Source organism: Arvicola amphibius, chromosome 8 (assembly GCF_903992535.2).
Source record: "Arvicola amphibius chromosome 8, mArvAmp1.2, whole genome shotgun sequence".
NCBI lineage: Eukaryota > Metazoa > Chordata > Mammalia > Rodentia > Cricetidae > Arvicola > Arvicola amphibius.
Window position 1 is genome coordinate 68936525 of NC_052054.1, and position 60294 is coordinate 68996818.

General features: G+C 41.7%; 2 protein-coding genes across 9 annotated transcripts; both read right to left on the minus strand.

Moving 5' to 3' along the window:
- Positions 1–3494: 3494 nt before the first annotated feature.
- On the minus strand, positions 3495–30422 carry LOC119820377 (zinc finger protein 606). Of its 8 annotated transcripts, XM_038338617.1 has the most exons (7): positions 30059–30422; positions 28648–28727; positions 27090–27146; positions 26561–26652; positions 10138–10264; positions 9770–9865; positions 3495–6672 (listed from the first exon to the last, which is right to left on the minus strand). In XM_038338617.1, exons 2-7 carry the CDS (start codon positions 28676–28678, stop codon positions 4697–4699), a joined length of 2379 nt encoding a protein of 792 aa, XP_038194545.1. In that variant the 5' UTR covers positions 28679–28727; positions 30059–30422; the 3' UTR covers positions 3495–4696. The 8 variants fall into 8 exon arrangements, with proteins under 8 accessions (XP_038194545.1, XP_038194546.1, XP_038194549.1 ...); XM_038338618.1 differs by lacking the exon at positions 30059–30422 and having other exon boundaries at positions 10142–10264; positions 28648–28725; XM_038338621.1 differs by lacking the exon at positions 30059–30422 and adding an exon at positions 25718–25872 and having other exon boundaries at positions 10142–10264; positions 26561–27146; positions 28648–28701.
- Positions 30423–34479: 4057 nt separating this feature from the next.
- Positions 34480–56900, minus strand: LOC119821811 (vomeronasal type-2 receptor 26-like). Its single transcript, XM_038340925.1, has 6 exons — positions 56692–56900; positions 53243–53534; positions 49989–50786; positions 44347–44556; positions 39602–39725; positions 34480–35456 (listed from the first exon to the last, which is right to left on the minus strand). Exons 1-6 carry the CDS (start codon positions 56898–56900, stop codon positions 34480–34482), a joined length of 2610 nt encoding a protein of 869 aa, XP_038196853.1.
- Positions 56901–60294: the final 3394 nt, after the last annotated feature.

The window sequence follows — 60294 nt, forward strand, 5'->3', positions numbered from 1 at the left end:
AACATCTCCATATGTCCCCCTTCGTGTTCTTTGAGACAATCTCACTGGGTTAACCACATGCCTGTGAACTCACTCAGAACCCTAGGTAGTGTTTGAACTTGCAATGCTTCTGTCTCATCCTCCCAAATAGCTGAGATTACAGGCCTGTGATATCAGGCCTTGCAACTTTCAGCACTTTTAACCTCATTCCATTGCCATCCTTCCTCCTGGAGTCTCCTGCTAGTCACATTATTATCACTTTCATGCATCTGTTTTGCATTGTCTGTTTGCATGGGTCATTTTATTGCTGTGGTTCTTTGCAGCTCTCTATGATCCAACTTTTGAGTTATTGCTCTCTAGAGCTGACTTACTGTCTTTCACCAGCTTCAAAACATTTCCAGTCATCTCATCAAATGTTGTGGAACACATATTTCTAAATTCAGGTTTAAGTGTTCTCTTCCAATTCCCTTTATTTTGAGGAAGTCTGTTCAGGGCTCAACCTCACCTCAAAGTTACTATTACTGCTTTCTATTCTTGATTCCAACGACATGAAATACTCTCCTTCCTAATATTCCACCCCCATAAATGATGCCAGCCTTTTGTGTCACATGTAGAAGGCTACCAGCTTCTGCTTCACCAGCTCTCCTAACTCCTCCTTTCTGGCCTGGCCAGTCATCCTATAGAATTTCATCTTTCTCCATGGGAGCTCTTCTCTCCTGTCCCTGGTGCTGTATCTTTAATATACACTGCTCATTTTCTCTCTGAGAACTCATTACTTACTTTTAATTTTTTGTTTGTTTTTCATGACAGGATTTCTTTGTGTAGCTTTGGAGCCTGTCCTGGAACTTGCACTGTAAACCAGTTTGGCCTTGAACTCAGAGATATACCTGTCTTGCCTCTTGAGTGCTGAGATTTAAGATGTGCACCACCACTGCCTGGATAATTTTATTTTTTTAATTGGTATGTCTGCACATATTTGAAGGTCAGAGGACGACTTGTGTGAGTTAACCCTCTCCTTCCACCATACCAACCCCACATAGTGAACTTCAGCCATCAAACTTGGTGGCAAGCACCTTTACAAGCTGAGTTTCCCCACCAGCCCATCACTCCCTTTTTCCCATTATTTCCTTTACCAAGTTTTCAGTACAAGGGTGATGTTTAATGATGTCTATGTTCCATGTCTCACCACATCTGCACCTACTTAGTAGATACTCTGGCTCAGGTGAGCAGATAATCTTACCTGTCCCCTGAAACTGACAAAGAACTACACCTTTTTGTGAAGCATTTTCTGCCAAAATCTTTCAGCCTAGTTGGAGTGATCACAAGGGAAAGCAGTGCCCAATGAAGTACAGTGAGGAATGAGGCAAAGATAAGGCTGGAGGCTGAAACTCCTGAAGGAATCATCTCCAGGGTGCACTGCATTCAAAGATGGTGGAGTCCCCAAGCCTGGGATAAAACACAACATTGCCTGTCCATTTGTTCCTCATTCTCTTTTGCTCCCAATCACTTCACCTCATTCTCTCTGCCCCTAACTTTCTCATTCTTCTCCTTAGGCTCACCTCACTTCTATGGCCTCTGCAGCATAGCATCCAGGAAGAGTCAAATGCTCAGCCAGGCGGTGGTGCACGCACCTTTAATCCCAGCACTCGGGAGGTGGCAGGCAGATGTATGCGTTTGAGGCCAGCCTGATCTACAGAGCTAGTTCCAGGACAGTTAGGGCTGTTACAAAGAGAAACCCTGCCACGAAAAACAAGAGTCAAATGTTCAGGTTTTTTATCAAATGACACCTTGAATCTCAAATGGCCATGGACTCAAACCATCAACCAAAATCAACTTTGCTTCCTTTGCCTGGGGTATCTTGTCACAGCAATGAAAGGCTAACATCAGTCAATGAGAACAGCAGGGACGTTTCAACAGAAAGTAGAGGGACTGTTGAGACTGAGGGCACACATGTTAGAGGAAGCCACAGGAATTTCAAGATCAAAACATAAGATTTATCAAAATGTGTTAGAATCAGAAATAATTGTGGTACAAATAATTCAGATGCAGAGGCCGGAAAAGAACACATTAAAGATTTGTAGATGATGAGCCTAAAGTGCAGGACTATAGCTAGAAACAATGGGTATCCTGAGTCAAATCTGTGTTTTAGAGAGAATGGATAGAGAGCAGTCTAGATGATCTGGGGCAAAAATTAGAAGAAAAAAGCAGTCAGCCACCTAGTGGGCACAGTTGAGACCGCAAGTAGGAAACTGAAACAGCAATTCACATAACTGAATGGAAGTGGACTGGGCAGGATTGAGGTGGAGAGGGGTGGAAGACAAGCCAAACAGGCAATGATCTGAACTATAAATAAATAATCTGGAATCAAAATAATAAAAAGGATTCTGGGAGTGCTGGGCTACCATACCCTTGACACTCCAGTGCCCTGTAAGCATACATAAGCATACACAAAAAGTGATAGAGAATTCTTCCAGGGGGTGGGACCATAGTCTGGGAACTTTGGATGAGGTGCTGGGGAATAGAACCTAGACCTTGTACCTGAACAAGCTAAGCAAGAACTCCATCCTGTAGTACCCTCTTAGCCCTAGAACCTTCTTTTGACTCCAGTGTAGACTCACCATGGAAAACCCATTTAAAAACACTTTTAAGAGATAATAAAGCTTCTAAAATAAGATGCCAGAGTGCTTATAGATAATTGCATACAATACATGGAATTCCTTGGGAGTCCATAAATCTGAGAAACGGGGCTTCTTTTGGAGTATTAAATTGTAAGAGCCTGGCAGTATGATTCTAAATATATTTTTTCACTCTCTTACATAGGCCATATTACTATTTTCTCCAAGAGTCATTGCAAAAGACTACAATAAAAAGCCATAAATAAAAAATGACTATCAAACTCTGAAAAGGAGGGCAAAAAATGTTACACCCCAGTTGCCTGAAGCTGTAAGAGTCAGAAGTGAACACAGCATTTTAACACTAGTATGCCACAACTCCTCACCACCAGGAAGTCCTGGAGCCTTGAAGGCTAGATGAACCCTATGTGCCCCAAATTTCTACCTTACACTCTTGAAGCATATCCAGAAATGACTCTTGCCTGAGTCTTTGAACTCCTTTTGTTCCTTTTCTCCTTTAAAGGAACTTCCTCACTATAGGTAATGAACTCAAGCAGAACTCTCATCTGAATTCTTCCCCCATCAAGTGATCAGAAAAGGGCTAACAATGAACTCTGAGGGAACCTTGAAAACTGGGATGCCAATGGAACTACTTTCCAACATGTCAAAGAACAAATACCCTTGCCTCTGCTTTATTAGAATTTCTGAAGCCACATGAGATAGTCCTTACACTTGCTCATGTTCACACTGCCCTGCTGTCTGTAACCCTCAAAGCTGTGAGCAATGGAATTCTGTGGAACCCAGGATTCAGTGCTTTCCCATGTCCTTCTCAGAGTTGTTCATATTTCAAAGGAATTTTGATTCACATGTTAGCGAAAATCCAGGACACGGGAACCAGGAAACTTCATTTTTCATTACTGAGGATTTTCTTGAATTTTATTATCAAATATTTATTATAAAAACAATGAACAAAAGTGAGAAAACACAGTAGTTAAAAACACAGATTCTGGAGCCAAACAATTTCAACTGTACACTTTACTAACTGTGTCCCTTGGGTAAGTGATTCAACATCTCTGTTTCTATCTATCCATTTGTAAAATTGGGATAGCAACAAAGCCTACTTTACAGAGTTATGGGAATTGAATAAACAAGTTAATATTTTTAAAAACGTTTAAAAACCCAAGCACATGGTGAGTGTTTATGTATTTGTAAAAGAAAAACAAAAACTAAACTAAAAAAATAATTAATTAATTAACTGGGTTAATGTCTCCATGAATCTAAGAGGACTTTATTCAAACACATTTTTAGTTGTTACAATAGATGTTTATAAACAATTGTACCCTTATGGTTGTTCATTCTCTTATATGTCTCCAGTGTCCACAATTATAATTTATAGTGATTGCCTAAAAAAATTATAAACTAACTGCCCAACAATTCATTGATAAGTATCAATGGACACTGACACACTAGATTATTAACTATCACTTTGTTTCAAAACTCAGTCTCATATTTCTAGGCAACAGCATTTCTATCTTCTATCCTTAGTGATCTCCTTTACTAATCTTTTTCTAAAGAAGTTAACCTTGATCAACAGTAAATACCCCCACTCAATACTGCACTAGTTTTTTTTTCTTAAATTCAGATTTAGTATTCCACATTCTATCCCTTAAACAGCACCTAGTCCCTTCCCTTGTAATAGCAAACCTGTTTCTATAATTATGCACAAAATGTTAACGTAAAGCTTTCCATCTGGTAGTCCAGGCAGTGTCTTTCCAGCCAAAACACTCTTCATGGCACGACTTTCCCCATAATAATTTATACCGATCTACCAATAAGAGCTCTTGATGGAAGGACTCATTCCCCAATCATGTTCCTCAAATACTGACTCCTTGTGGATCACACAAGAAGCTTGGGAGCTGTTTTTAATGTCACTCATGAGGTTTCTTCCAAAGAGAGACTTCTGTTGTATAATAAAGACAGTCTTACTGAATTTTTGATGAAAAACTTCCCTCTCAGTAATACTTGTAGGCTTTTTTCTCCCACTGTTGTATGTTTTTATTGTATGTGGTCAAACACAATAAAAGAAAAGTCTCTGACCAATTTAGTTACAGTTTCTCTTCACCATGATTTCTCTGATGTTGAAGTAAGGCTGAATGACCACTAAAGGCTCTTCCACACTGATTACATATAAAGCGTTTCTCTCCGCTATGCATCCTCTGATGGATAATTAGGGAAGAATTCTTACAAAAAGCTTTTTCACAGTGATTACATTTGTAGGGTTTCTCTCCAGTATGGTTTCTCAAGTGTACAATAAGGGAAGAACTCTCATTAAATGCCTTCCCGCATTCATTACACCTGTATGGTTTCTCTCCAGTATGAGTTCTCCGGTGTGCAATAAGGTGAGAGCTACAATTAAAGGATCTTTCACATTGATTACATTTATAGGGTTTCTCACCAGTATGAATTCTCCGATGGGCAACAAGGTGACAGCTCTGACTGAAGGACTTTCCACATTTATTGCATTCATAGGGTTTTTCTCCAGTATGAGTCCTTTGATGCCTCACAAGATGAGCCATCTGGCTACAGGATTTTCCACATTTATTACATTCATAGGGTTTAATTCCAGAATGAATAATTTCATGTTTAGTAAGAGCTGAGCGTTCTCTGAAAGCTTTGCCACATTCTTGACAGTTATAGGGTTTCTCTCCTGTGTGAGTTCTCTGGTGAGCAATAAGATGGGAACTCCAACTGAAGGACTTTCCACACTCAGTACATTTATATGGTTTTGCTCCAGAGTGAGTTCGTTCATGTTTACTAAGGGCTGAATAATCCCTAAAAGCTTTTTCACACTCATCACACTTAAAGGGTTTCTCTCCAGTATGCATTCGCATATGGGCAATTAGATGGGAACTCCAACTAAAAGACTTCCCACATTCAGTACACTCAAAAGGTTTCTCTCCAGTATGAGTTCTCTGATGTCCAATAAGATGGGAGTTCCAGTTGAAAGATTTCCCACATTCATTACATACATAAGGTTTCTCTCCTGTATGAATTCTTGTGTGGACAATAAGATGAGAATTCCAACTGAAGGCTTTTCCACATTTGTTACATTCATAGGGCTTTATTCCAGTGTGAGTCCGCTCATGTTTAGTAAGGGCTGAACGGTTCCTAAAAACTTTTCCACATTTATCACATTCATAGGGTTTCTCTCCAGGATGAGTTTTCTTATGCTGAATAAGGTAAGAGCTCCAAATAAAAGATGCTCCACATTTGTTATATTCATAGGGCTTCTCTGCAGTGTAAGTGCTTGTATGCTGAGCAAGTAGTGAGTCATACCCAAACACTTTCTCCCATTCGTTGTATCTATATGCTTTTTCTACACTACCAATTTTTTGATGTTCCATGAAAGATGAGAAGTAAAAGATATTTTCATACTCTTTATAGTCATACTGGTTTCCTCCGATTTGAAGCCTTGGGTGTTCATTAAGTGGTGGGCTCTGGTTAAAGATTTGGTGGCATTCCTTATATTCATAGAGTTTTTCTCCTGTATGTATTCCTTTATGATCACCAAAATGTATAATCTGATTAAAAGATTTCACAGCATCAGTATATTTAAACAGATTATCTCCAGTTTGCATTCCTGCAGGGTAAACAGGCTGAAGAGATTGACAGAAGGCTTTGTCATAATCATTATTTTCACAGGTAACCTTATCTGCATACATTATAGCTGAATTACATCTCCAACCTTCAAGATGTGCATCAGGTTTATAGAAATGTTCTAATTGAGAAACTCTCTGAGATGGAATCAAGTTTAAGCTTTTGCTGTACTCTGTGCCAAGTTCACAGAATTCAGAACATCGTTGAGAAAGTACTTGTTTTTGCATGAAGACCATTTGTCTCATACCTGTACTCTGATTCATGCGATACATTTCTAATTGGTCTTTACATCCCAAAACTCCTAGCCTGGAGAGCCAAGGATCATTCCATATATATCTTTCTAATGCCATTCCATTGGATTGTTCTTCTGCAAAAATACTCTGTGCTGGAACCAATGTTTTGCTTTCAATATTTCTCATCCACTCTGAAACAGAAGCAAGAGAAGCTGTGAGTGCATAAAGACCTCGGGGTTCACTGAAGATATTATTCATACTACAGAAAATGCTACAGTATATTTCATTTTCAAGTACAGACATGAAAGACAGAGAAATATCATAATAGAGAACAGTGAAAAGTAAACAATTGGTAACTACAAAAGAAAGCACATAATCACACTAATAAAACCACTGAGGAGTGGTTTTACATGAAAAGGAACATTTACAGGAAAAAGTAAACTCTGCAGGACTGAGCTACTGAAGCCATGCACATTATCAAACTAGCTTACTTCATGGCTCAGCCTTAGCCAACTCCTGAGAATTTGAGACTATGAAATATCATCAATGTTATTACAGCTTTTCATGCTCAGAAACTTGAAGCAAACTGTACCAATTTCTCTAGACAGCTTGGAACTAATGTAATTTCTAGTGAAGATATGCTTTCTTTCTAGGGAATCTGATATATGGGGAATCTCAGTCATGGTACTACTGCCTATATGACCAACTTCAAATAAGCACACTGAATACTGGATTAAACTCACCTGCAGTCCCTACTACACAATGTCACAGACCATCACAATTTCCTGCTAAAAATATACAACTCCATTGTGAAAATACCAGCAGAAACTTATATTTGGCTTCCTCTGTAATATTAGTTTCTATTCTTTTTACTGTAATAAACCATAATCTTGCTGGTAGTGAGTTTCAAATCCTGTAAGTCATCTTAGTGAATCAATGGCAGCCCTGGATACCCCTGACGAAAGGACAGTGAAGGAAGGGAGGAAGGAAGGGAGAGCTTAATAAATAAGTATGCAGGCAAGTAAAATTTAATTCATTAAATGGAGTTATAATTTACTTCTGCATTATAATGTCTTCCTGCTTCCCATCTCAGTATTGGAAGGAGGCTATGAGAAAGTATCAACAAAAGATTTTAAGCCAGGATGTTATTTATAATAAACTACTACTACTACATGTGTTGTTACAAAGTCCAGTCAAGATTTAAACACATAAGACTTAGCAGCTCAAAGAAATCTTATCATAGTTTAAAGAATGCTCTAGAAAAGTAATTCCTGTGACCACTATGGAATCATTTTTACAGCAGTGACAAAAGAAATGGACTTGAAAAGCAGCACAGTGAGTTAAAGTTTGAACATCTGTATTTAAATACTAGCTCTACCACTAATCAAAAGCGAACGACACATTGCTGATCACACACACACACACACACACACACACACACACACACACACATTTGCAGGCATTTTGCTGGATTCAGAAACAGGCATTAAGCCATCAAAAAGTTCGCTTTTGATTAGTGGTAGAGCTAGTATTTAAACATTATAGGTTGTGAGCCTAGCCTTTAATGACTGAGCCATCTCAGAGACAACTTCCTGACCAGGACACCAACAGTGCAGATACTAAGATCAACACTTAATAAATGGCATCTCATAAAACTGAAAAGTTTCTGTAAGGCAAAGGACACCATCAAAAGGACAAAACAACAGCTTACAGAATGGAAAAATATCTTTACCAACTCACATCTGACAGAGGGTTAATTTCCAAAAAACATAGGGACCTCAATAAACTAGACATCAACAAATCAAATAATCTAACTTTTAAAATGGGGTACAGATCTAAATAGAGAATTCTCAACAGAAGAATCTCAAATGGTTGACAAACATTTAAGGATATGTTCAACATCCTTGACTATCAGGCAAATGCAAATCAAAATGACTCTGAGATTCCATCTTATACCTGTCTGAATAGCTAAGATCAAAAACAGAAGTAACAGTTCATGCTGTAGAGGATTTGGAGCAAGGGGAACCTCTTCCATTGCTAGAGGGAGTGCAAACTTTGTATAGCCATTTCGGAAATCAGTGTGGTGATTTCTCAAAAAAACTGGGACTCAATCTACCAAAAGACCCAGCTATACTACTCTTAGGCATATACCTAAAGGATGCTCAATTATACAACAAGGACACTTGCACAACTATGTGCACAGCAGCTTTATTTGTAATAGCCAGAACCTGGAAACAACCTAGATGCCCCTCAACCAAAGAATGGACAATGGATGTGTGGTACATTACACAATGGAGTACTACACCACTGTTAAAAACAAGGACACCAGAAAATCTGAAGGCAAATGGATGGAATTAGAAAAAAAACATCCTAAATTAGGTAACCCAGAAAGACAAACATGGTATATACTCACTCATAAGTGGATATTAGCTGTAAAATAAAGAATAACTATGCTACAATCCATAGACCCAGAGAGACTAGGTAACAAGGAGGGTTCATGGGGTCAGGGAGGCACCTGGATCTACCTGGAAAGGGGAAGTAGAAGAGATTTCGTGAGTGGACTGTGGGCGGGTGAGGATGGGAACATGAGTGATCAGTCTAGGAGGTAGGAGGAGGTAGGGGGAATCCTGTACTACAGTAAAAATGAATCTGAAATAGATCGCATAGGCATATATGATAGGGTTTGGAGGGAAGAAAGGTAAGGGGAATGGTGTAATTATACAATAATTCCAAAATAGCAAATTCATGGTGGGTGAATATGAATGAAGCAAAAAAAAAACATAGTAAAAATGGAAAAAAGATTAAAAAATTATCTTGCATTGGGAAGTAATAGCAATGTAAGTAAAGAACAGTGAGTATATATAAAATTTCAACTTATACATTTTATGGAGCTTTGACTTTTTTTGAATCACGTGAATATACTACCTATACTCAAAAACTATTTTGTCTGTTGTTTTTTGTAAGTGCCTGAAGGCATAGACTGCAATTTGGAAATTTAAAAAGTAAATGTTTAAGTAGATAAATAAATTAAAACTTAGAGAAGGTACAGCAAATATAAACAGCAAGCACAGAGCAGACAGAGGGGGGAACTCAGCACACAACAGCAACATCATGAAACAGGCTCTGCTCTCAATCCACAGTAGATGGAAAGGAAATAAGAGGAAGAAGAAGAAAGCTCCCTAGAGGGGATTCTAACTGTACTAGAAAATAACCCCTCTACCCTTAGCCCATTTATCAAAAAGGAGACCTTTGAGAAGTTCCTCATTCAATGCCAAGGCTTCACCTCACCTGGACAAGTACTTTGGGGATATGATTGCTCCACTGACCAAGGCTCTTCTCCTTGTTCCAACAGGGAGATGACTTCTGGCTTAGCAATCTGATTCCCTACAGACAGAAGAAAGACATGAAACTTTGGTGACAAAGCTTTGGAGTTTCCAAAGAACTCTCCCTTGCCTCTTCCTCCTGTGACTCCTCACTGGAGTGGAATAAGCACATCCTTCTTTCTTTGTATTCTGTAAGTATTAGAAATTTCATCCCTGAATCTCAAAGTCCAAGACCACCTCAGCCCTTCAGAGATACACCATACTACTTTCACAGAATAGCCGAAGACATTGCAGAGGAAATAGCTTTATTTATTTAGGCAGTTTCTGCCTTACCCACAGAGAGTAGGTGTGCATAGGTCTCCAGCATCACGTCGCGGTACAGGGTCCTCTGAACAAGGTCTAGCTGCCTCCATTCTTCTTGGGTGAAGGCCACAGCCACATCCTTGAAAGTCACTGGTTCCTGAAAGAGCATATATGACCCTTCTCAGCCTGTGGCCAACCTTTCCAAATTTTCTAGGGATGGAATGAGGCTGACAGACTTTGAGGAGAGGAGGCATTTAAAACTTACTAGATGTTATCAAGATTCTAGCCAGATATGGTGACTAACTTTAAACCCAGCACTCAGAAGGCAGAGGCAGAGGCAGAAGGATCTCTTTGAGTCTAAAATCAGCATGGTCTACATAGTGAATTCTAGGACAACCCGTGCTATGTAGAAAGAACATATAAAAAAAACTAAGTAGAAGCTTCTAGTTGATATGTGTCAAGTTTAACTGAGTACTACCCAGGGCCCTGCATTGGGGGTATGCTTGGAATATACCAGTTTCTGCTGCAGAAACCACAACAAAAATGTGTTCATCAAAAACTTCAAAAAGCTCCAACCTAGAAGAAAACATGCACATACATCATAAATTAAAGTGTCAAGAGCCAAAAGAGAAACCTGGAGACAGTAAAAGACATAGAGAATCTTTAATATATTCCCCAGTTTATTTATTAGAAACCAATTCTGATAAAAATGGCCATTGTGAACAGGAATCCCACCTTGACAACACTCTATTCTCTCAATACATGACTATATCCTGAACCCGAGTAGACAGAGGCCATCTGTGGGCCAGAGAACTTGTGTTAGAAGAGTCTTTGCTCCAATATGTGGATCTGATACCTGGAAAGTGGAATCTATCATCTACTACCCTGACTATAGGAGAAAGTTTGCATTCACTAGTCACTTCCATCAAAGGGCTGGAACTAAGGGTAAGCAGGATGGCCCACAGCAACCTGGGCGGAGGGAACTGGTTACAGGAGTAAAGAAAAAACACTTGAGTTAGAAAAAAATCCGAACTAGCTGGCAGAGTAGCGTCCACCTATAATCCCAGTTTCTTGACAGGGACTGAAGAGGATGAATTGAGTTCCCAGGTTCAATATGAGCCTGGGCAACATAGTGACAAAAATATAGAAACCGGGCGTGGAACAGGCCTATAGTCCAGGAACTCAGAGCACCAAGGTGAAAGGATCAGAGTTTGGAGCCTGGCTGGGTTACCCAGTAAGACATTGTTTCTAAGCAAACAAAAGCACAAAATCCAAAGGGGAAAAGGAAAACAGAAGATGAACACAATGTTAACCTAAGTCTGAGTTTTGTAATGATTATACCTTTTATAGTCCTTCTAAGAAATCAATGGGAGACCCCAGTGTCTGAGCGTCCTAGAGTGGAACATGGGAGGCCTCCTCTGCAGGGCAGAGTGTATGAGTGGTGGATCACAAACCTCATATCTGCTTCTCACTCCTCACCCCAATCCTATCTACACGCAGGGCCAAATCCCTAACTGGAATGTGGGTTCCTGGTTACCTCTACCATCGATACACAATCAACCCTAAGACAAACCTGCTGGGTTGCTATGAGTATCCTGCACCAGATCCACTCTCCGGACCTTTACAGCTCCTGGCTTCTCTCTGACCTAGATGCAGCTGTCCTCATAGTCCTCCTCTGTGTCTGTTTATCACCTCTTACAACTTGTCACCTTTGATCTAAGCTAGCCCTTGCTGTCTACTCTGCAATATACTGACTTTTTTTATTCTGTCCGACAGAAATACACTCATTCTACCTTCATAAAATGATTCACTTGAGACAAAAACTAGTTTCTGTTGCAAAGACTGTCTTACCCTTAAAAACTCAACTCCTGTCTGATTCTGTCACAAAGATTTCCTTAGAACCCCAAAACCCAACTCCTACAGACACACTGACACACTCACTGCTGCTGATCTATACTGAAGAATCTGGGGACAATGACACACACTGATCAATCTTTTCAGCAAGCTCTCATGAATATCGCTGCTGCTTTGAGACTGGTAAGCCTGGTTGTGGATTTCCGCCTCCACCTTCCCAACACAAAGCACCTAAAAGTGCTGACTGTACCATACCCATTCCTAGAAACCCTCTCATCCTTGGTGACAAGGTCAATTCCCTACTTTTCTTGCTTCATGTCTTCCCAGATCTGTCTCCTTCAGATTTCCTGCAAACTGACAGACAGCATAAAAATCTAAACACAGTGAACTTTCACAGGGCAGTCATGAAAGGGGCAAGCTGAGAGGCTCTCCAGCCCATGTCTGTCTTATACTTCCTAACCCATATGGAGTAACAGCATGGGCCACATGGTGACCACTGCTATTTGACAAAATTATAGCATTTCTACATTGCAGACGACAATCCTCCATCACCTTTTATATTTCGTTTTCAAAGATTCTCATTATGTGTTACTAGAGTTTCCTTATGCCTGTTCCTTTGGGAAATTTTGTGTGGGTTTTGAAAAATGAAAATGTAAATGATGGCAGTCTCTTTAAACAAAAATAATTCTTGGGAAAAAATCCCTGCCACGGTGAAACCACATAGTGTGAAGACTCTGCACACAGGTACCCCCACCATGCACTCTTGATTATACAAGGAACAGGAAATTAGAGATTTACTCACTAGACACAACTGACCCCCACAATCCAGATCCAGAGCCTGAAGCTATTAAAGGTAAGAGTTTAGTTAGTAGTATAGAGAAATCAGAATGGTAGTGTATAATGGGGAAAGTCTGACATCAGGACCTTCCCTTTTGGGGAGCAAATGAGTAAAGGCCTATACAGTAAGATTAAGACACAAAGGAACACAATTAGGAAACAGCTCAGTGCTTATACTGCATAATACCCCTTGAGGAATGAAAATTGCTCTTAAATTTTAGTGGAGTGTCTAGTCCCCAGAAGAAGTCCTTTTCCCAAGGTCAGACATTTGGATATAGGCCTCCATTCCCTCAGGGGCTTTGCTAAAAGTAGTCATCCCCTTACTCTGGCAGGAGGAACTTGTGGCCCTTCCATTGGTGTAAGAGGGGTGCTGGTGGTTATTGAACCTTTGAGAACAATATTTAGATTCTTACAGAACTTCTTATTTTTGTCTCAGGAAAAATGCTGTAATGAAGTTAATGGCCACTTTCTGTCCTTGAATCATTGAACACACTTTCAATCTTGCCTGTGGCTAAACCACTGAGCATAAAAGGTGTAGTCCCTGATTCACCCTCAGATCACATCTATACCCACCCCAACCCCACCAACCTCCATCCCCGCCAACTCCACATCTTCTCTTTGGGACCTGAATCCCACTAAAGCTGGTCTCCAGAAGGGTGGGAGTAGGAGCATCTTCCAAAATAGCTTCAACATGGTTAACGAAGTCAACACCCACACCCTAGCAACTGACAACCCTGTAGGTTGCCACAAATTCACATCCTACCCTTTTAAGTATGTTCAAAAGTTAAAAGAAGAACGTCTAATAATTAGACACAAAACAAATGAAATCATTAGAGTTTCACAAACCCAGGAATAATAAAACAGTGGCCACTGGTGACAACTATCAATAACCACAGAGCCTCAGGTGACAGAAGACTGAGAGATATATAACAAAGGTAACACCATGCAGCTAACAATTCACCCTGTCATCTGAAAAAAAAATCAAACAACCAAACACTATATGCCCACTAATGTAAAGAAGGCGGTAGGGGCTAGAGAGAAAGCTCAATTGGTAAAGGGCTTGTCATATAAGCATGAAGACCTACAGTCAATTCCCAGCACCATCGTAAAAAGCTACCTATGGTAGCAGACTTTGTAACCCTAGCACTGGGGAGGCAGAGACAGGCAGATCCCTGGAGCTAATTGGCTAGCCAGCCTAACCTATCAGCATATCCCAGACAGTGAAAGAACCTGTCTCAAAAATAAAGTATATTTTACCCTTAGCAAAGCTACACTGCTTCAGAATGGCTATTCTAATTGTTCATTAGAATACAAAGAGTTGGGGAATGGCCAAGTGCTTGTTTAAATAGTGTGTGATGTTTTTGTAAGGTCATTACAATGAAGTAATTTTTATTTAAAAATCAACAACAAAACAAACAGTGGAGTTGGTGAAATGACTCAGCAAGTAAAGGCTTTTACCACCAAGCCTACAAGCTGTGTTCCTATGGCCCCTGGGGTGGAGGCAAAGAACCAGCTTCCAAAAGCTGTCTACATACACTCACAAAATGAGGGACTAACACCACTCAAGAAGCACTCTTGTCAAATGAATCTATTAGGCCTCTAGTCCAACTACCTGTCTCCAGCGGGTTGAGAAGATGACACTTAAATGACATCACGAATGCTAAATCAGGAAAGGAAGAAGCCAGGGAAATCTGGTCACTTCAGATAAAAAGTACAAGTGATATGAGTGCCTGGTTTTCACCCTGATTTTACCAACTATAAGACTGTGACGTGGTAGAAACAAGTGAGAAAAAAATGGAATGGAGCTGGGCATTAGGTAATTTTTGCTGGGTGTGCGGTGAGGTAAGGGTACTAATAGTTATATTCTAAATCAAATACCCAAAAATACAATTCTGGGATTTGTTTTTAAAATGTTCTAGCTTTACGAAATTGCTATGTTAGAACAAGTCACAGGCAGAAACTGAAAGTCGGATGCTGCTGAAGGTGATGGGCATGAGTGCGAGCAGAAGGCTGTCCACTTCCTAGCCCTCAAAACCTGTTACCTAACAACAGAAGGACTTAAATATGTAACTAAGGTAAAGATGCTGCGACAAGAGTATTGTCTGGGTGGATCCAGTGTAATCAGAAGGTCATATATGTGAAGAAGGAAGAGGTAGGAAGACCAAAAATGAAATGATGGAAGCAGAAGTGGGGATTATTTAAGAAAGGAGAAGGGTAAAGATGCTGCTTAGTGATAGGGTGCTTGCCTACCATGCACAAAGTTCAAGACTAACTTCCCAGTACTGCCTTCACTATCCAAGAAAAGAAGGATACAAGTCAAACAATGAAACAAAATTTCTCCTGGAGCATCCATGAAGAACACAGCCCTGCATCCTAGATGCTTGGTGCTGTCAGTGTCTTGCTTGGTTTGCAGAGTTTGTTTTTAGTCTTTTTCAAACGGATCTTAAGTAGCTCAGGCTGGCCTCAAACTCACTCCTTGAACTCAGTATGTAACTGATGCTCCCAAGTGCTGAGGTTACAGGCATGTGGTAGTACTCCCAAATATGCAGGCCCTTTTTAGACTTCTAAGCTCAAAACAAGGGAATAAAATTGTTATGAGCTCCCAAGCTTCTGTTAATCTGCTGCAGCAGCAACAGAAGGGTAATCCTCAGTTTATGTTCTATTTTTCTACTTAAATATCTTTTTGTTGTTTTATTTTGTTCGTTTGTTTGTTTTAATTAGGGGGCTGAAGAAGTGGCTCAGTGATTATATGCATTTGCTGTATTTCCAGAGGCATCTCCACCCGATTTCAAGTTGTACTACGGAGATGTAGTAAGAAACACTGCACGGTGTTGGAATAAAACAGACACCTTGATCAATGGAACTGAATCAAAGACCCAGGCATAAAACTACACACCTATACACACCTGATTTTTATAAAGAAGTCAGAAATACACAATGGAAGAAAGAAAGCTTCTTCAACAAATAGTGCTGGTCTAACTGGATGGAATGTAGAAAAATGCAAAAAGATCCATATCTATCACCCTGCACAAACTCAAGTACAAGTGGATCAAAGACCTCACCATGAATCCTGATGCCTGAACCTTATAGAAGAGTTTTGAACTCATTAGCACAGGAGGCAGCTTCCTGCACAGAACACTGATAGCACAGGCACTAAGATCAAGAATTAATAACTGGAACTTCATCAAACTGGAAATCTTGTGGAAGGCAAAGAGTACCATCAATAGGGGAAAATGGCAGCCCACAGAGCAGAAAAAGATTTTCACCAACTCCAACAAAAGGCTTAGCCTGGTGGTGGTGGTGCACGCCTTTAATCCCAGCACTTGGGAGGCAAAGGCAGGTGGTCTCTGTGAGTTCCAGGCCAGCCTGGTCTACAAGAGCTAGTTCCAGGACAGGCTCCAAAGCTACAGAGAAACTCTATCTCAGGGACAGGGGGTGGAGGGGGAAAGAAGAAAAGAAAACCAGAGCGCTAATCTCCAAAACATATAAAGAACTCAAGAAACTAGACATTACAATACCAAATAATCCAATTAAAAAATGGGATGCAGACCTAAACAGAGAATTCTCAACAGAGGAAACTCAAATGGTTGAGAATCATTTATAGAACTGTTCGACATCCTTAGCCCTCAGGAAAATTCAAATTAAAACGACTCTGAGATTCCATCTTATATCAGTCAGAACAGCTAAGATCAAAACCACAAGCAACAGCTCATGCTGAAGAGGATGTGAAGAAAACGGAACACTCCTTCACTACTGGTGGAAGTGCAAACTTGTGCAGTCACTTTGGAAATCAGTATGGCAGTTTCTCAGAAAACTGAGAATTGATCTACCTCAAGACCCAGCTATACCACACTTGAGCATACACTCAAAGGATGTTCCATCCTATCACAAGGACACTTGCTCAACTATGTTTATAGCAGTTTTAATTCATAAGAGCCAGAAACTAAAAACAACCTAGATGTCCCTCAATTCAAAGAATTTATAAAGAAAATGTGGTATATTTACACAATGGTGTATTACTCAGCGGTTAAAAACAATGACATTGGTCAAGGGGCATTTAGGTTGTTTCCAGATTCTGGCTATGACAAACAAAGCTGCTATGAACATAGTTGGGCACATTTCCTTGTGGCACAACTTAGTTAGCATCCTTTGTATATATACCCAAAAGTGGTATTACTGAATCGTGTTGTTTCCTGATTTTCTAGGAAATTGCCACAATGACGTCCAAAGGGGTTGAACCATCTTGTATTCCCACCAGCAATGCAGAAGTGTTCCCTTTACCCCACATCCTCTCCAGCATAAGTTGTAATCAGTGTTTTTGATCTGGGTCATTCTTACAGGTGTAAGACGGAATCTCAGAGTTGTTTTGATTTGCATTTCTCTGATGGCTAAGGATGTTGAACATTTCCTTAAGTGTCTTTCAGCCATTTTAGATTCCTCTGTTGAGAGTTCTCTGTTTAGGTCTGTACCCCATTTTTTACTGGATTATTTGTTCTTTTGATGACCAATTTCTTGAGTTCTTTATATATTTTGGAGATCAGCCCTCTGTCTGATGTGGGGTTAGTGAATATCTTTTCTCATTCTGTAGGCTGTCATTTTGTCTTGTTGACCATGTCCTATGCTTTTCAAATGCCACTCGATCGAAGTAATGGATAAGGAAAGTGTGGTACTATATAGCAGAAGAAAGTAATGACTTCTTGAGATTTGCAGGCAAATGGATGGATCTAGAAAATATCATACTGAGTGAGGTAACTCAGACCCAGAAAGACAATTATCATAAGTACTCGCTCATAAGTGGCTTTTAGACATAAAGCAAAGAAAAAACAGCCTACAATTCACAATCCCATAAAACTTACACAATAATGAGGACCCTAAGAGAGACATACATGGATCTAATCTACATGGGAAGTAGAAAAAGGCAAGATCTCCTGAGTAAATTGGGAGCATGGGGACCATGGAGGAGAGTAGAAGGGGAAGGGGGAGGAAGGGAGAGGAACAGAGAAAAATGATGATGACAGATAGATAGATAGATAGATAGATAGATAGATAGATAGATAGATAGATAGATAGATAGATAGATAAGATAGATGATATAGAACAATGACATCATGAAATTTGCAGGCAAAAATGAATGAAACTAGAAAAAAAATCATTCTGAGTGAGGTAACCCAGACCCAGAAAGACAAACATGATATATACTCACCTAAGAGTGGATATCAGCTATAAAGTAAAAAATAATCACGCTATAGTCCAAAACCAAGAGAGGCTAAGTAACAAGGAAGGCTTAAGGGAGGAATGCAAGGACCTCCCTGGACAAGGGAAATAGAATAGATTTTCAGGTTGGACTGGGGTTGGGTAGGGTTGGAAACAGAAAGAATCAGATCTGGGGGAGAAAATACTGGGAGAACAACTGGAATTGAGGGACATCTCAGAGGCAAGATGGAAACCTAGTGCAATGAAAACGCCATGGAATCTATGAGAGCAAGTCTAGCAGCCTCCTAGTAACAGGGGACTTGGAGCCATTTTCTGTAATCAGGAAGGCCTCAAGTAGGACTGGGACACCAAGCCAAGCACAAAACCTTCGACCTACAGTGTGTCCTGCCTGCAGTGTTCTGGGACTGGAGCCTAGTATAACCCTCATCAAAAAGACCAGAGAGTATAGCTAATGGACTCTAAGCCAACAGCTAGGGAGCCTGCAAGGGACTAACCTAGGCCCTCTGCATAGGGTTGATAGTTGGGTAGCTTAGTTTGTTTTGGGGACTTCGAGCAGTGGGACCAGGATCTGTCCCTGGTGCCTGAACTGGCTTTTTGGAATCCATTCCCTATGGTGGATGCCTCGCTCAGCCTTGATGCAGATGGGAAGAGCTCGGACTTGGTCCTGCCTCGACTTAATACGCCATTTTGTCTCCTATAGGAAGCCCTATCCTTGACTTGATACGCCATTTTGTCTCCTATAGGAGGCCCTATCCTTTCTGCAGCATGGGATGGGTGAGATAGAGAGGAGGTGAGGAGAGGGGATGGGAGAAGAAGAGGGAGAGAAAACTGGTTGGTATGTGAAATAAATTTAAATTTTTTTTAATTAAAAAGATCAGAGAGACTTCATCCAGCAACTGATGGGAACAGATGCAGAGGCCCTCAGCCAGACAGTAGGCAGAGGTCAGCGTGTCCTGCAGAGGAGGAGAGAGGAAGGATTTGAGGAACCAGAGGGGTCAGGGACACCATGAAAACAGGGCCCACAGAATCAACTGACTTGGGACTCATGGGGGCCCGCAGAGATCAGGGAACCTGCAGGGGTCTGACCTAGGTCCTCTGTATATGTGCTATGACTGTGGAACTTGGCATTTTTGTGGGATTCCTAATAGTGGGAGTGCAGGCTGTCTCTCATTCTTTTGCCTACTTGTGTGATGCTTCTGCTCCTGGTGGGTTACCTCATCCAACCTTGATGTGACTGTATGTGTCTTTTCTTATGGTAGCTTGGTATGCTGTGTCTGGTGAATGTGCCTGGGAGGCCTGCCCTTTTCAGAGGGGAAGTAGAGGGGGTGGATCTGGGGGAAAAGGGAGGGAAGACTGTGGGGGAGGAAGGGAGAAGAAACTGGGATATAATATGAGAGAAGACTAAAAAAATAAATAAAGCCGGGCAGTGATGGTGCATGCCTTTAATCCCAGCACTAGGAAGGCAGAGGCAGAGGCAGAGGCAGGCAGATCTCTGTAAATTTAAGGCCAGCCTGGTTTACAGAGCTAGTTCCATGACAGCCCTATTACAGAGAAACCCTGTCTTGGAAAAACAAATAAATAAATATAATGTAATTAAATAAATAAATATGACCAAGCAATGAAAAAAAGAGAGAGAGAACACTTGCTGCTCTTCCAGAGGTCTCTGGTTCGATTCTCAGCATGTACATGGAGGATTGCAACTGTGTTTTTCTCTTCTAAAGAATTCAATGCCCTCTTCTGCCCTGAGGATATTAAATACACATGTTTTGCATGCACATCTATGCAGGCAAAACACCTATAACACATAAAGTATTTTTCAGTTAAAGGAAATATCCCATCCTATGAAAAGATCAGACCATAAGCACCATGAACTTCCCACATCCAGTCACAATGCTAACCAAGCAAAGGATAGTACATAGGCTTCCCTGTCCTACACCCCTTCACCACACAATGTGCAGGATTACAAAGAGGCAGGAACCACCTGCAGGAGGACCACAGTAGTGACTCTTTCCTCTCAGCTTAAGTGATATAGCAAAGGTAGGCTAGAAATCAGCCTGGGAAGACCTGGGGCATAAGCTTGTGCTCAGGACAATGTGTCCAGCCACTCGAGCCTGTGCTACCAGCAGCAAACACTTAGACACATGCGCAAAACTCCCACAGGCCCTCTAAGCTCAAGAGTATGGGAGGTTCTCAGACTGACTAATGAGCTGAGACATCTTCAGTCTGGCAAAGAAGGTGGGAAGGCCTGTCACTTTGCATTAAGGAAACTGAAGGCAAAACTAAGTAACTGATCCTAGCCCACAGGCCCATGGAATCCATGGGATTGGCAGGAAAGCAGGAAGCAGAGAGGGTGAATGGGGGGGGGGGAGGAGCAATCAGGAGGCAAAACTGTGGGGCAGTTTCCCAGCAAGACTCAAGCAGTCCTGCAGACCTTTCTAGGTGACAACAGATAGGAGGCAGGAACATCTGCCACACAGGTAAAGACACAAGAGGGTGGACAAGGGGCACAAATGCAGACAGCCTTTGAGTCAGCTTTCAAGCACCTGCTAGACCTCTTCGCCGGCTCTCAGCCTGGAGTGGCTGTAATACAAAGCAGAACAGGATGCTTCAGGACAGGCTGTTTTAGAAAAGAAGAATTCGTGGGCTGTGAAGAAAAGACAGGCCAGAAATGAGTGGATACAAAGAGTTCAGTGGGGGCAGAGATTCCTGGGCTCCCAACTCTACAAAGAACATGACCTATAGGAAGAAAATCCGGCAGCTAGTTTATCTAAGAAACCCAATATCCAGCAGAAGACCTCAGAAAGAATATAAAGGCTAGAACTACTTTTTAAAAGAATACAGGGTACCTTAAAAGATGTAAAGCCATCAGCCATGAACAAAGACATTTATTTGACAAAATATCAGTAATCATTTTAACTGGCAAGAGATAAGACAAACAGAAGATAACTCGTATTATCATATATATGACTGTCCGTATATACTCAGGATCCAGAATGCATGTGGAGAAGGAGGTCGCTAGAAATCTGGGAGTTAAGGAGAATGAGGCAAAGGGATGGAAATAGATGGAAAAAAAAAAAAAATACCAGCCCCACAAGCAATCGAATACATCCAAACTAAAGTAATGCAATGTACCTTCTGACATAATAATAATAATACTTGATGCTAAACGTTACCAAAGATTCAAGAAAATGGGTATATTTCTTCCAGAATGGATACTGAGCAGTGCCTTCATCCTTCAGAGACCAGCATGGTGACACTAACATCAGAAAAATAGAACCTAAATCCCAAGACCCAGTAAAGTTCTGCTTCTAGGTTCATACATAAGAAAGCATGTACACAAAGTGAGGTTAACAGGAGCAGTGGCACAGTTTAGGCTGAAATGGCAAGGATGGCAGGTGTAGAGAGCTTGGGAACCAACTGATAAATAAACTAGACTGTAACTTTCTGAAGGTAGTACCTAGCAGTATAGAAAAAAAAAAAAACCTGACCTGTTTGTCTACCAATGAGAACAGACCTCAAAATTTATCAAAGTAGGCTTTTTACAAACTACATGTTGGACTGAAGAGAAGGTTTAGGGGTTAATAGCACTCGTTGCTGTTGCATAGGACCTGGTTTCAACTCCCAGCTTCCACATGGCAGCTCACAACCAGTAACTTGTCTTAGGGCATCCACCGCTCTTCTCTGGCCTCCACAGACTTTGTATGCACTTGGAACACACACAGCATGCAGGCAGAAAATACCCATACACATAAAATGAAGTTGTTTTTTTTAAAAAAAAAAAAAAAAACCTCTTTCAAAGCTACTTGTAGAATTGCTTTAAGAAAAGAGGCTGTATTGCCTACACATTCTACATATAGAAATGAACCGTGTATACAAGGAATCTACCCAAGCTCTGTAGCTATGACAGACTAAGGACTACATAAAGATTGGAATAGAGCAGAGATGATAAAACTATTGGGTTTTATTGGGGAAAGGTTTTTGTTTGGTTTGGTTTTAGTTTGTTTTTTCATTTGTTCCTTGAGAAAGGATCTATGTATCCCTGTCTAACCTGGAGTTCAATACACAAACCAGGCAGGCTTTGAACTCACCGAGATCTGTCTCTGCCTCTCTAGTGCTGTTATTTAAGGCACATGCCTCCACACCCGGCCAAAATAGCTATTTATTCAGAGATGGTGTTTTTATTCATCTTTACTCTCTTTTCTGTAATTGCAAAACTTGCAAAAAAAAAAAAAAAAAAAAAAAAAAAAAAAAAAAAAAAAAAAAACCACAGAATTAAAAAATATCAAACTAGGCCTGAAAAGACAGTGAGCCTCCCTGGTGAATAGACCGTGCTGGGGTCACAAAATCACAGGAGGGCTCACCTCAGGGTTTAGTGAGAAGACAGACATCCTTAGGACTGCAAATGAAAAGCCCAGAAGCTTCTGAAAGTGATACTAGACAGTGGTAGGCAGCAGTTTCTATGGAGATGGAGCCCTCAGCACCAAGAGCAGGGAGGAAATGTAGGGTTCAGCAGTACCCAAGGCACTGAAGCGAGACTGCAGAACACAATGTTCATAGGCCCAGTCTTACAGTGGAATGACTTGCAGGTGTCTCACTCAAACCCTTAAAAACATTCTTGCACATACTACTTTGAATTTTAAAGCACTTCCTAGGGTGTTTACAAACCCACCACATTTAAACCATGGACCTAAGTTTGATAAACTAGGTTTTAGCTGTCTGCCTAGAAAGGTTACTATCTAAACTTCTCAAGTTTGCCCCTTCATGGAACCCGTGGCATTCACGTTTTCTAAATGACCTTTTGTTATTTATATTTTGTTCAGGGCTCTTTTATATTTTTAACATATTATTTTTGTGTGTGTGCCATGGCACAGTTGCAGACTGTTGGGTTGCAAGCACTCCACCGGCTGAGCCATCTCACCAGTCTTCCACTTGTTGGTTTTTAGGGACTAATTTTATTTTTTTATTTATGTATGTGTGTCTGTGTGACTATATGCCACGGTATGCCGGTGCCCCCAAATCCACAGCAGGTTATCACATCCTCTGGAGCTGAAGTCATGTGTAGTTGTGAACCACCTATCACGGATGCTGGGAAACAAACTCAGGTTCTCTGAAAGGCAGTACGTGCTCTGTAGGCAGAGCCAGCACTCCAGTCCCAACCTTTTCTTTTTTTCTTTTTTAAGACAGGGCCTCAAACTCGTAGTTCTCCTGCCTTAGCCTCCAAAGTGCTGGGACTATAGGCATGCCATCCCTGGCTATTATTAGCATTTTAAAAAAAGCTCTTTGAAAAACAAAACAAAAACAAAAAAAACCACAGTCACCCTTCACCCATGATGATCATACATGATTAGTACAGACCGCTCATTTGCCATGTCATGCAGAAATTCTCAGTGGATCAGTATAGAGAGCATTTCCATATTTGGACAGGTTCCCAGGTTATTTTTAAGCAAACTGGAATATCATGATATTATCACTAATATTATTTCCCCTATTCCTTGAAAGAACAGTATTTAGGATCTGGCTGGATGGAATTTTACTGATATATTTCCAAGAATGAATTCAGCTGAGAGATGGCAGCTTGTGATGTTTCTACCAGGTGAATATTTATTTCATTAATTATTTAACTTGGAAAGACCCCTATGGAGACAGCAGGTCCACTACCTTCCTCAAGATCCTGCTTAATTAAGAAGGCATAGCTGGCCATAGTAATGAATGCCTTTAATCCCAGCACTTGGGAGGCAGAGGGAAGGGATCTCTTATGAGTTCAAGATCAGCCTGGTCTATATAGGCAAGTTCCAGCCTAACCAGGACTACACAGTGAGATCCAATCTCAAAAAGCAAAAACAATTCAGAATTCAAGTCCAAGTTTCCAACAGGGAAAATTCCAAAGCCGTGACTTGGGAAGGGGGCCAGGAACATGTTCTCAGAAATCACAACTCTTCAGACATTACAAGGTGTTGATATTTCAATTGTTTTATTTTTCTCAGCAATAACTAGTCATTTTCAGAAACCCTCACAGAAGTTAACCATCGAGTGCAGCACAGAGATTAACCAGGCCTCTTCACAGCATTTGATTATTGCTAACTCTGTTCCCAACACTGACCCGGGACCCAGCTAGTCGTCTTAGACGACCTTCACTGCTGGTGATTTTGTTATAGGATCTGAAATGATGTTCACATTGTGACAGCAGTGAGCCTTGGCCACCAAAGTCTGATGCCAGATAACCCACCCTGCACCACTTCATTCAGGCCCTTCTGCTTCTCGGGGACAGCAGTACTGCCATGTGGTGACAGCACATTCAATGCAGCTCACCTGTCAGCTTTGAAACTGTAGGAGGTTTTATTATTTTCTTTTTAATTTGAGGAAAGGCATGAAGTTAATAGAAACATTATTTTAGAACATTTTATATCTTAGTAGCTCATATTTGCTTGCTTCATTGCTACACTATTTTAACTTATAAGTGCAAGGCTGAAATATTGAAACTATTTTTCCCCATCTTTCATAGCAGGGGTAAATAGGATAAATGCAAATTTAATTTTTTAAAAATAAATTTCTAAAAGTTATCATTTAGAAACATCAAGAATTAAGAAACTGAAAACAAGAAAAAAAAACAACTGTACCTGAATTGTGAAAAGAAACTCTAGGGCAATCTGAAATACACACTGACCCATAGAGGCTGGCAAGACAGCTCAGCGTTTAAACACACGCTAGCACTAAAGCACACACGTGCTGTTCTATCATGAGGACCAATGTTTGGACCTGAGCACCCATACTGGGCAGCTCAGATTGGGTAAATCCAGAGTTAGAGAACTGATTAGTGGTTGCCAGGGCCTGGAAGTAGGGAGAAAGTGAGAGAGACTACTAATAGATACGAGATTTCTTCTTGTGGTGACAAACATGCTCTAGAATTAGAGGCTGGAAGCACCATTCTGTGACTATTTTATAAACCAATAAACTGTGTAACTTTTAAGTATGTAGATCAACTTTCTAGTATGTAGATACTATCTCAATAGTTATTAAACTTTTAAAAGGGGAAAAAAAAGACAAGTGGTTGCTTCTGATGAAGGCCTAAGCAAGAAAGGATGCAGTGACACTAAGCCACACCAACACTGCTGTCCTCCTGTCTTCTCTGGGAGCTCCCCCAGTGCTCTCCTGGTCCCAATGCCCCTGCTGGACTCCCTTGTGTCTCTCTGATCTTAACTTTCCTCTCCAGCTCCCAGGCCCTAATCAGCCTGAAGCCTCTGACAGCAGCGGCCTCTCACACGCTCTCCACTCCACACACCTTTCCAGTCACGTTCTGGCTCACAGTGCCTCCTGCTGACAATTCTGAGGCTCCTAGCTCTGCAGCAGGCATGCAGGTCCGCCTGGGTTCTCCTAGCCTCTCGTACCTAAAATCAGTGTGTATGCAGACATCAGTCATATAGCACAGCCCAGCTCTCAAGCATACCTGTGGGGCAATGGGCAGGCCAGACCCTTGCTTACCAGGATGCACCCATCTGATGCCTTCCTTTTACCTCTTGGCTTATTCAAGGTAACCTCCACCTCCACAATTCTGCACCCCCTACCGACCTCTATGCAGACTGTCTCATCTCCCAAGGCATCAGTGGACTGAGCTGCAATGGGGCTTAGGGTTTCCCTCCATGTCTCAGTCTTCTTATATCCTACAGAGAGTGTGTGTGGCCCCAGGGGAGCTGTGAAGTGTCATTACCTGAGTGAACCACCTTGGAAAGTGGCCTGTTAGGTCCTCAGGGTAAAGGCTCGCATCTGTTCTTGTTCTCACAGCAAGTACGGAGTATACTACACAGCATCAGCCTGAATCTGGTTCTGAATACATGAGTTGCTGTGGAACAATGATCTTGTACCCTGTAAAGATTTGTCAGTTGTATTGCTTTAATAAAATGCTGATTGTCCAGTAGCCAGGCAGGAAGTACAGGTGGGGTGATCAGGCAGGAAGTATAGGTAGGGCAATGAGAACAGGAGAATTCTGGGAAGAGGAAAGACTCAGTTTGCAGGCCTCACCCAGACAAAGAGGAAGCAAGATGAGACTGCCTCACTGATACAAGGTACCAAGCCACATGGCTAACACAGACAAGAATTATGGGTTAATGTAGGCTTAAGAGATAATATGAAGCCTGAGCTAATAGGCCAACCAGTTTATAATGTTTATTAATGTAGACCTCTGTTTCTTTGGGACTGAATGGCTGCAGGATTGGGCAGGATAGAAACCTTTGGCCACAATGAGTTAAGAACGAGAGGAAAGGGATAAGGGCTGCCAGCCAAACTGGGTATGGTTTATCTTTCCCAAAACAAGTGATGGCATAGTTGTGTCTAGCTCTGTGGACAGGCAGAGTGACAGCAAGGCTCTGTATCATGGATAACTAACTGGATTCCCCTACTGCATTCAGGAATTGCTAACTGGCTGACTCCTTGACCTAGTCTCTTGCTGCTGTCTCTTAAGGAACCACATCAACTAGGGTGGCCAAGGAAAACCTGAATCCTCATCCTTGGGAACACATTGACCTTGCAAGAAAAAGCAGAAGTTTTATCTCACCTGGATTTGGGCTACTGCAAGCCCAGCTGCCCTTCTTTCTTCCTCCTCGGGGCTTCCCTCTATGTGCCATGCTGGATCCTGAGGGCACAGAGCTAGGAAAGAAAAAAGAAGTCACGGAGGTACCTCCTCCTGCCAGAAGTTCATGTACCCTATGGATATGAAGAAGGCTAGGCCCTGCCCCTGCTCCTACCATCCCACATAAGGAAGAAAGCTACTTCCTCACCCCACAGATGAAGGAAATGGGACTTGAAGAAAGTGACAACATGTGACTCCCCACTCTCCTATGCTATGAGGAACCATCTCTGAGGAAGCACTTTTCACAACCTTTCTGGGTCTGAACCCTAAGTGTCTAGACATTGATTCTCATGTTATCTGTCCTAGAGATGTCCTCTTTTCTGATTCCTCTTTGTTCTAACGCTGTAGAGTGAGAGCTGGACTACCAGCTCTAACCCCAGCTATGGCAGATCACAGAAGCAAGAGGATATTACATGACAGACAGCACAGTTGAGCATACAGGTTGTTGACTCACCCCAGGAAGCAGAAGAGTCAGCAGCTGCCATCCCCCAAGACTGGTCCATAAGGGCACCTGCAGAGTAGCCTCAGGTTAGGACTGTGACAAAAACCCAGGGACTAAAGGTAACATAAGAAAAAATGAGCATGGCAGAGCCCTATACTGAGTCCAAGGGTGTAGGTGGAGTTTCTGTGTCTCAGCAGCAGTTCCTGAATAACCATTCAGAGATTGTTTACTAATTATAAATGCTCGACCAATAGCTTAAGTTTGTTTAGCTAGTTCTTTTAACGTAAATTAACCCATTTCTATCAATTTATGTGCTGCCCCGAGTACACACCTCGGGTACATACTTCTCATCCTGCTCACTCTGAGTCTCATGGTCTCTTCCGACTCCCAAGACTCTGCCCTTCTTCCTCCCAGGGTCCTGTCTGGCTGCCCCACCTGTATGTCCTACCTAGCTACCAGTCAGTCAGCTCTTTTACTAAACCAATTAGAAGACACCTTGGCAAAGGCACATCTTCACAGTGTACAAAAAGATTTTTTTGTAACACAAGGGCATATGACAAAGCCAACATAACCTGGATTTGCACAGGAAATGCACCTATGAAATATGATGTAACAACAAGGCTATTAAAGACAGAATCCTTTAAATGGCTAATAAGTATCTGATAAGATGCAACATTACTTATTTTTTATGTACATAGAATACTTCTGTGGGACAATGGTCTTGTACCCTGTTAAGGATTTGTCACTTGTATTGGTTTAATAAAATGCTGATTGGCCAGTAGCCAGGCAGGAAAAATAGGCAGGGCAACTAGAACAAGAGAATTCTGGGAAAAAGAAAAGGCTCAGTCTGCAAACACAGAGGAAGCAAGATGAGAATGCCTCACTGATAAAAGGTACCAAGCCATGTTGCTAACACAGACAAAAATTATGGAATAATGTAGGCTGTAAGAGCTAATATGAAGCCTAAGCTAATAGGCCAACCAGCTTATAATTAATGTAGACTTCTGTGTGTTTCTTTGGGATTGAACGGCTGTGGGATGGGCAGGACAGAAACTTCAATCAACAGAATACCATCTTGATGTTTAAAACAGTCACATAGCACTACTAACATGATTTTTAAAAAATAAAAATCACAATCACATAGCACTACTAACATGATTTTTATTTTTTAAAAATCATGTTAGTAGTGCTATGTGATTGTTTTATTTTTTAAAAATCATGTATAACATGAAATATATATACATATATATACATGAAATACAAGAATAAAGGTGAAAAACACAGGAGAAGTAAAAAAAAATTGATTGTGTATATTGTATGGCTATCATCTAAAGAGCCCCATAAATTATTGGAATATCTCATCAAGGCCCTTTTTAGAAGCTGACCATCAACTATACAAAATTTATGTTGTCTTTTATGGATAATTTCCCCTTAACCACTCACCAGTTCTAATTTTGTACTAAGACAACTAGGCCTTTTATTATCTCCCAAAGCCAGCAATCCCTGACCTATTGTGACAGTAGGTCACTTCCTGTAGAGAAGGTACAGAAAAATCAAGATTTGGACTCACCCCAAGAGGGCCACGGGTTGATAGCTGCCATCCCTGAGAATTAAACAACCAGGGTCCTGCCCAGCACTGCAATTATCAACCTAAAGACAAAGCGAAAAAAGACAAAATTGGTCCTTTCTCACAAAAGAGCTAGCAAGAACAAAGAGACCCATCCACAAAGGTAACAAAAGACCCCTGAGAAGCATGATCTTTTAAAAACTAGAATTTACACTTCAAACATAACAGAGTAGAGTTAGAGAGATGAGCCTGCACGATGATCTGAGTTCCACATGGTAAACACATACGTCTGGTGCAGTGAGCCGAAAGCAAGTAATCTGGCCCTGGAAAGCAGAGACAGGGGAGTCCCTGGGGATTTCTGACCAGTCATTAAAGTGGAATCAGAAAGGCCCAGGGCCGGTTAGAAACCCTGTCTCAAAAGGCAAGATAGAGTCCCAATGCCAACCTCACAGTCAACACAGACACACACAAGAAAAAGAAAAATGACAAAACTGTGAGGCAAAATGAATACATTGGGGGTAGGGTTGGGGGCGGGGTCGACCAACCCTGGTTAAGGGTTACAAGAGATCCATTCCACTGAAGACTCTTCGACTGATGAAACAAAGATCGCTGTAAACCTGCACACAATGTTCATACACTAACGCTCCAAAGCTGAAGGAAGGGGGAAACAGAGTGACTCCTAAATGTGTGCCAGAAGGATCTGGGTGGGAGGGGAGTAATGAAAAGTTCTGGAAGGGGGGGAAGAGTTACAGCAGCACACTGTATATACAACAAATCCACTAAATCGCTTTATTACTGTATTTCACGTATATAACATTGATCTGTTTTTTCAAACGATGTTAACAGTGCTATGTGATTGTTTTATCCTTTCATTGTTTTCATCGCCAGAGACATCAAGGCGGTGTCCTACGTGCATGTTAAAGTCAGCATGTTAAAGACAACAACAAAAAAACACCTGCAAGGCCTTCCAGACTCAAGACTATCGGTCCCCTCCTGGAGTCATGTCAGAGGCAAAAGTCCAAAGTCAGACTCCACAAATGCACGGATGCCGAGACTTTGTGTCAGAGAAATGCTTGGCACTAACCAAAAGCAAGCTTACAGAGACTCAGATACCCCAGGATTTGAGCCAAAACTCAAGGCAAGCAAGTTGCAAGAATCCTACAAACGCACTCCGAAAACTCAAGGCACACAAGTTGCAAGAACCCTGCACGGACACCCACACAACACAACACATGCACCTCCGTGTCGCTTTAAGTTGAAAAGAACTCGGGCCCTTCCTAAGTCAGGTTTGACGCCCTTCATGCATCCTTGCTTGGAAAAGAAGGAATGAAAGCCTACTGGACACTATCTCGGTTCCTAGCCTCCGCAAGCGGGTCGCTCCAAGGCACTGCTTTCAGAGAGCGGCTCGCCTTACCTGGCTCACAGCCACCGGCCCCGATCTTGCGCTGCGGCGACGCTGGCTCGAGGCTGCTGCTTGTCCTGCACCGAGACAATGTTCCAGGCCTGGCCTACTTGCCCCCCTCGGCCTTTCCCAGCCTGAAGAAACCCCGCACCCAGACCCCGGAGCCGGAGGGTCGAGGGCAACCGGGCACTGAGTTAGCGAGGAAAGAGAAGTCGCTCGACGCACCGCCGTACTGAAGGAGCCCGACCGCAGGCGCCGCTTCTCCGTGATCGTTCCCAAAACCCGCCAGTCTCTCATTGGCAACAATATCTACTCCCTAGCAGTCCAAGATAAGGCCTTACGTCGGCCGTGGACAATGGCGGCCGCACCCCCTGGAGTCGACCAGGGCGCAACGCGAGGACTACTGGGAGTTGTAGTTTCAAGGATGCGCGCTTCGCCCTTCTACCGGAAGTCAGCCAAGGCCAAGTCCGGCTTCTGCAGCACTGAGACTCTTAGGTTCCATTTGTTTTTGATTTCTACCTGCCTGAGAGCCGGACTGGTTGATCGGCTAGTAAGTTCAGTCTGCCTCTCAGAAAAATGGCATTTCCCAAATAGCCACTTTCAAAGTCGGAGCTTGGTGACAGTGAATGAGCTCTAGGAAGTACTTGCTTCAATCTTGACAAAATTGAACCTGGTTGTTGTTATTATACCTCTTTTTTAGATGAAGAACCTAATTTCAGAGTGTCCCCTGCCAATGAAGTCCCACTTGCCTATGAAGAACATCAGGAATTGTCTCAAGAATCACTTTCAAGGTGGAAAAACCTTATATGAGTCTAAATTATCAAATTACTTTGTGGTATTTCACGGAGTCAGCATTTACTGAGCAGCAATTAAAAACAGAAAAAAGCCAAAGAAACTTCTGCCAAATCAGACTTGTTTATGGCATATGGAGTGACAAATATGCAGGGCAAGACCACATTCGAGAAATGCAAGTAAAAGTGGTTTAGGCATGAACTAGCAACATGAAGTTATGGATCACAGAGAAGTAATGGTGACCCCAGAAAACACATTATCCAATGAAAGGTACTTAGAATGGTTCTCTGTATTAAGAGGAAAGAGAATGGAAAAGATGAAAAGCAAGTTAAAAGATAAACGGCTTAAAGCTGTAAGACTAGAGAGTGTCAGAGATTGACAGGAAGAAGAAATGACCATGAACTTCTAATCCTCCTGCCTTCACCTCAAGAATACAAGGGTTACAGGCATCAATAGTTTTATGCAATGCTGGTGATTCACCTCAAGCCTTTGTTTGTGCTAGGCAAGCACTATACAAACTGAGCTGCATCCCTAGCATAAGAATCCAGCTTCTTTCTTGTGAGTTAGGGAAGAACTGAAAATATTAGGTGGGGAAGTGGTGACATTGTGTGTGTGTGTGTGTGTGTGTGTGTGTGTGTGTGTGTGTGTGTGTGTGTGTTTAATGAATTAATTAATTACTATAGAGAAGGGAGTTCAGAAAACGATCTGGGGGTCATTTAAAACTCTGGACCACAATGAGCAAGGCAAACTTCAGAAATAATTTCAAACCAGAGGGAAGGTAATTTAAAGAAGGCCTGTGGGTTGGGTTTGTAAGAGTAATATAGGCACTCAAGGGGAAGGAAGAAAAGGAGTAAGCCTCCCATCACATGCAGAGGAACTAAGAAGGAAAGGTGAGCTTGAGAGAAGCCTATTAGAGGGTATAAAAAGGCCACAGAACTGACAGGAACCCCAGGTGGACAGGAAGGTGAGAGTGGGCACAAATATAGAACTGAACAGAATAACAGTATGTGGTTGGTAGAGCAGAAGCTCCACATAAAATGATCAGACAGAGAAACAAGGCTGAAGATAGTTTTCAGGAAAATTCACCTGATACATAAGCTTGATCACTTGTATGTTATCTACCCCAAGAACACACATAAATGTAGAAGGAATGAGCCAACTCTACAAAGTTGTACTCTGACAGCACATGCAAGTTATGTCATACAGGCATGCGCGCATGCACACACACACGCATAGTTCATACATACAAAACAGATATGTTCAGGTAAGAAGTCAAATTCCAAACTCTGTTATTTCAACAGATAAATATAATTTTCCAGCACAACCATAATCCCTGTAGGAAGTCAAAAATAGAGTCCAAATGATGGCTCAGCACCTTAGCAGGCAAAGGCATCCTGACAACCTTCATTAAATCACCAGGTCTCTTCCGATGGTTAGAGGAGAGAACTGACTTCTAAAACTTACCCTCTGACCTCCACATGGTGCTTTGAAAATTGCATGTCCAAAAACATGGACAGAAACATGCACACCAATCTGTCAATCAATAAATATATACAATTAAAACAAAATAAATTAAACAGCAATAACTCGAGTTCACTATTGTTGAAGACTATAGTTATTTAACTTCTACTTTCAATAGTTTTATCTTTTCTTAGAAATCAGATTATAATGGACGTTCACACTCTGTAATTGATGAATAATTCTTTTTTAATACAAGCTTTATTGAGACATAATTCACATAGTGTGCAATTCATCAACTTACATTATGCAATTTTACACGTGTGGCAGTACACCTAAATCCCAGTACTTAAGAGCCTGAAGCAGGAGGACTGCTATAAGTTTGGAGCCAGCCTGGTCAATGTGGAAGGAGTTGGTCTCAAATAAATAAATAAACAAAAGGAGATAACAATTGAGTGGTATTTCACATATTGGTGGAGTCTTACAGTCATTACCAAATTATTTTTTTAATTAAGCATGGTGTGCAGAATGAGCACATGACTGCAGGTGCACACAGAGACCAGAGGTATTGGAATCACAGGTGGCTCTCAGCTGCCTGACATGGGTTCTGGCAACCAGACTGGGTCCTCTGGAGGAGAAGCGAGTGCTATGAACCACTGAGCCACCTCTACAGACCCACCTAATAAATTTCAGACTATCAGCAGATCCCAGAAATACTCAACACTTTAGTCTACACTCTTAATCTCCAATTTTCCTTCAAGAAAACTCAAGAAACCACAAGTCAGATATATGTCTCTATAAATTTAACCATTCATGGTATTTCATATAATGGAATATTAAAATATATTACTTTCATTGTCTGGATCTCTTAACATTCTCAATGTTAAGCAGCATTCTATTTCTTTTTCTATTTACTACTTATTGAAAAATAATGTCCTGGTGATGAGTAAGCCATACCAACTATTCATTAACAACAAACATTCAGATTGTTTCAACTTTTAGTACACACAATGCTTCTCTGAAGATTCATTTACAGCCTTGGCAGACTTTTTTTTATTTCTCTTGGGTACATATCTAAGACTGAGATTGTTAAATCACAAGGTAAGTGTGTGACGGAACTGTCCATGAAAGGGTCAATCCCCAGTACTCCCTCTCTCAAAATAAAGAAAAGAGATGAATGATCTGCCTGCCAATTCCTTGTATCCTTACCAACCCTTGACATCAGCTTCACTTTATTATGCTTTTCACACTTTTGCATTTAAATTGTGTGTGTGTGTGTGTGTGTGTGTGTGTGTGTGTGTGTGTGTATGGGGGTATTGTGTGTACTTCAGTGACCAAGCAGAAGCCACACAACAACTTAGTGATTTCAGTTCTCTCTTTCCAACATCTGGGTCCTGTGTATCAAACCAAGCTTGCCATGTTTAATGGCAACTGTTTGTAGTTTCAATTCTAATTGTTCTTAATAAGTAAAGGCCAGAGTCAGAAAAAGGGGTAAATGCTGAAAAAATCAGAGAAGCGGAGCAGTCAGCCACTAGTTCTTACCTCTCCCAAATCCTTAGACCGAATGGGCGATCCTCTTTGTAGGAATCCTTACACTAAATTCACTGAGCTCCTATCTCCTCCTGCCTTATATTCCTCGCTCAACCAAGCCATATCCCTTCCTGTCTCCACCTCTCTAGTGTTGGGATGAAAGGTATGTGACTCCCAAGTACTGAGATTAAAGGTATGACTCACCACTGCCTGGCTTTGTTTCTCTTTTATACTTCATCAATCTTGGGGAACCCAGGGTGGATTTAAGCTCACAGAGATCCGTCTGCCTCTGCCTCCTGAGTGCTGGGTTGAAAGGTGTGAGCCACCACTGCCTGCTGTCTATGGATAACTAGTAGCTAGATACACACTCTGCTCTTCAGACAAGCTTTATTTGTTATAGCACAAAGTATCATGGCAAGTATTTGTACACACTGAACAATCTTCCTAGCTCACCTTTTCAAAATTTCTAAATTGTGATAAATTTTCATAATATATAGAGAACAGTAAATAACCATCTATGTGTCCATATCAAATGATTGTCATGACTGTTTTGTAATGTCTCACTTTTATTTTGGTCTGACTTTTAAATACCATGAGTCCATACAAAACCAGTAGCAAAAACCACATGAAGGTACCAGTGACTCCACCGAGGACTAGATCATCAAGGTGGGTGATGTGGATCTGGAAAAACACCTTCTCTGGAGCATCTCACTCTGCCTATCCTGCTGTGCCTGGTGGCCTTGTCTTAGCCAGGCAGGCGTGTTCCTCTCTGGTCTCAGCAAGATGATGTAGCACTTGGGAATGAAGATGCCACCCAGAAGGCCAGCTGTGGAGGCCAGGATGGAGAAGATCTCTACAGCCACAGTGGACTTGCCACGGGCACTATGGTACAGGGGCAGGAATGCTGTCCAGACACTGCAGAAGAGCAGCATGCTGAAGGCCAGGAACTTAGTCTCGTTGAAGACATCTGGCAGGCCCCTGGCCAGAAAAGCCACAGAGAAGGTACCCCCCGCCAGGAACCCCAAGTAGCCCAGCGCACAGAAGAAGATGGTGCCAGAGCCCTCCTGGCACTGGATGACAATGTGCTGGGGCTCCGAGACCATATCCCTGTCTGGGAATGGTGGGGAGGTGGCCAGCCAGACCCCACAAAGAACAACCTGCATGAAGGAAGCAATGAGGACCACTGAGGTGGAAGCCCCAGGGCTCAGGCACACCTGGATCCTGCCCCCTGGCCTGGTGACCCTGAAGGCCAGGACCACTGTGAGAGTCTTGGCCAGAACAGAGGAGACGGCCACCGTGAACACCACAGCAAAGGTCGTCTGACGCAGGAGGCATGTGGGGACACTGGGGCGGCCAAGGAACAGCAAGGCACACAGGGCACAGAGGGAAAGGGAGATCAGCAGGAAGTAGCTGAGGGTTCTGTTGTTGGCCCTCACCACGGGGGTGTCCCTGTGCTTCAGGAACACTCCCAGAACCAGGACAGCCAGACCAGCCAGGAAGAGTGCCACCAAAGCCAGCATGAATCCCAGAGGTTCCTCAAAGGCCAGGAAGATCTCTGTCCTGGGCAGGCAGCGGTCTCTGGCGTGGCTCGAGTACTGCTCCTTGGGGCACAGGAGACATCTCTTCATGTCTACGGAGACACAGACACCATTTCTGCAACACTGTGCCAACTGCACCAGCTTGGAAGGAAGGCACCCCAAGCACTCCCTGCCCTTACAGCCTTTCCATCAAGTCATGGATTTATGAATCATCCTTGGTGACCAGGGCTGGGATGGGTGATATTAGAGGCAGAGGAACAAAGGAAAAAGCTGCATGTTCTGTATCTTTTTTTGTGAGGGTTTTTGTTTCTGTCTTCAGTGTCTCATGGAACTCAGGCTGAGTGACAGAGGGTGGATATGAACTCCTAAGCCTCCTTCTTCAGCCTCTTAAGTTCTGTGATTATAGGCCTGCACCACTATACCTAACCTATGTTTGTGTGTGCAGGTTTGTGTGTGCACACATGTTTATAAGTGGATGCATATGCTTGTCAAGACAAGACATTTAACATGTGATATAATTCCTCAATCATCTCCCTACCTTATTTTTCTAATTAAACTTATTTGTATATTTTGTGTGCACATGAATGTGTATGGGCTCAGGCATGCCCTGGTTTGCTAGTGGAGGTCAACACAACTTTCATGAATTTGGTGCACGCTTTCTACAGTTTGGGTCCCAGGGCCTGAACTTATGCTGTCAGGGTTGACAGTGAATACTTTAACTGATTGACTGTGTAACTGGTCTCTACAGCTTCTCCTTTTATAATGACCTGTTTTATTTTTCTTGAGTGTTTTGGTACTACATATTTTTTGAAATCATGTGCATGTCTGGAGCATACAGAAGTCAGAAGATATCATCAGTTCCCTTATAACTGGAGTTATACTTGGTTGTGATCCACCATGTGGTGTCTTTATCTGCTGATCTACCTCTATAGGCCCCTTTTCACCTTACTTTTTAAGACAGGGTCTCTTACTCAACCTGGAGATCACTGAGTTGACTATATTCTCAGGCCACAATGCACAATGATCCTCCTGTCTCTGCCCCCTGGGTGCTGAGAATAAAGGTCTCTTGTGTGAGTTCTTAACAGTTCATTTCTTTGCAACAGTACCAGTAATTGGACAAATTAACAAATGTTTTAGGCTGTACTGTGTCCCCCAAATTCATTTGTTGAAATCCTGCACCTAAGCACCTCAAAATGAGATATATTTTTCATAGGTAAATAGGAGATGAGTAATAAAGGTTAAATGAGGTCTCCATGTTAAATTAGGTAAACCCTAACTCCAACAGTGCAGCTATTCTACTAAGAAGGTGGAGTTGGAGGTGGAGCAGGGGGTACCTGCACATGACTTCAATCTCATGATTTAACTTAAAAGGCAGAGGCAGGTAGACTTCTATTAGGTTGGTGAATATAGTGACTTCCAAGTCAGCCAGGGCTACAAGCAGAGATGGTGGCTCAAAACCAAACAAAAGCCAAAAGAGGATACAATACACAGGCACATACACACTCAAACACATACAAACACACACACATAACAACAATGAAATGAGAGCACCCAGTGAGGATATTCTCTTCCAAGACAAGAGTGAGGCCTCACACAACACCAACTCTGGTGAAAACTTGGCTTTGCTTTCCAACTTTCAGAATGGTAAAGGAGTAACTTCTATAGCTGACATAGTAGGGAATGTTGTGGTTCATTGCCATTCAACCTCTGGGATTAATCCCACTAATACGAAGCAAGAAGAAAGTCACAAAAGGACATTCACCATGCTATTCCAATTATAGGAGGTTTTAAAAGCAAGTGAAATCATCAGTGTTAGCAAAAGCTAGGGTTCTGACCACACGACCATTAGAAGCTTGTGGAAGCACTTTAAACCTATTTCTTGATCAGGGGACAAGGGTGTGCAGTGTTTGATAGAGGAGAATTTATTCTGCATTCTAATTATGGGTAGCATACTTGTCTTTCAGGATAAAGCATTTACCTAAGAATATCTATTAGCAGAGCTCTGGCTGGTGTTCCATGGGACAGCAAGGACTGTGGTGTTGCGGGAGCTCCTTCCGCTCCTTCAGCCAATAGTTGCTGAGATACCAGCCCACTGAGGCATGGTCTCTCCTTCTTTAAAAAAGCAGCAACTGTCCTCTGCTCGCTCTCTGGCTTCCAGCTCCGCTTCCGGCGACTAGGCTCCATTCCTGATTGCGCAGAGGGCTGTTGTTTGGGACGATGATCTGTAAGTTTTTCCTCTTTAAATAAATATTCATTCTATTAATCATGATTCCAAACTGGTGTGGGATTGTTTGTGATTTACGCATTCATCTGGCGTCCAACGTGAGGCTCGAACCCACGACCCTGGGATTAAGAGTCCCATGCTCTACCAACTGAGCTAGCCAGGCTTGGGGGTTGGGGGAGGATTTTGATAAGCTCAGGGATCTTTTAAAAAAAGAGGGATAATTGGATTATAGGATAATAGATTTGTAATTGTGAGTTACTGTTTTTAGACAAATATATTAGTATCGATTCTTGTATATTGATACAATGTTAAATTATATTGACTATTGTATGCATGCGTGTTTCTACCTCTGTTTAAAACATTTTTTATGTATTGCTATATATATATATATATATAGTATATGCTTACTATGTTGCTGTGTATATTTCTACCTCTGATTAAGATACTTATATATTGTTTATGTTATTGATATGTATTTACCATATTGCATTGTATATTTGTACATTGTTTATATTTGGAGGTCATAGCCTCATTTATTGCACTGTTGTTTATTGTCTTAGTCTTTAATTTAGATAGGTATTGAGAATTATGTGGATCAATAGTCATCTAAGTTTGTCATTTATAATTAGACTAATCAGGTTTGTTAGATACATAGAGATTACACTCAGTATAAATAGATAATCTTCAACCTCTTCAAAGAGCTGTAGAAAATGGCCTTTAATTTAACTCAGAGTTCTGTGGTAGTGAGACACAATTGCTCCTGGCGACACCGATCTATTCCCGAGAAAATGTTCAGCACCAAAGACACTCCACGTGGAGCCTTTCTTCTTGGGAGAACTGGCCTTTGAGCTAAGAAATGCCCATACCTCAACCACTGACAGATACAGAGCATCCATAAATGGATAAAACAGGACTGTCATATCCAGCCAAGACCAAGGGTAAGATAGTTTTGAAAAGTTTCGTGCCTTTGAAAATGCTATGTCAGTTACGTTAGGCCTTAGCCAAAGTTGGTTGCTTCAATGCTGCAAACATGACTTTGGGTGATTGTCCAGGTAGCTAGTTGTCTCTGTGATTTATTGCATGTTTTGGAAGTTGTTTGAATGCACTTCCTAATTACTCAGGTAACATTATTTCCCTTCTCAGATCTTCGAAAGGGTTGAAGACTATATAAATGTAGTTACTTTCCTCTCATGACTTGGCCAAGATATTTATTATACAAGACTTAAGCTAGTTAGAATAGGGTATTTGTACTTATTGTATATAATTTCATAGTATGTTTAGAACTCTCTTACTTAAACAAAAGGGGGAGGTGTGGCGCGAGCTCCTTCCGCTCCATCAGCCTATAGCTGCTGAGATACCAGCCCATTGAGGCATGGTCTCTCTTTCTTTAAAAAAGCAGCAACTGCCCTCCGCTCGCTCTGTGACTTCCGGCTCCACTTCCGGCAACTACGCTCCCTTCCTGATTGTGCAGAGGGCTGTTGTCTGGGAGGGTGATCTGTAAGTTTTTCCCCTTTAAATAAATAACCATTCTATTAATCATAATTCCAAACTGATGTGGGATTGTTTGTGATTTACGCCTTCCCTATGCAGTGTTTTGGAGGATGGGTGTGGGGGTTTGACTTAGAATGGCCCCAAAGTCTCATATATTTAAATGATTTCTTTTTACCTGGTAGATGTTGGAGATGGATAGGGAGGTATAGCATTGTGGGATGAGGGGTGTCACTGTGGGTAGTCTTTCAAAGTTCAGACTCACATACCTGGCCCACTCTCCACCTCTCTGCCTACCTGCTGCCTGTAGATCAGAATGTAAACCCTCAGCTACTGCCTGGCACTATGCTTCCTGCCATGATGGTCATGAACTAAGTTAGCCCCCAGTTAAAGCCTTTTCGTTTAGAAGTTGCCTTGGACATGGTGTGTCTTCACAGCACTGGGACGGTAACTAAGACAACGGAAAAATATAGGAGGCTCACACTTCCCTTTGGTCCCTCAGATTCCAGATCCACATGGCCTTACCTTTTTTGTCTGCAAAATGTCCCTCTGGGCATAGACTGCAATCAAAACAGCATTGGGGTGCTCCCAGCCTGGGCACTTGGCTGAACCCTGGAAGGCAGCTTTCACTGCAGACAGAGGTGGGCACCTAGTAACAGTGAGCATAGTGTCACCAGTGACTCTTTAGGGATACAGATGCTTGACCTCACCCTAAGAATCAGAACAGGAGAGTTCCCTCTCAGCCCACTAGACAAGAAGCCTTTCAGAAAACATGTCTATCCCAGCAGATGCCAGACTGGAAAGGTACCTTCGAGTGTAATAAACAAAGAGCTACATCTGATTTACTTGGCTAAGGGATTAAATACATAGCTAAACAGTTTGATGTGTTGCCTTTCCAGTCTCTCTGGGGCTCCTGCATCAACAATTGAAGATATGGGGGCAGGAGAGAAGGCTCCTTGGTTAAAACTACAGACTGCTCTTCCAGAAGATCAGGGTTCAATTCCCAGCACCAGTATAGCAGCTCACACTGTAACTCCAGTTCCAAACGATCCACTGCCCTCCTCTGGCCTGCACAGACACCAGCAAACAAATAGAGATACAGGGAAACATGCAAACATGCAAAATAAAATTTAAACAATAATTTGGGTATTGGAAGTCATTACAAAAGTCCATATAGCCTGGGGAAGGTTTTATTGATGCCTTCAGATTTCTTCTTTTTCTGAAACTCCAAAAGGTCCTGTGGCTACTTCATGGACTCCATTTCTAACTCAAAAAATAAGTCATCTCTCTTCCTTTTCTCCATCTCCCTCTGTGAAGCTGTCGAGATTTACAGTTTGACTGCCCTGGTGCTGTTCACTTAAACTCTCACAACAGAGTATCATCCAACTTCAGTAAGCATAACTGCAGGTACTGACTCCCCGAACACAAACAAACATACAGAGAGAGAGAGAGAGAGAGAGAGAGAGAGAGAGAGGAGAGAGAGAGAGAGAGAGAGAGAGAGAGAGAGAGAGAGAGAGAGAGAGAGCAGGCAAGGATTATGCAGAAGGAAGTGTGGGTGCTGACATTTCTGCTGCAACAGAAGACAGCAGAAAACACTCCCCAGATCAAGGCCATTGAAAAGTTCTTTAAAGGAGTCCTGGAAACACATAGTATGTGTCTTTCTTTCATGCTTGAGAAATCCAAGAATGAGAATCTTATTCTCATGTGGAAAACCTTAAGGCCACCATTGACTGGAGAGGCCACCAGAACAAAGTTAGACAAAGTTGTAGAGGAGGGGACTCTTTCTTCACTGGCACAGGACAGGGAGCTGAGCCTTTTCTATGTACCAGACTCCACACATAGAACTAACACAACACTGTTTCTAATTTTGTTAATAAATATCAGGGTTTGAATCTCAAATGTTTCCCAAAGTCTCTTCTGTTGGGCCACTTGTTACCTGACAGTGGGTATTTAAAGAATGATTGAATCTTGATGCTACAGTAGTTTGAATGTAATTGGCCACAATAAGCTCATACAGAGAGGCACTACAGAGGATTTGACTTTGTTAAAAGAAGTGTGTCATTGTGGAGGTGGATTTGGGGTATCATATATGCTCAAGCCACACCCAGTGACCCAGTTCACTTCCTGTAGCCTACGGGTCAAGATTTAGGACTTTCAGTTCCTTCTCCAGCACCATGTCTGCCTGCATACCACCATGTTGAACCAAGATGATAATGAATTAAACTTCTGAAAATGGAAGCCACCACAATGAAGTGTTTTTCCTTTATAGGAGATGTTGTGGTCCTGGTATGTCTTCACAGCAATAGAAACCTTAACTAAGACAGAAGTTGGTTCCTGCAACTTGGGTATTGAAGTGATAGGCCTGATAAAGCTTCTGTTTCAATAAACATGGACCATGGGACAGTAGATTAGAAAAGCAGTAGAAAACTTTAAATAATGCTTAATGCTACTATTGCCATACTACTAGGAGCATGGAAGACCAAGGGGCTGAGTGTGATTCGATTAACTATGGGCGGGGCTTAAGAAGTTTCAGAAGAAAGGAATATTAATGCATTGCCTAGAGATTTTTCCTGGGATATTTGGGTGAAGAGTGTGGCTGCTGTTTGCCCTAGTCCAAAGAGTCTGCCTGGGGCTAAATTGAAGAGTTTTGGATTAATCTCGTTGGCAGTAAAAAAAAAATCTCAAAACAGCCTAATATAGACCCTGTCATGTGGCTATTAGTGTTAACTCTAATGAAGATTTCTAATGAAAAAGAGCAAGCTGAGCAAGGAAAAATACAAAATGTAAATATTTGAAGAGAAAAGGAATATCATGACCTGGAATAGAGCTAAATCCTTGTTCAATGTGATAAACAGATTAAAAATGGAATGAAGTGAATGGGGAACTCAGGGTAAGGTCCCACCCAGCCAAATTTTTAACTTGCAAAAATGAATTAAAGAACGGCTTTGAACCAGGCATGATGGTGTATGTCTTTAATCCCAGAACTCAGAAAGCAGAGGCTGGCAGATCTCTGAGTTTGAGGCCAGCCTAGTCTCCAGATCCAGTCTTAGGACAGTTAAACTTAGGCAGTGAATGAAACCATCAGAAACATAAAGATGGTAGATGTAACTGAATGATGGGCCCAACTGCAGTAAGCAACAGAACTTGGCAGTCTGGCCATGTGGTTCTGGCATTAAGGATAGCAGAAAGAGGGTTATGGAGTTTGCCTCGAAGGCAAAGGAGAGCCAATGAAGCATGTGTCAGGGGAGTCCCTGGATGAAGGACTGGAGAGGCCACTGCATGAAGCTTTAAAGGTGAAGCCTGAATTGCCTTGGAAACCCCAAGATGCTAGAGTTGCCAGAGCCATAGGAAATCTGTTGAGGAGAGCTGCTAACAAGGAGTGGAACCAGCCCAAGAGAGACAAGTGTGTTGTCATCAACAAAACTAAAAGCAGTTGGAGTTCTGAAGAGCATATTAACATCTGGCATGAAGATACAGAGTTTGCCCAGCTAGTTTTCCCATCCTGCTTTGGCCCAGTATTTCTTCTCTATGTTCCCTTTTTACATTTTCGAACAGTAATGTACATTTTGTGTTATTATATATTGGAAGAATGTGACCTGTTTTCTGACGTTGATTTTATATGAGATTAGAGTTAAGAGATTGCATGAATCTCAAAAGAGAATGAATTTTGGAATTTTAAATATGTTTCAACTGTGATAGACAGTGAGATCTTTGGACAATGGGCTAAATGTATTTTTCATTATAATATTATCACAAGCATAAGGGGCCAGGATATAGAATGTGGTGGTGAGAATGTAAATGGCCCACATAAACTCATAGGGAGAGGCACTATTAGGAGGTATGGCTTAGTTGGAGAAGGTGTGGCCTTGTTGGAAGAAGTATATCATTGTGGGGGTGATCCTTGGGATATCATATATGTTCTAGTCATGCCAAGTGACATAGTTCACTTCCTGTTGCCTACAGGTTAAGATGTACAACTCTCAGCTCCTTCTCCAGCATGATTTCTCCCTATATGCCACCAAGTCCCATAAGGATGATTATGGACTAAATGAACCTCTGAAAATGTAAGCCTCCTCATTAAATCCTTTTCCTTTATGAGGTGCCTGGCCATAGTGTCTCTTCACACTAATAGAAATCCTAAGTAAGAGAATGCCTCTGACATGATCAATGGATTAATTCCTCGATGTGTTTGTAACCTGATAAATTATTATACATATTAAAAATAGAACATGGGACTAGGTTTGGGGTAGTGGGACACAGAGGCTATGCACTGGTAATATGTAACTTGTTTACCTGTCTAATCTATCAAGATCCCTACCACCTCACTTCCTGAGCCACATGCACTCATCAGCAACCTCTTCTACCACACGTCTGCTGCCATGCATGACACACTGCCTCAATCACACACATCCAAAGCAATGTATACATCTGACCCTGATTCGCCCAAACCATGGGATGATTAAAACTTTTCCTCACTTCAAACTGTTCTCAGGTATTTGTCATTGTGGCTGAAATAAACTAGCACAGTAAGTAAACTGAATGTCTGTTGAGTCCACTTTCCAGATGGTCAATGGGAAGGTGTTTAACTGAGTGTATCACTATCTTTATCGTAAGCACAGACACTGAATATATTTCCAAGGGAGCAACAACTACACATTCTCATTGTATTTGTACATCTTGTATGTTAAACCTTCCCCCATTTCCATGAGTGTGGGTGGTGGAAATGTGTGTATGTGCCTTTGTACATCTATGTGATCTCGTGTTCATGTATGGACAAGCACATGTGGAGGCCCAAGGTTAATGTTGGGAATCATCCTCAACTGCGATTCCACTGAGTTCACCGAAGCAGAGGCTCAAGGGAAAACCCTGAATTCACTGATACAGTTAGTGTTACTCATCAGGTTTCTGTGGGCATCTCCTTGTTTCTATCTTCCAGGGATTAAATTACAGGTGAGATTCACTCTTCACTCAGCATGTACAAATGTTCTGGAGATCCAAAGTCTGGTTCTTGAACATGCATACAAAACAATTTGACCACTGGGCCATCTCCCAACCCCATCTTTTACGTTTCCCTTTTGCTCATGAATCAATATCATTCAGAGAAAGATCTCTAATGAGATAATAAACATCATACCCAGTTATAACTGACTAACCCAATCCAGAGCCACGTCAACTTCATGCACAAGTAACAATGAAGGCCCCTAGACTGAAATTTCCCTATGACTATAACACACTAGGACAAGAGTCATCACTGCATTCAGGCAACTCACTTGGATTTCCTCCTTCAAATGGACCATCATTTTGTTCCCCGAAGAGACCTGAGGGTCTATCATTCCTACATGGACAAAGCGAAATACACCCTCGGGGGACTTCTGTCCTTGTAATATGTCAAATTTGGTCACCAAATCTCCATTGGCATCATATATAATTTTATTTCCATCAGGAGTCTTGAAGTGCACATTCTTAAGAGCTTGAAGCAGCTGAGGAAAGAAGGGAGACATTGTAGACCAGCCAGGGGCAGTCTGGAGTCTTGTTCAAAATAACACATTCCATTCACTTCTGCAGTGAGACAAAGTTACTTCAACCAAGGATTGGCACCATTGGGCATAAGGGAGATCAAGTATGTGTGATATATTCAGGAACTCACAAATCTCTCTCTCTCTCTCTCTCTCTCTCTCTCTCTCTCTCTCTCTCTCTCTCTGTGTGTGTGTGTGTGTGTGTGTGTGTGTGTATCTGTGTGTTTTTGTGTCTGTGTGTCTGTGAATGTGTAGATCACTCAAACCATGTGGCTAACAGAGATAAGAATGATGAACTAATGTAAATTATAAGAGTTAATAAGAAGCCTGAGCAAATGGGCCAATCAGTTTATAGTTAAGGTCTGTGTGATTTCTTTGGGACTTAATGATTGTGAGAACGGGGCAGGACAGAAAGTAAGACAATGATTGGTGCCCAACGTGTGAACAACTGCATTCACATAAAGCATGAAAGAGCACAGGAAGTAATTCTAGACAGAAAATTATAGAGTTACGCATGTCTTACGGATAGCAGGATTTTCTCAGGTGGGCTCTGCTTGCTAGAGGTAAGCAATCTCATTTAAGTAAGGCTTCCTGGTTCAGCTTTAGCTGCAAAACCTTGCAACTCTTTTTTTATTATTATTACTATTATTGTTTTATTATTTTTTTGGATTTTAGAGACAGGGTTTCTCTGTGTAGCCCCAGCTGTCCTGGAACTCACTTTATAGACCAGGCTGGCTTCCAACTCAGAGATCCACCTGCATCTACCTCCCAAGAGCTAGGGTTAAAGGTGTGCACCCCCACAACCTGGCTGTCCAACTCCCTCACAAAAGACTTGCAGCATGGAGGGAACTCTGAGAGCAAGGGCTAGAAAGGCTGCTCCATCTCACCTGAATTTCAACAGGAAGAAACCACCTCCTCCAAAGTGTGGTCAGGGCGCTAAGACACTTCACAGGTTCTTCAGCACATACTTCCTGAGTCCCCTGAGCCCAGTATCCAGTATGAGGCCACAGCCAGGAGGGGCAACTGCAGACGAGGTAACCTCCTTTCTGATCCCCAGCTGTAAATGCCTTGCTTTCCGTGTGGGAGTCAAAGTGCAGTTCTGTTTGCTGAAGAACTGAAGGGTGACTCACGGTAACTGGAGCGTTAATCAGGACATTGTGTGATGGATTGATTCCCTCCACGGGTGCTTTGTGGGAGGGAGGGGGAGGAAGAGTAGCATGGGTCCCCAGCTCAGTGAGAGCAGGAGACCTTGCAACTCTTTAAAGAGGTCCTACCACAAAACACTTAAATGGTGTTGATGAAAAGCTGAACGCATATTTTCTGTTGCTGTCAGGAACCATGAAACACCATAAAGTTGTAGTAATAAACATGGCTACAGCCAGTACATCCACCATGAGGCTGGAAACTCATAAAGATAAGAAATGGGCTGGATTTAGCTATGAAAGCCACAGCATTAATCCTACCAATATTGCTTAGCAAATTAAAGATTCATGTGGTCAGAAAAAAAGAGAGAGATACAGACATTCAAAGAGGAAGAAAACATCTAAATTACTTACAGTGTGTTAAAATTTATGCAGGCTTGGAAGAAAATGTAAAAGTCCTTAAAATAAGAAAGAAAGAAAATAAGAAAGAAAGAAAGAAAGAAAGAAAGAAAGAAAGAAAGAAAGAAAGAGAAAGAGAGAGAGAGAGAGGGAGGGAGGGAGGGAGGGAGGGAGTAGTGCTTTCTTTCTCTCTTTCTCTCTGATCTTGCTCTGCTGTCGCTCTTTCTTTCTTGTTCTTTCTCTTGCGCTCTTTCTTCCCCCCGCCCCTCACCTCTACTCTTTTCCCTTCCTTCCGTCCGTCCCTCCCTCCCTCCCTCCCTCCTCCCTCACTCCCTCCCTCCCTCTTCTTTGGGTTTTATGGTCCCACAACTTTAATCCCAACACTTGGGAGGAAGAGGCAGACAGATCTCTGTGAGATCAAGGTATGGTAGCACACACCTTTAATCCAAGCACTTGGGAGGAAGAAGAAGGTGGATCTCTGTGAGTTCAAGAACAGCCTGGTCTACAGTGGGAGTTCCAGGACAACCAAAGATACACAGAGAACCTGTCTCAAAAAGCCAAATATTAGAGGTAAAGATAAAAGAAATAGAGGTTAAAATAAAGCCACATAAAGATGAAAAATACACAGAGTCTGGATACTGTATGTTATTATGCTCTCTTTGAATTGTTTGAATGTTGAGGAAAGAGCAACAGCTGCTAAAAGATATTTGCTTATAAATGCTGCTGAATTAATCAAAGACAGGTATTTTGAAAATACCTTGACTTCAAAATTGAAGGCAAAAGGTATGTTCCTTTGGAGAAGAGATTTTGCTTTCGTTTCCACAGGAAATGAGAGGCTATGGATTCATTCTGAGCTAAGAAAAATCAGGTTTGATCAAGAAAGACCACCTGAGAAATCTCAGGTAGAAACAGATGGCCCAGATGTCTGAGTTTAACATCCAGAACAGATTCAAGACTGTTGCCTGAGATGATCAAGACTCACAGAATACTCCAGTCAGGACTCGATCATAATACTAAATTTTCTTTAGGTCCCCATAAGATTATCAGCACCACCCACCAGCAGGAAGTAGCCTGGAAAACTACGCCCACATTTCAAAAAAAAATGGAATATGGATGTCCTTGTTTTTTTAAAAAAAATAAAAATAAAAAAGAGAGAGGGAAGTGGTGAGGAACAATTGTCTATATTCTGTCAATGATCTTTTAAATAAGAACTGATTGGCCAGTAGTCAAGCAAGAAGTATAGTCGCAACAACCAGACAGGTAGTAGAGGCAGGTCAGTGAGAACAGGAGAATTCTGGGAAGAGGGAAACTCCTCTGGAGTCCTGTCCAGAAACAGAAGAAACAAGATGTGACTAGGCCACTGAAAAAGGTACTGAGCCATATGGCTAATACAGATAAGAATAATGGGCTAATATAATTTATAAGTGTTAATAAGAAGCCTGAGCTAATGGGCCAATCAGTTTACAGTTAATGTAGACCTCTGTGTGATTTCTTTTGGACTTAACAATTGTGAGAACCAGGCCAGACAGAAACTCAGACAACAACTCGCACTGGATAACCAGAGGACACCTCTCAAGAATGTTCTCTCCTGCTGCTGCCATGTGGGATTTGGGAATCCAACTAATGCTTGAGGACAAGTCCTTTGCCCACTAAGCCATCTCAGCAGCCATAAAATTAAACCCAAAAATGTGACAATGTGGTTTCTGCTCTAGGCTCTCATTTGGCTGTGCACTATTGTCCTCAGTCTTCCCATCACACTCAGAAGACTCCAAACTCTGCGAAGACCTCCACTGTCTCGGCTCAGCTCACCTAGACTGCCCAATGACTCCAACGAGTCTCCCACAGTTCATCAGTCCCACCCCTGTGGCTCTCCTGTTTGTCTCCATTCAGGGCCCTGACATGCTGGACCTGCCATCTGCAGTGCTATCATTTTTACCCATAGTGAGACTTCTCATCCTCTTGTCTGGAACTCAGGTACTTGCTGACAGAGAAAATTTCCCCAGCCTTTCACTTCCCTTCACTTGCTCCTCACTCAGTCTACTTTATATCCTCATCATGAAGTACACACAGATGGCTTGACACTTACATCATTTAGTTTTGTGATGAAATCTTCCTAAGTAGTCCAGGTTGGCCTCAACATGCTGTGTACTAGCATGATAAACATGGGCCTCCAAGCCTGACATTCTGCAAATTTTAATCTGTCACCCAGAGTCAAATGACAAAAATTATCACTGTTCTTCCTGTTTACAACCATATGTATCTTCATCAAGCACACACTAGAATCTCAGGTCATCTGAGAGAGGATGATGAAAACACACCTCCTCCTTGACCACTGTTCTCACTGTTTACCTCATCAGTAAGCAACATGTATTCCAGGGGTTCTTGTACAGATCTTGACCTACGTTACCTTGAGTTGCTACAAAAAGATGGATGGTTGGTAGATAGATAGATAGATAGATAGATAGATAGATAGATAGATAGATAGATAGATAGATAGATAGATAGATGATAGATAGATGATAGATAGATAGATAGATAGATAGATAGATAGATAGATAGATAGATAGACAGATGATTGATAGATGATGGATAGATGAATGAGATGGATGATGAATAGATGAATAGATGGATAGATAGATTGATGGATCGATGTATCAATGGATGGATTGATGGAAAGACAGAGACAGGCAGGTGGACAGATAGATAGACAAAGACTCAGGGCAAAATGACTAACATATATTATACACATGTATGAAATTATCCATAATATTTTTAAATAGAAAAATAAGAAAGGGCTTTGGATATGGCTCAGTGATTAAAGCACTTGTCATAAAAGCCTGAGGATCAGACTCCAAAACACAGAACGAATCTAAACTTCAGGTGGATGTGGCAACCATTCTCTAACTACATTCTCAGAAGGTGGAGACAGGAGATGCAAGGAAAGAGCTGACTACCGAGACTAGCCACATCAACAAGTTCTGGAATTGAGTAAAAAACCATACCCCAAAAAATAAGATAGAAGAATGATTGAAAGGTGATTCCTCGTCATCCTCAGATATTCCCACATGTATGTACACATGAGTGCACATCCTGCCCACATGTGCCTGCATGCCTACAAACATGTGCCCATATACATGTACCATATACCAAAAAGTGAAAAATAAATGGCATTCGATATCTGTTTGAAATTCTGATTTGCAGCACATCTATACTAAAAGACATCCACTGTTTATCAAAACTTAAATTTGGAGTACTAAAAACTCAATGATGTGGGATGTCCTTCTGTGTGCTGTGCATATGTGTTGATTTTATTGGTTGATGAAAAAAGCTACTTTGGCCTATGGCCAGGTAGAATATAGTCAGTTGGGAAACCCAAACATAATACAGGAAGAAAGAAGGAAGAATCAAGACAGAGAGGTAAGATGTGAAGTAACAAGCCATAAAACTCATGGTAAAATGTAAAATAGTAGAAATGGGTTAATTTAAAAGTAAGTGCTAGTTAATAATAAGGTTAAGTTAATAGATCAAACTTTTATAATTAATATAAGCCTCTGAGTGTTTATTCAGAAACTGATGGACAGGAAAGAAAACACATATTTACTGTTATGTGAAATACTAATTTTACTAGGCATTCTGTTTCAGTTAAATCAGGTGACCCACAGGAACTGGACTCTTCTGAGATCCCATACATAGCACAGATTCCTTGTGCACTGTTCCTTCTAAGATGCCTCTCAGTTGCAAGTATGAGACATCCTTGCTAAAGCATACATTCAGCTGAACCTCTATAGCTTAGTCAGAGCCAATTTCCTCTTCCCCAACCATCCCAGAGTCACCCACTGCACACATGACTCTCACCTGCCAGGGCTGGAAGTCCTGGGAGTCTGTACTTTTCCCATCCTGCTGTCCACTGGTTATCATGTCTTGCAGGGCATGGGCAACGCTGTAGACAGCTGTGTAAGCAGCATCAATTTTACTCATTTCTGGGAAAGGGTACTGCTTGTTTATCAGACTCTCATTCCCTGAGCACAGCTGGACACCCTCTGTCACTGTGCTGCTCTGGTGGGGCCATGTGCAATTAAAGGTGATCTCCCAAAACTTCTTTATAAACATGTCTTCTGGGGTCCGGCTGGGGCGCAGGTTAGCAAGAAACTCTGGGAAGCCAATTGCCCTGCTTCTGTGAGGCAGAAGGCCAAATGTGCTGTCCAATACCTGGGAAATGCCTGGAATAGACAGGGCAACTGCCATGTGCATAGTTTCCTTGCTGACCCAGACTTGCCCTGAGACAGAGGCGTCCTGTAAGCCATGCAAAATGGCCTGGAAATTCGTATTGCTTAGGAAAACCAGAACAACCCTGGCTGTGCATTTCTGCATCTTCTGGACAATCTCTCCAATCTTCCCCATGGACTCATGGGAAGGGACATGGAGAGTAAACTCAATGCACACACCAGCTGCATTCAGCTCCTGAATGGCCAGAGAGCTGGCCTGCTGCCCAAAGTCATCATCATGGGCCAGAATGATCACCCAGGACCACTGAAAGTGAATGATCAGCTGGATCATTGCACGGCAAGATGTGAGGTCACTAGTCAGGGTTCGAAGGAAAGATGGGAACTGGATCTTGTCACTGAGGCTGGGTAGTGAGGATCCATAACTGACCTGTCAAGGAAGAGCCAGGCAATAGAGGGGTGAATGAGACTGGGACTTAAGCATAGGGTGATGATCTCGTTTAAAGGTGGAAGTGGGGAGGCTGGAGACATGGCTCAGCAGTTAAGAGCCCTTGTTCTTCTTGTAGAAGACCCAAGTTCAAGTCCTAGCATACACACACCAGGTGGCTCACATCTGCCTGTCACTCCAAGTCAAGGAAATCTGATACCCTCATCTGGATTCCTCCTGCATCTGTAGCACAGACTCACACAGCACACAGACAAACACACATACACACACACACACACACACACATTAAATATTAAAACATAATTTTCAGGAAAGAACTTGAGCATCCTGCACTGGTAACTGTGTTGGTTCTACAGCCTGGTGGCTTCTGGAATGAACCCAGAACCATAGCTTTACCTGCTGTCCTCTCAGCATCTATCCTTCACCTGTCCTGTAATCCTTCATTCCTGTGCCTCAGCAAGGTGTGTGACTGTGTGGTTTGCACAAAACTGTTAGGTTGCTATTTTTTTCTTTTATTGAGCTCTACATTTTTCTCTGCTCCCCTCCCAACCACTTCCTTCCAATTCAACCCTCTCCCAAGGTCCCCATTCTCCCAATTTACTCAGGAGATCTTCTCTTTTTCTACTTCCCATGTGAATTAGATCTATGTATGTGTCTCTTAGGGTCTTCATTGTTATCTAAGTTCTCTGGGATTGTGGTTTGTAGGCTAATTTTTTTGCTTTATGTTTAAAAACCACCTATGAGTAAGTATATGTGATAATTGTCTTTCTGTGTATGGTTTACCTCACTCAAATGGATGTGGGGGACCTTGGACTTCCCACAGGGCAGGGTTACCTGCCCTCTCCTAAGGAGGAAGGAGAAGGGAGGAAGGTAAGTGGGGTAGTGGGAGGGGAATTGGAGGAGGGGAGGAAGTGTAAATTTTTTAATGGAAAAATTTAAAAAATGATGTTTTCTAACTCCATCCATTTTCCTGCAAAATGTCGTTTTTTTTTCCTGCTGTGTTGTACTCCATTGTGTAAATGCACCACATTTTCCTTATCCATTCTTCAGTCGAGGGGCATTTAGGTTGTTTCTAGGTTTGGCTATGACAAACAAAGCTTCTATGAACATAGTTGAGCACATGTCCTTGTGGCACGATTGAGCCTCCTTTGGATATATACCAAAAAGTGGTATTACTAAGTCTTGAGGATAGGTTGTTATTTTTAAATTAGGTGGGGTGTGTGTGTGTGTGTGTGAGTGTGGGGGGGAGGGTGGGTGGGTGTGGGTGTATGTGTGGTACATATGTAAATATTAGACATATTTCATAGGTTGCCTCAGCATAGGAAAGATGGGATATAGTACCAATGGGATTCATGAGAATGCATTTTCGCAAGAGAATGAAAAATGTTCTCAAATCGACTGAGGTACTCATCCTAAGATAAAAGTCACTGAAGTGCTAACCTTAAATAAATAAATTGTCCTCAAGTAACCTCTTAAAACCATACAATAAGAGATGATTGTCAAACACGGCCTCCATTGTGGGAATGATGCTAATGGCTGGGTTACATTACCAAAGGATAAATGGGTGCAAGTGGCATGAGCCAGTTGCCTAGATTGAAATTCCAAGAACCTACAGCCAGGCAAAATTCTGATCAACTTATTTAAAAACAAATAAAATAATTTATTTATTTAGGAGCTGGAAAGATGTCTCCCCAAGTAGAGGTGTTTGCCACCAGCCTGATGACCTGAGTTTAAGCCACAAAATCAAAAAAGTAGAAGAAAAGAACTGACACACTAAAGTTCTCTTCTGACCTGCACATGGACACCATTGCACTGGTTTCACATGCACGCGCGCACACACACACACACACACACACACACACACACGGCTAAACAGGTGGTGCAGTGGTTAACAGTACTTGATGCTCTTTCAGAGGAGCTGGGTTCAAATCTCAATACCCTCGCAGCAGCTAAAAAAATCTGTAACTTCACATCTAGGAAAGCCAATGACCTTTTCTGAATGCCCATTGGCACCAGGCATGTAGTGCGTGCATGCGTGAGTGTGTGTGTGTGTATGTATGTATGTATGTATGTATATATATATGAGATAGATATGTGTTTCATATGACTATATATGTAGATATGTACCACATATGTGTAGCACATCTATAATATATATAAGAATGTACATACTCATATACATTAATAAAAATAAAAAACTCTGTAAAGATATATATTGAAATAAAAAAATTTTCAATACCTCACTGAGAGGGATGATAGTTCTCCTTAAACTATATTTATCTGTATATGGAGGGAACCATGTTGGACATAGAGAATACATACAGGGAGCATGGCTCCACAGAAGAGCTGCTCACTCCTGTGGCCATCAACATCAGTTTCTCTATCATCATTAAGAGACTGCACTACATTCATGAATGAAGAAGGCTTGAGCAACTCACCTGGGGAAATTTGTACAGCCCCAGAAGTCTGGCCATGGAGACAGACAGGGATGACCGTGTGTCTCCAACCAGAGCAGCCTGAAGAGAGCCATGTTGGCATGTGTAGTTGGGGATGGGCTCCTCCTGCCTCGTGAGAAAGCTCATCGTCTCGTAGAGGGCTCCATTCACTGAGTCCCCAGAGTTTCGAATGGAGAAGCCCAGAGTCAAATTGGGCAACAAGTGAGCACTCCTATTGATCTCCTCGATGGCAAAGACGAAACTCTGGGCCACCCGGTAGCCCCACCTGGAAACACTGAGGGAAAGAGAAGCCCACATTTATCCCTCATGATGGGATAAACTGAACAAGAATAAACACAGTGACCCAAGAGATACAAATAGAACCACATCTCCACGAGTATTTGTACATCGATGTGCACAGGGGCGCAGTTCAGAATACTCAAAGGGAAGCCAGAGGGAATGTGGAGCCAGTAATCAGAGGGGACAGTTTCAGAAGACAGAAGGGATGTCTGAAAATCTATTGAATAAGCTGGGTGTGGTGGCACACTTGTTTAATCTCAGCACTCAAGCAGCAGAGCACTAAATGGACTCAAAAGGTCTCATTTATGTAGTAATATATTTTTTGTATGTTTAAGCAATAATAATTAAAAAATGAAAGGCCATAAACTTGAGAGTGAAGAAGGGTTTACGTGAAGCGCTAGAAGGAGTAGAGGACAAGATAGATAGATAGATAGATAGATAGATAGATAGATAGATAGATAGATAGATAGATAGATATAGAAATACAGATATAGCTGTAAATATATAGATATCGACAAAGATATAAGGATACAGATAGATGTATGGGTCTATTCAGACAAAGAATCTCTTTATGGCCTTTGCTGGTCTGTAATCCAAAGGTATCTGCCTGCCTTTGCATCTTGCGTGCTGGAATTAAAGCAAAGTGCCACCATATCCAGATGATGTTGTTTATGTTAATTAAATTTTTCAGTAGATTTGTTTTGTTTTGAGGCAGAGCCTCTTATCCTCCAGTCTGACCTCACACTCACTACATAACCAAGAATGTTGATGAACCCTTTCAATGAATGTGTATGTGTGTGTGTATAAGCCAGAAGCTGACAACTAGTACTGTCTTTAAGCGTGTTCTGTGTATATGTGTGAGTGTGCGTGTGTGTGTATGTGTGTTGTATGTGTGTGCATGGATGTTTCCCCTTTGAAGGTGAAGACTGGTGGGATGTCAGGATATTTTCCACAATACCTTCTCCATCTTTAAAAACATTATCCTGTGTTCATGTGTGTATATAATGTATCTGTAGGCTCACACAAGCTAGAATGCATGGAGATCAGGAAACAACTTTGTGAGTCAATTCTCTCCTTCCACCTTTATGTGGGTTCCAGGAAGGGCCAGGTCATCCATCAGGCTGGCATGCCAAGCACTTTCCCCCATAAGGCAACTCACTGGCTCCTCTTCACCTTATTTTTTGAGACATGTCATCTAACTAAACCTGGACCTTATCCATTCAGATAGGTTCAGTGGCCAGCAACCTTTAGGGATCTGCCTGTCTCTCTGTTCCTAACCAGGGTTACAGATGCTCAACATGCCACGCTTTCATGAGGGTTCTGGGAATCAAACTCACGTCCTAATGCTTGCACAGCAGACACTTCACCAACTTGGGTAAATTCCCAGACCCTAAGACCTTCACTTTCAGATTCTCCTCTCTCTGCCTCCCATGGTAGATTTTAAACATTCACATCACCAAAAATTAAGTATACACAATGATGGATTTGTGAGTGTGGTGAGCTTGATTAATCATTCAATAATATGTAATGCAGCTGGGTGGTGGTGGCGCACGCCTTTAATCCCAGCACTCAGGAGGCAGAGGCAGGCGGATCTCTGTGAGTTCAAGGCTAGCCTGGTCTACAAGAGCTAGTTCCAGGACAGGCTCTAAAAAAGCTGCAGAGAAACCCTGTCTCGAAAAACCAAAAAAAGAAAAAAAGAAAAAATAATAATATGTAATGCAATGTACCCAATACATACATACAATTATTACTCATTGGCTTAAAAAATAACATGGGACCCAGGTATGGTGGCATACACTTATGATTTCAGCACTCAGGAAGATAATGAGTTCTAGGCTAGCCTCATCTACACAGTTAGAGCTTCTCTCAAAAAAAAAACTAAAGGACAAGCCAATGTGGTCAGTGTGTTGGCTCGTACTGGAAGTCCTGTGTTTGAGGGCTAGCCCGAACTACACAAGGAGTTCCAGACTATCCTGAACACAAAGTGCAATACTATCTCAAAAGAAAAGTAATAATAGTAATGGCAAATGTAAAAAATCAATAATGAAAATCTCTTCTGTTTATAGCTGAATAAAAAGAGATGGATGTTACTTTAAAAAAACTAAACAACTGTTTTTGACTCAGATCTCATCATGTACCCCAGTCTTGCCTGGAACTAATAATACTCCTGCCTCAGCTTCCTGCATGGTGGGAGTACAGCCATATGCCCTATGCTCAGTCATGGTAGCAATTAAAAACAAATAAAGCTAAAGATGAACATTTAAAAAAAACAAATATTTGGGGCTGGAGAGATGGCTCGGACATTAAGCACACTGGCTGCTCTTCCAGAGATCATGAGTTCAACTTCCAACAACCTCAGGGTGGCTCATAACCATCTAGAATGAGATCTGGTGACCTCTTCTGGCATAGAGGAATATATGCAGGCAGAACACTGTATACATAATAAATAAACAAATTAAAAATAAATGTTTAGAAAAAATAAATATAAATAAATAACCAAGAAGCTTGTTTTGGAAACTACATGGAGAAACATCATATTGCAAAAGCTGAGATGAAAATATCCAAGAGTGGGATTGTGGATATGGCTCACTTCTTAAGTTTGATCTCCAGGATCATGGACTGAACGTGGTGATGCAGCCCCACATTTCAGGCATCAGAAGGTAGAAGTAGGACTAACAGAAACTCAAGCCCATCTTTGACTACCTGGTGAATTCGAGACTCCATGATACTTAGAAAAAATGACAAGCAAAAGGAATACAGCACAGAGGAATCACGGGGCTGATCAATGATGAAAATCTATTATTTACACATTACTCCACTCAACAAACACACCTACATAGACACTATTTTAAGAACCTTGGATATACAGAAGAATCAAGAAGCCCCACCAAGCCTGTGGAGGACAGACATTACACCTACTACAAGAGCACCCATACTCCAGTCCAGTCCAGACAGACAGACAGACAGACAGACAGACAGACAGACAGAGGTGATGTAAAAGGAGAGCAACAGAGTTACTGCATGGATACACAGAGAAAGGTGGTGGCCATCTAGCTGGGACTCTGAGAATCAACCCCTATCCAAGGCTTCACACAACCTTATAAAAGCTGCTTCTGGGTTTCAGAGACTCCCATTTCACATCCGACACTTACTCTGAAACCAGCAGTCCAGATGGTGGGACAGTGAAGTCAGACAGGGTTCCACTAGAGAGATCAAAGATGGAGAAGCTGCCCCCTACCATTACATCCCCAGGACGGTTAAAGTGAGGCCTCTGCCTTGGCAACAGCAAGGCTCTTGATGCAGAAAGAGCAGACACAGATACACAGCCAAAGACAACAGGAAAGAGAATACACAGCCACATGCCTACTGGGCACCAGACAGCCAGTGACAGGACAGCCCCATATGGGGCAGTAGCTTGCAGTGAAGGGAGCTTTTATCTGGGAAGATGCTCTCGATCAAGGACCTGAGGCTAAGACCACACTGGGAATTCTAGGTTTGCAGGCTATAAAGAAAATATGATCATGACATGGTGGAGCTGGGTGACCACTAAATCCCAGAGTCATTAAAAGTTTTATCTCCTCCTCCTGAGGCATCCTAACCTCTTTGCATTCATGTTCACAGTTCTGGGCATCATTTGCAGACTACAGGAAGGGCGCCAATGGGTCTGATTGTCTCCTGAGGGACTTGCAAGCCCAGGAGCAGCTGTGCTCATGGCACTGTTTAGTAGAGAGACCCCAGGTGAGTACAAGAAGAAAACAGCCCAGTAGCTGAAGTGAAATATTTAACACATTGTTCACACTCTATAGCCCCTGCATAAACCCTCCCTGTGATTCTGCTGTGTTGATCCACCAATCCATATTCTGGGTGGCCTTTGCTGTTCCTTAAGGAATTTTCAGAAAAGTTTATCTAGCATAATATGGAAATACACACAACCAAACAGCAGAAAACAATAAATATCCATGTCTTTGTAGAGCCATTACTCATCTTCCCAGGGTCCTGAGCCTATTTGCCTATCATTTGAAAACAGATTCCAAGGTTGCCAAGGTGTTTTTCAGGTAAATTCACTTGATACACAAGCCTGATGGCCTGTGTGTGATCCCAAAAATCAGCATAAAGTTAGAAGGAGAGAATCAACTCTATACATTTATCCTCTGACTCAACATGGAAAGTATGACATACACCTGTGCATATGTACACACACACACACACACACACACACATGCATACTTCCTACATACAAAATAGATATATTCAAGTAAGGAGACAAATTCCAAAGTGTTAGTTCAACAGATAAATACAATTTTCCAACACAATCATAATCCCCATATGAAGTCAAAAATAGTGTCTTAAGGATGGCTCAGCCTCTTAGCAAGTAAAGGCAGCCTAATGACCTTAGTTAAATCACTAAGTCCCTCCCCCACATGGTTGGAGGAGAGAACTGACTTTTGAAACTTACTCTATGATCTCTACATAGTGCCTTGCTACTTGCATCTCCAAAAACATGGATAGAAACATGCACACACTGCCTTAGAGATTTGCATTGGTATAGATCTTGATTTACTGATACAAATTTAAGGTCAATTTTGTTATATGTATATGTATATTTTTGCTCTTGATTGAGATGTTGTGATTATGTAGTTCATTTAGGAAGTATAGGTTAATAGATAATTATAATAGTCAAGATTGTAGTCATATTAGTTAGATTTTCTAGATGTTCAAAGATGTATTTCAGATGGACAAGTATTCTTCAAATCTTTCAGAGACCTTCAGAATATGGCATTTAAAATGTTTAAGAACTTAAGACTTTTCATGATGGTGAGACACATCTGTTCCTGGCAGCACCAAGCTACTTCAAAAGGATGATGGGCATTGAAGAGGCTCCTATGGAGTTGGTTAGCCATTTGGGCAAGAAACTGCTCTTGCCTGGATTGCTTTACTGGACATGCAGGACTCACAGAGAAATGACTGCTGAAGTTGCCTAAACGTGAGATGATCCTTCGGGGTTCCTGCTTCATGAGTCTGTGAGACACTCTACAGGACACAGAAGAGAGTGACTGAACTGTCTTTGAAATTTCCTGCTTCACGGAAAAGTCTGCGAGATACTGTGGGCCTGTGGTCTGAAGATGGATGCCCCAGTGATACAGAAGATCTTTGGGTAACTGTCCAGACAGTGAGATGTCTTTGTCAATTCTAGAGTTTTGAAAGTTGCTTACAATGCACTTCCTATTTACTTAGGTAATATTATATCTTTCTGGAGTCTTTGATGGAGTTGAAGAATTTATAGTTATAGTTTTTCTTAAGTATAATAAAAGATAAAGTAGATATAAATATTGTAACTGTAGTTCTTGCTTGACACCTGTTTTGGTATAAAGCCTTCCTTTTTGTTTAAACAGGAAGGGAAAATGATGTAGGAGGACTTTATGTCTACGTGTTGCTTTCACTGGTTAATAAAGGAACTGCTTTAGGCCTATAGCAGAGCTAAGCAGGGAATACTAAACAGAATGTTGGGAGAAGGAAGGCACAGAGAGAGAGAGACACTATGGAGCCACTGCCAGAGATAGACATGCTGAAACTTTTGCTGGTAGGTCTTGGTGACATACAGATTAATAGAAATGGCTTAAATTAAGATGTAAGAGTTAGCCAAGAAGAAGCTAGAGCTAATGGGCCCAGCAGTGTTTTAATTAATACAATTTCTGTATGATTATTTCAGGGTAAAGATAGCTGGGCAGCAAGGACAAATAAGCAGGTCCTCCTCCAAAAAGTGCATAAATTACAAGCAAATAAAACAGAAACTCTGAATGTTCCTTTAACAACAAGCTTGGATTTAGAAAAGTACAGAACCATTGTCCAACTCCAAAACCAGCTGAATATATTAGTGTGTGTGTGTGTGTGTGTGTGTGTGTGTGTGTGTGCGTGCGTGCATGTATGTGTAAATGTAAGTGTAACCATTACCTGGATTCATAGACCATATTCCATTTTATAAATGCTCCTTAGTGGATAATTATTTTTCCTTCTGTCAGAATTCAAACATACATGGTCTCTTGAATTTTTGATAATGTGTATTTCCTGTAAAGACAAGAGCAGAACCCTGTCTTAACCCTTATGAGCGTTTCTTACCACCTGTATGATTGACACCATTGTGGATGGGCTGTCATTTCTCCTTTAAAAGAGGTTTCTCCTTTTCAAAGTGAATCTTTATTAGTTTTGATGGTATTCATATTTTTCTTCTCCTGTGGAAACAAGAGAAAAACCCCTTTTTTAACGTTCCACATCTCCTGGTTTCCATTGTGAGGTCAACACATCATTGAAATATACTGGTTGCTACAATTTAGAAGTTTTTTCCATTATCCAATGCCTCTCTGATGCTGTTGTTTCTTTCTCATTAGCGTTAAGACAATTCAAGGTTAATAAATTATGCAATCTATTTCTGGGGGTATTTTCCATCCCTTTCTGTTTGTCCAGCATATCCTTCATAGTATGATTTGACCTTTTTATAACTGCCTGATCTGTAGGATTATTTAGTATACCTGTAATGTGCTTTATATTATAATAAGCAAAAAAAAAACATTTCATTTTTATAGATACATATGTTGGACCATTGTCCGTATTTATTTCTGCAGGTATACCCATGATGGCCATAACTTCCAATAAATGTGGAATACTCAAATTCACTGACATTTCAGCCTATACTTATCTACCATCCTCTTCCAATAGATTAAGGTTTCCTTAGGAATCATAATATAAGGGCATAATAT

Coding starts and splice junctions, on each gene's coding strand:
- LOC119820377 (XM_038338616.1), bottom strand. CDS start 26,753: ATGGTAGGAGCAGGGGCAGGGCCTAGCCTTCTTCATATCCATAGGGTA. Junction 10,265..26,560: donor TTGCAGTAGCCCAAATCCAG/GTGAGATAAAAC, acceptor ATGCTCTTTCAG/GAACCAGTGACTTTCAAGGA. Junction 9,866..10,141: donor CCTATGCACACCTACTCTCT/GTGGGTAAGGCA, acceptor TTCTGTCTGTAG/GGAATCAGATTGCTAAGCCA.
- LOC119821811 (XM_038340925.1), bottom strand. CDS start 56,900: ATGTGGCTGTGTATTCTCTTTCCTGTTGTCTTTGGCTGTGTATCTGTG. Junction 44,557..49,988: donor AGGACTTCCAGCCCTGGCAG/GTGAGAGTCATG, acceptor TTCTTTCCTCAG/CTGCTTCAAGCTCTTAAGAA. Junction 35,457..39,601: donor ACATTTTGCAGACAAAAAAG/GTAAGGCCATGT, acceptor GTGTCTCCGTAG/ACATGAAGAGATGTCTCCTG.